Consider the following 64,130-nt stretch of genomic DNA (forward strand, 5'->3'; position numbering starts at 1 on the left):
TAAATCTGAGAGTCACATTTTTTGATTTGTAACATTTTTGGGGGGCAAAATCTAATATTAGGTTTCTAATTTCTCCTATTCGTCGTATTCGTAGGTGTTTCCCCAGCAGATCTTGAGGTCAGACTGACTAATCATGTGCATTTTTCTCTCTCTCTTTTTTCTGGACAGCCAGACAGCTCTGGACAGCTTTCCAAAGTCGTGACCTTGTCCTGACCTGGCTGAAGGAAGTGGTCATGCAGCTCAGGACAAAGCAGTGCAGGAGAGAGTCTGAGGGGCCGGACAGTCAGCCTGAAACAATGGAGGCCGCACACTGAGCCCAAGGGCCACACAAAAGATCCTGAAGCCTCTTTTTCCCAGTCACACCTCGCCACAGAGTTGGCATTTCACACTGGTCTGTGAACAGCCATTGAATGAAACTACTGTTTAACCCCAAGCCCTGGCCCACACATGAAATCAAGGTGCATTTGTTGAGTTGAGTTTTTAAAAAAAAACTGTAGCCCCATCTGTGTTACACTGATTGCAGACCACTTTATTCTTTATACAATGCGTTAGAATTCTGTTGTGCAGATATTTAAGGTGATCCATAGAACTGATGCATTAATATGAAACAAAAAGGAGAATGGTGCACAACACAAATGGGGTTTTGCTTATTATTTTTTAAAGCAATTCAGATTCAAATTTCTTTGTATTTTTGTATTTTTAGTAAAAGCTCTATGAAAATCTCACTTAAAAGTGGCAATAGTACAATCATTGCATTAAACCCCACAGAGAGTGTTAACTGCAACAAATATAGGGGCTAGTTGTTAGTGTACTACATCATTTGAACTGTCCTTTATATCGTGTAAAAATGTCACAACGAATGAACCAATAGAAATGCTCCAAAATAACTTGGAAACAATCTTTTATTATTCACTTACATTGAAAGTTGAGTACAGTAAAGTTATGATTTTGGGAGATACTTGTTTTTTTAATTAGCCAGCAATGATATATAAGTAATATTTTCTGTATGCAAAATGTCTAAAAAAAAGAATTGGATGCCAGCAGGATGTTTCAATGACGTTTGGACAGGTCCAACCAAAGTCTTGTTAAGTTGTGTAATACTGTTTAAAAATCTGGCAACATGTGAGTCACATGACATCTCTGTGTGGGCAAAAATGTAAACAATTCAAGAATCACTTTTCTCAACATAAAATAGCAAAGAACCTGGGGATCATCTACAGTACATAATATCATTACAAGTTTCAGAGAATCTGAAGAAATCTCTTTAAGCAATGCACAAGGTCCAAAACCAGTATTGGCTGGTTGTGATCTTTGGGGATTTATGAATTAAATGAATTAAAAACAGGTACACTTCTGTAATGAAAATCACTGCATGGGGCTCAGAAACACTTCTGAAATCTATTGTATGTGAACACAGTTCATCGCTGCACCCACAAATGAAAGTTAAAACTCTATCAATACAAAGAAGGAACCATATATAAACAGGATTTAGAAACACTTCTCTGAGCCTGAGTTCATTTGAGATGGCCTGGGGTGAAGTGGAAATGTGTCCTGTTGTCTGATAGATCAAAATTTGCAATTCTTTTTTGAAATCATGGATGCCACGTCCTCCAGGCTTAAGAGGAGAGGGACCATCTGGCTTGTTATAAGAGCACAGTTAAAAAACTAGCATCCATGATGGTATGGGGGCGTGTAAGTGCACATAGCATGTCTGCTGTTCACATCTGTAAAGGCACCGTTAATGCTGTATGATATATGTCAGTTTTGGAACAACATGCTTCTTCCATCCAGACCTTATTTTTTTCAGGGAAGGCCTTGTTTATTTTAGAAAGACAATGCCAATCCACATTCAGCATGGATTAACACAGCATTGTCTCATAGTAAAAGAGAGGTGCTTTACTAGATCAAACCCACTGGAAACTTTTGACACATTATAAAATTTTAAATATTATAACAGAGACGTGGGTGTGGCACGGTGGCGCAGCAGGTAGTGTTTCAATTCCCGCTCCCGGTGACTGTCTGTGAGGAGTGTGGTGTGTTCTCCCTGTGCCTGCGTGGGTTTCCTCCGGGTGACTGTCTGTGAGGAGTGTGGTGTGTTCTCTCTGTGTCCACGTGGGTTTCCCCCTGGTGCTCCGGTTTCCTCCCACAGTCCATAAACACATGTTGGTAGGTGGATTGGCGACCCCAAAGTGTCCATAGGTATGAGTGTGTGAGTGAATGTGTGTGTGTGTGTGTGTTGCCTTGTGAAGGACTGGTGCCCCCTACAGGGTGTATTCCCGCCTTGCGCCCAGTGATTCCAGGTAGGCTCTGGACCCACCGCGACCCTGAACTGGATAAGGGTTACAGATAATGAATGAATGAACAAACAGAGACGTTATAACAGCACTTCAAATCCTATACCAAGCAAAGATGAAAATAAAAAAAATCTTTCAGAACAATAGCAACTGCTCTCATTTATCAAATGTTTACAGAGTGTTGTTAAAAGAAGTTGTAAATCAGGAGTAGTAAACATGGCCCTACATTTTTTGGAGTCTCTGGCTGGTATCCAATTAAAAATAGGCATATATTAAAAAACAAACAAACAAACAAAACAATAAACATTTGAAATGTTGTCTTTGATTTTTTTTTTTTTTGTGTGTGTGTTAAATTTCAGGTTTAAATGATTTATACACCGTTGCAATCCTGTTTTTATTTACATTCTGCACAGTGACCCAACTTTCCTGGAAATGGTTTGTATATTAAACATGCTTTGTTTAGTATTATCAAACTAAACAAATCTATATAGTTATCTTTGACACCATACATATTTTACTGACTGCAACAGAGAATCAAACCACATATATAGTTTCCATATACACGCTAAAAGCGCATAATATGTGGTGGCCCACAGTGGAGAGGAGAAAAGTTTCATTGGACATAATAGCAAAAACAATACAAAGCGTATTCATTCATTCATTCATCGTCTGTAACCGTGGGTCAGGAGCCCACCCAGAATCACTGGGCGCAAGGCAGGGACATACCCCTGAGGGGTCAGCAATCCCTCGCAGGGCGACACACACTCACATATTCACTCACACACTCACATCTATGGACACTTTTGAGTCGTCAATCCACCTACCAACATACGTTTTTAGACCATAGAAGGAAACTTGAGCACCTGGAGGAAACCCAAGCAGACACAGGGAGAACACATCACACTCCTCACAGACAGTCACCTGGAGGAAACCCACGCAGACACAGGGAGAACACACCACACTCCTCACTGACAGTCACCCGGAGGAAACCCACGCAGACACAGGAAGAACACACCACACTCCTCACAGACAGTCACCCGGAGGAAACCCACGCAGACACAGGGAGAACACACCACACTCCTCACTGACAGTCACCAGGAGGAAACCCACACAGACACAGGGAGAACACACCACACTCCTCACAGACAGTCACCCGGAGGAAACCCACGCAGACACAGGGAGAACACACCACACTCCTCACAGACAGTCACCCGGAGGAAACCCACGCAGACACAGAGAGAACACACCACACCCCTCACAGACAGTCACCCGGAGCTATGTGACAGTGACACTACCTGCTGTGCCACCATGCCGCCAAAACAAAGCCGTTTGTTTTTATTAAATACACTTTCTCTGCATGTACTGACAGCAAGATGTTATCTGTTTCATAATAATAATCATGAATGAGGAAATTTGAGCACCGTTGTGTTAGGTTCTACCCAGTATAATACACCGGCTTGGTACACTAACCCAGAAACCAAGCATCACCAGAGTCCCAGCAAGTTCTACAGCCACAGACAGAGGAAGGCGTGAGTGGCTGATGGCTCAGTAGGGAGTTGAGGCACAGCGAGACTCTTTGTCTCAGCGCCCTACGGCAAGAGCCAAGAGGGAAAACTCAAGACCCCCTCCTCTTCTCTCTCTCTCTCTCAGTGGAGTGCTCCACCCTTTTACCTGTCCCAGCTCTGGATCAAGGTGTGGGGGCTGCATATCAAACACTCGCTGGTCTTTGATGTGGGGAGAAACACAAACACTGATTTGACCTGAGTCGTAACAGCTTATTTGTTCCCTTTAGTCATTCATGGCCGGCATGTTGAATGTGTAAGCCTTCAAAGGGCTTGCTGTCAGTGGGCCTGGCTTACAGTAGCCACTCTGGCTCTGATAGGGCCCTGACCTGGCTCTGGAGGAAGGCCATCTGGCTTCCTGCACTTAAGATTTGATTGATTTATTGGCTGTACATGTGAAGATAGGAGGACACCAGCTGCCAGTGGCTCGCAGCTTTCTCTGCTTTAAGACAATGGGCCCTGCTTCACGTCAAAAGCCTTTGGCCTGTTTAGTTTATTTGGATAAAGACCAAATGAAGTTATGTGGGGATTAAATACATAGCTATTAGTTAAGGACATATGAAATAGGAAAAGAAAAATGTAAAAAGCGTCGAGCATTATGGAACGGAATACTTCAGATGTTAGTACAATATAAGATTCTCCAGTAAGTGTCATGAAACAGCTCTTATATATGGCTCAGTTGCCAGAGAATTCTTGGCTTAAATATAAGACGCTAAGGGAAAAATATTTCTAGAATACATTGGAATTATGTGGAGATTCACTGTACATTTCACAAATCTCAACTCTTTTAAAATGTATTTAAAAATATTCATAAGACTCTGTAAGAATCGTGCTTTTTTATGATCTTGCTCTAACAAACCATTACTGAAAACTTTGTTTTTTATTGGTGTAATGTATATATCATTTACTAAAATAACGAGGAACAACTAGGCATGTGGGAAACATACTTTCATTATGAAACAAAACTGACACATTCACACTTCCCGGCACATTCACAAATGCGTAAAGACTCAGTAACAGAGCTTCTGTGTGCTGTACCTCGTCCCTGGTTGTGAAGTGAGCCGAACGGCTAAGCTGTGATCTCTCCAGGCAGAGGGTGTGAGTGTAGCTCTTCTCTCAGTTTACCATACACTCCCCATCCCCCCTATTCCTTCCTTCCTCTCTGCTCTCTCCCTTTCGTCCCCTCCCGCCTCAGGACTGTGATGTTACTGTGTTTCTGATAATGAGGTGGGAATTTTATGGCCTCTTGGCCTCCTGGTCCTTGGCCCCGGCACCAGGTTGAGAGAGTAAGGCTGACACCAGGCTAAAAAGCTTTGAGAGACAGAGAGCTTCCTTTGCTTACACAGAGAGTTTGCTTACACAAGACACACTCTTAAAGAAAAACTGACTCTATACTGACAAAGGCACTCTTTCAATATTTTCTATTGTTCATCCCTGAATGAACCAGATTATACTCCAGAGATTGGTTCCCACAAACAGGGGTAGCAATATATGTACACAGAATTTCTGGAGTCGGATTCATCCAGGTCACTATGTGTCAGAATAATAAATGTCTCATAACATGAAGAAGACTCAAAGGAGAAAATAGCTGCTCCTTTAAAGGGAATGTCTACAATTGTGGGGAACTACAGTTATCTCTGGTTTGTTTATGTACAGAAGCTTAGTGTTTTTTAAGGTGGAACAGTATGTTTGAGGGAAATATTATTGTTTGTACCTGGCTGAGGTCTAAATTGCCTAATTTAGAAACTAATTTGTACCTTGGGTTTTTTAGTTTTGTATTATTATTTTCGTTCAGTTAGCGTGCTCCCGAATTTAGAGTGGGTTTCTGCAAAAATAGTCTGAAACAGCAAAAATAATTCAGTAAATCCCACATATAGAGCAGGAATGATTCAATACCCTCATATTTTTTCATGATTTTCAACATTTTGGATTTCTTTGCCATATCTGTGCCATTTGCAGAGAGGGTGAACCTAGCATTTCTGACTGAGCCACTTTGTTTTTCTATTTGTTTACTGACCTTGGGGCTTTGTAACCACATTAGGCTCATATCCATCACCCAATAGATTGGAGAGCTAGCAAAATGTGAAAAAACATCTTCTGAATTGTATAAAAAGTGTTTATATTTTATTGCAATCATAGGTGTTCCCTTTAACTCCAGGAATTTAGCCTATGATGCAGAAAGCAGGTAATGTATTCATGATACTTCACTTCTTGGTGTGCTTGAAATTTTGTGTTGTATTTTAACAAGTGAATCTAAATTAAAGTTGTTCTCTTTGTACATTTAGTACAAAGTTCTCTGTACCTTTTTTTCCAACACTGTAGGGCTGAACTGGGATGATTCAGAGTGATTTCACCTGAATTCAGATTCCATTTCTCACGTCATGGACATCATTAGGGACTCGTGGGAAACTGTGGGCCAAGCCGAGTCATTCTCTCTTCCTCGAAGTTACTACATTTCAAAGCCAGGGATCAAGGGCAGACTTGCGCATGAGCTGGGGGTGAATGACAATGGGACGCTCCCTCCACCTGCAGCTCCTGGGACACAGAGAGGAACCCCAGGACAAAGGGACTCTGGAGGTTACCGGGTTAATGAATCCCAAGATACACAGCCCGCAAGATGGTCAGCAAACAAGGGAGAACGCTCTGTAATTCGGGAGGAAGTCGGGACCCTGTCCTCAATGTGAGTACCAGCAGAACAGAGCAAGTAAAAGAGAGGAGGAGAGTGCCGAAAAAAGATCAAGAGAGGAGTGAGGGATAGGGGAGGAGATCCGTCCAGCCACAGTGGAGACCTTGTGGCAACACACAACAAGCCCTGACCCTGTTAAATGACTCTGCCCCTAATTGATAAGAGGCAGCACACGCACACACTTCACACCACTTATCTGGCACCAGCATCGCCACATTATCTTGTATTAGGAGCCACATGCATATGACAGTGAGATCAAAGGGAGTTTTTTCTGCCACGTTCAAAGGAAGCACTGCAACTTTTATGGCTCCTGAGACTGGAGAATCTTCTTATTCCCACTTTGACATTCTTTAACAGGCCACAGTGACACTGCAGAGAAACATCCCTCACACGTTCAGGCCCTTCTCACAACTTCTCTTCAATGTAATCCACCTGGAGTTCATATCGGCATCTGTTATAAAGACATATGAAATACCATCATGTGTTTTATGTATATTCCTTTAATATCAAGACATGCATTTTATGGAATCCCATTCATGCCCAAAATCTAAATATTATAATCCCTTATAAACCCTGCTAAAAGCTATTCACGTGTTTTTCAGAGATAAACGTTCCTTTGTCCATAGAAATATGTCACATGGGGTAGACACAGTCTGTTATTTGGTGCTTGGTGCTCACCTTATTTCACTGTGTTGCAGTACTACTCTTTCCACTTATCTAACAGTATGTGGATTTTACAGTGGCTAAGCTAAAATGTTTGTATAAGTACTCATATAAACTCTAGATCTGCGCCTCAAGTATGTTCCTGACACCTCTCTGTGCCCCTGCTCTCCCCTCCCCCCCAGCACAGGGCTGCATAGAGGTACTCTTTTGAAGAGGCCGTCATTTCCTTCTCGGGGCTCTGTTATTCCAGTAGTCTTTTGTGAAGAAGCCAAGTGGTCCGGTCAGACAGGAGGTGGGCTCTTCACAGGGAGCTGAGGTTGTTGGCCCAGCAGGGGAGGGAGGTGCACCTCGCTGGGGACACAGGCCAAAAACAAACACCCATCCCAACAGGAAAGGAGCTACAAGACCCTGCTGAGACACATGGAGGGATCATATGCGTAACTTTCATCCTCATGGCGAATGAGAGCAGATAGTCTATATTATAGTGCACATGCAATTACAAAACATCATACGTCTTACGTCTACATAGAGGACACACAGACAACACATTTCTGAACACTCTGAAGCACTATACTCTTTATTTGCTTAATAAAATTTTGAAATAATAATAATATTAATAATAATTCAATATCACATGAGGGCGGCACGGTGGCGCAGCAGGTAGTGTCACAATCACACAGCTCCAGGGGCCTGGAGGTTGTGGGTTTAATTCCCGCTCCGGGTGCTTGTCTGTGAGGAGTTGGTGTGTTCTCCCTGTGTTTGTGTGGTTTTCCTCCGGGTGACTGTCTGTGAGGAGTGTGTTCTCCCTGTGTCTGCGTGGGTTTCCTCTGGGTGCTTCGGTTTCCTCCCACAGTCCAAAAACACACGTTGGTAGGTGGATTGGTGACTCAAAAGTGTCCGTAGGTGTGAGTGAATGTGGGAGTGTGTGTGTTGCCCTGTGAAGGACTGGCGCCCCCTCCAGGGTGTATTCCCGCCTTGCGTCCAGTGATTCCACGTAGGCTCTGGACCCACCGCGACCCTGGACTGGATAAGTGCTTACAGATAATGAATGAATGAATGAAGTCCATACCTTATGATACATTTTATTTAATTTTCATTTCATTTTATTCCCAGAATGAACAATTGAATTATGGAAATCATCAGCAACAAAATCACAAGTAGAAAATGATCTAAATTCTTAATTGACTTAATTTGAAGCATGAAGTTCACTTATGAAAAAAAAACCACTTTCTCAAATAATGATTGACACATCAACTTGCCTTTGCCAACAATGCTTGTCATAAACCAATCATTCATTTTCAGTAACCACCTCATCCTGTTCAGGGTCACAGTGTATCAGGAGTGTACCCAGAATCACTGGGAGTAAAGCAGAAACACACCCCACACACTGTTCCAGTCCATCACAGGGGAGCACACACTCACACCTATGGACACTGCTGAATAGTCAATCCACCTCCCAGTGTGTGTCTTTGGACATAGTGGTCGTGGCGGTAGTGGTTGTTGTGTGTGTTTGTGTGTGTGTGTGTGTGTGTGTGTATGTGTGGTGTTTATCCCATCATATACATGCCATTATTGTTCCTCTATTTCCCCCTGATGGAATGTATTTAGACTTGTGCCAATATTTGTTTTAGAAAATAAAGTAGCAATGATTCCATCATTTTTTTCTCACAACTGAGCGATTCCATAATTATTTCTACTGGGAAAAATGCTATTCATTGAAATAATTTACATTCATTTTCTGAAATTTGTTTCATGAAGCCAGAAGCTTTGGCTATTAACAAAATGTATTTTGTGTCAGAACTTTTATTTTTTATTTGCTACGAAGTAAGAACTTTCTCAAAGTCTGATGATTCCATTATTTTTACCAGTAGTAGAACATACTGTAAAATATTTTTAATTGATCACTTTTAAAAGTGGAAGGCATTCAGTAAAATATCAAAACGAGGCGCCATAATTAAATGAATCAGAGAACACACCCTTATACTTAATGGGCAAAGGTTTGTGAATGTTAACATGGAATCCCCCCCCCCCCCTTTTTCTGCAATACCAGTCTCTGACATTCAATAAAGGCTTTACACTTAATGTTGGATCATTTCTGTGGGGATTTGATAGCATTAATTCATATAAATATTATTGAGGTTGGATACAGATGTTGTATGATTAGTACTGAATTCACACCCATTCATCTCAAAGGCATTGTATGTAGCTTCATCACTCCAAAGAACACGGTTTCACTGCTGCATCTTTAATACCTAGGTGCTTCATACGCCTCAAGCTGAAAACTTGGCTTGAGTTTGGGGCTGCAATGTTTATGTAGGTCTGCTCCAGAGTGTCTCGTTTTATTTAATACTTTTCGGCTATTTATGCAATGTGATGTACGCGAAAGAAGCTGAATTCACAAATTAGATGAGACTTGACATATAGTGTACATCAGATTGCTCAGGTGTGTGTGAGTAATGCAGCAGTATGATGTCTCCCCCTAGTGTTCACTTTATGTTCTATTTTGAAATCGACCACAACAAACACAAAATAAATACGAAAATAATAATATCAGTAATATTTCAGGCCAGAACCGTATATGAAACCGCAAAATAATGTATCAGGCATCACGTATATAGTAAAAATATATATTTTTAATTTAACTATATATCATATAATGTATTAATATTAATAATATTCATAATAATTTTTATTAAGTATTATTATAATTAACAATAGTTTCTCTAGAATGGAGTATTACTCGTGCACATCTGAACCCTCAGTGTAAATACAAAAGCCTTTGCAACACCGTTGCTGCTCCGTCTCTTCTGTTGCTCGTGGAGTGAGTCTCGTGAATGAAGCAATGTTAGGTTTCCCCCTAGTGTTCACTCTGCATAGTTCAAATGATTGAGTTGTATATAATAAGCCAACAGCTATTTTATTTTATTTGTACACTTTTGCATTGCTTAGATTAATAAATGTAATTACATTTTTAAAAATAGAATAGTATGTCACTTCCTGTGCAACTCCCTGAATATTTATATTATTATAGAAAGGTAAAGAATGAACAGATGTTTCATGCCATGTTTCATCTAATCTTCAAACTATAATAAAGACATCTTAAAAATTAAATAAATATATTAATAATATTTTCATGTAATAAACTGGGATGTCTGTGTCTGAATATGAGTATTTGTTTTTACAACTAATCATTTCCCATTAAATAAGCAGAAATTTTGAATATAAAACCAGTGTTTAGATCTTCTGGTCATTATTCTGACTGCTTCAAATGATCTGGCTGTTGATCAAGTATTTCATGGCTTAATAGACACAAGAATTTGAAACCCAAGGATATTACACCCTAATGGTTATTATTCCATACCTAATAAAAATACAGTGAAAACTAAGTTGTTCTAAACTTATATAGAAGCATGTACAAGATTAAACAAGTTGGGCAGGTCCTATATATTTCAATGTTTAAAAACATGTGCATACATTCTCTGTATATGACATAGAGTAACCTAATACACATTAAACCCGATTACAATACTTAAAATGAATTAATTCGCTCATTTTCTGTACCTGTTTCATACTGGTCAGGGCCATAGTGGGTCAAGAGCCAACCTGCAAATGCTAGGGGCAAGGCAGGAAAGACCTTGGAAAGGGCTCCCAGTAACTCACACTCAAATCAAATCCATCTTCAATATTTACCCTACATATCACCACATACTCTCGGAAATATCCCAGCACCTAGTGCATGATGGATTAAAAAAGGAATAGTTAAAAACGCAATAACAGAATTACTCTCCAAATCATTATTACCTTAAAACATAAAATGCGTGAAAATATTATGTGTGCACTTGATCAGTGATATGAGCTTGCACTGTATATTTGGGCCTACACAGAACATAAATGACTTAAATTCTTACATAAGCTGTAGATGTATTAAGCATCAACATGCATTTTCTGGCTGTAGAAGTCTATTAGGTCTTATTGGAAGACTTTGGACGGGCAACATTTTACCACTAATGTACGATGGAGTTTTAGGGCCACAGCGTATATTAATTTTTTTTTTAAATGCTTCTATACATATGCCATGACAACTAACCCAGTCAGTTCAGCCACAGACTGCGATACGGCTTTAGTTTATTGTATGAGACCATAAGCCATAACGCAATGGAGCCTCGTGGACACGCCAGATATCCACTCCCTCTGGATCCATCTTTTGCGTGATCATAAATTGTATCTTGTGAAACTACATGCCCTCTTCTGAATAAATGCATTCTTGCACTTATTCAGCATTCAATTGCTAATAACAATCTGGTCCTGATGTGCCAGAGGACTGAGTATTTATTCCTGAAATCTATACCATAGTATGACTTCAGCAATACACTGATTTCCTCAGTTATACTGCAGTTGTGTCTGCCCAATTATACGTGCAGCGACTTTATTCTCTGACTTTATTTCAGAATTGTTCTGACTTTAATTTCAGAATTAATCCGACTTTATACTCAGAATTCTAGCTTTATTATTCGAATCTTTTTTTTTTTCAATGATGTGGCCCTAAAACTCCGACGCACTAATGTAGTGCACTGTGCAGATGGCAGGGAATTATTTAGGTTCAATCCCTATTTTATTCACATCTCACTATTATTGGTGGATTCCAGAGAGTCAAGCTACTGTTGGCTGATTTTCTACAATGGCCCCGCCTCTCGGATTAGATTTATCCAATGAACGCAGCCTGAGACACTAACGTTAAAATCTGCTTGAGTGACTGTATTACTCCTAGCGTCTGCCACAAGCCTTGGTGATGTCTCTTACAGCGCCCATTGGTGGATTCCGGGGACTCAATCTACTATTGGCTAATTCTCTCTATTTTTCCCGACCCTACACAGAGCCCGCACCAATGAGAGCTGTAAGAGACACTGCAACGTCAATAAGGCTTTTGGCTGATGCTAGGAGAGTACACTCACTCAAATGTCATGAAATGTATTCGTTTTTGTTTCGATTTTTTGCCACCAGACACTGGACGCTATTATAAAGAAGTCGAACCAAGGTCCGTATGGTATTAAACCTATTTTATAACAATCGAGAAAATATGGCAACTGTGAAGAAGGATAACAGACTGACGAGTTCACAGAGTTTTCTTTGCGTCGGTTTTGCCGGTGTTTTCAGTAAAACCGTCACATCGCCGTTGGAAGTGGTGAAGATTTTAAACCAAGTTGGGACATTTCACTGTAAACGCGGCTTTACGAACAGTTTTACTTTACTTTATCAGAATGAAGGCTTACGAGCATTTTGGAAGGGAAATGCGGTGTCTTGCCTTCGATTGTTTCCATACAGCGCTGTACATTTGACCATATACAAAAAGTAAGTTAATAAACTAATGTTTTTGTATGCGTTTGTATTAGTTGTTGGTGTCTGTCATTTGAGTTTGTGCCGGGAATCAGCTGGCTAGCAAAGCAACCAACTGTTTACTAGCGAGTTTCTTTTAAAAACTACCGTTTAAACACCTTAAGCGGATGTTTTGTATGACCTTTACGTCTGCGACGGCTAACGAGCACGTTCTGCCTGTTTTATGTCCGTGTTGGCGCCGAATTTCTTGCTTTAAAATGCCTTAAAACCGATTAACTAGCGTTAGCCACACAAAGTTTACTTCAGTTCATAGCAAAGACGGCACGCAAAAATCACGCCTTTTCTGCTCAGCCAATCACAGCGCTCCGAAGCCCTCTGCACATGATGATGTCATCAATAGAGTAGAGCTGTAGAGGGCCTTTTTGAATAGAAGACCTGCTTTTACAGTGACTTATAAAGGCTAGCTAATTAACTGCCTGTGTGATAGAACTGGAGCTGATAATGAAATCAATGCTTACACACTCCACAAGAACCAGGCGACTGCGTGCAATAAAAGTCACGTGTCGCATATTGACATTCCCCCTCCTCCAGATATGGATCGCCTATATACAGAGTTCTAGGAAACAAGAAAATGAGAACTATTGTGCAATAGCAGTGTGTTGATAAATTATAGCCTAGAGACTGCAGCACAGCGTTTTTACTATTTCAGTGTGTGATAAGTGTTTCTCTCTAGTGCCATTTAATGTAATTATTACATAAAAAATTAAATTCATTTTTTAAATGTTGTATTAGTGCTAGACAAATGATGTCTTTATTTTTTTCTTTGTAATGAGTAGCTATACAATTCCACCAGAGCTTGGTGACCTTGGTTTTGAAACTGTATACTCAGTTCTCATGTCTTACAGGATTGTCCACTTCCATATGGATGAGCTTGGTCATATCACACAATGGAGAGCCATAGCGGCCGGAGGTCTGGCAGGCATATCTGCTGCTCTGGTTACATATCCTTTAGAGGTGACTGAAACCAGGCTTATTGCACAGAACTGCAGAGAATCTACATACAGGGGTTTGCTGCATACTCTTTCCTGTGTCTACAGAAATGAGGGGTTCCTGGCTCTGTACAGGGGTTTTTCCCTTACTATTTTAGGTAGGCTTTTGTTTACATTTTTTGTGCCCCATGTATAATTATATAATAATTATAAAATTATAATAAAGCTGAAGAAAGACAAGAGGCAGAGTTGTATCTTATAATACATAACAGATCAATTAATTCATGTGAAGGTTAAATTATATTTCATATTGTTAGAATTGACTCTTGGGATTTGGAATTTGACCTCCCTTAAAGCAGTAATGTGTAGCATGCTTCACTGTCCTTGTCAGTTTTATGGTCCTTACCCTGGGTCACATGTGTATTGGATTGGTGAGTTGCTGCTGTTAGGTTTTACATACCCTTAATTCACTGAAATGTAACTTTCACTCCATGAAGTGGAAGCTAATTAACAGTAATCCAGCTAAAACATTGTTTGTTAGATGTTTGCTCCGCACCTCTCAAACTATCAAGCTTTATTTTATATTCTGCTTCATATCTTATATATTCCAAGTATAATTTAAAAAAAACAGACAATTTTATATGATCCCAGATCCTTGAAAAATCCTAGAACTGTCCTAGAATTTATATTAAAATTTAAAAATATATATTAAAAATTGCCCTGAAAAGCTTGAGATATTAATTAAAATATCATAACTCTGGGGTTGGATTTGGCAGTAGTAGCTTACACTACTCAGGCTTTATTGAATATGTAAAACACACAAATTAATTTGCAGTTAATTTGCAACACTCAAGCTTCAAGAGAATGAGCAAATCACAGATTCTTGATTGTATTGCATTTTACAAAATGCCTGAACTTTTCTGGAAGACTTATTTATATCATAATTACAATTCAGTTCAATGAGCATTAAAGCATAAAATAAAATGGCACATTTTCAAATGCTTGAGAGAAGTACAGACCTAATCTTATACAAAATGGTTGCTTATCATTCTACAGCTTCTGCTTTTTTTATATTAGCACGCATCAAACTTTTCTGAACACTCTTTTCTTTGTGGAACAGGTGCAGTTCCTTTCTCTGTGGGTTGCTATGTTGTCTACGTTAATTTGGATAGACTGTGGCAAGAGCACCACTTCCGTTTCAGCTCTCTGCAGAACTTCATCAATGGCTGTCTGGCTGCAGGAGTGGCTCAAACATTCTCTTTCCCTTTTGAGACAATTAAAAGGAAAATGCAGGTGAGAAAAGGCATTAATATCTCATTATCTTACACGCATACTCATTAATTGTGTTCTTTTCCCATTTTAATATCTCCTGGATTAAGTTTCAGAGGATTCAATGTGATCAAAGTGTTGGAAATGTGCATCATTTTATTAATTGAGTGGGAAGGTGGGATTGTACGTTGAATCATTGTCACACGACTCTAGGGTTCTGGGGTTGTGGTTTCAGCTTCCACTTTCAAGTACCTGTCTGTGGGAAAGTTTGTGTGTTCTCCATGTCTGTGTAGAGTACCTCTGGGTGCTCTGATTTCCTCCAACAGTCCAAAAACAGATGTTTGTAGGTGGATTGGCTGTGCAAAATTGTCCTTGTTCTGTCAGGGGCAGGCCTTGTGTTCAGTAATTCTGGGTGGGTTCCACCACGACTCTGAACAGGATAAAGCAGTTACAAAAATTAATGTATATATTAATATTAAGCAACTGTGTTTGGCAGATGTCTGTCCGGACCATTCAGTGTTCAGGTACAGAACAAGATTTTCACACAGCTGATCTATACGTCTTTAACACCCCACTGCTTACCTTTTCTGTAGTCCACCTGCTAAAACATCTCCTAAAACTCCCCTACTAATATCTGCAGCCCAACAAAATCTGGTACTTTCTGTTATATTCTTTAAGTATTGGGGTGGCACAGCAGGTAGTGTTGCAGTCACACAGCTCCAGGGACCTGGGGTTGTGGATTCAAGTCCCGCTCTGGGTGACTGTCTGTGAGGAGTTTGGTGTGTTCTTTCTGTGTCTGCATGGGTTTCCTCCCGATGGCTGTCTGTGAGGAGTGTGGTGTGTTCTTCCTGTGTCTGCGTGGGTTTCCTCCGGATGACTGTCAGTGAGGAGTGTGGTGTGTTCTCCCTGTGTCTGCGTGGGTTTCCTCCGGATGACTGTCTGTGAGGAGTGTGGTGTGTTCTCCCTGTGTCTGCGTGGGTTTACTCCGGGTGACTGTCTGTGAGGAGTGTGGTGTGTTCTCCTTGTGTCTGCGTGGGTTTCCTCCGGGTGACTGTCTGTGAGGAGTGTGGTGTGTTCTCCCTGTGTCTGCGTGGGTTTCCTCCGGATGACTGTCTGTGAGGAGTGTGGTGTGTTCTCCTTGTGTCTGCGTGGGTTTCCTCCGGGTGACTGTCTGTGAGGAGAGTGGTGTGTTCTCCCTGTGTCTGTATGGGTTTCCTCCGGGTGACTGTCTGTGAGGAGTGTGGTGTGTTCTCCCTGTGTCTGTGTGGGTTTACTCCGGGTGACTGTCTGTGAGGAGTGTGGTGTGTTCTCCCTGTGTCTGCGTGGGTTTACTCAGGGTGACTGTCTGTGAGGAGTGTGGTGTGTTCTCCCTGTGTCTGCGTGGGTTTCCTCCGGGTGACTGTCTTTGAGGAGTGTGGTGTGTTCTCCCTGTGTCTGTGTGGGTTTCCTTTGGATGACTGTCTGTGAGGAGTGTGGTGTGTTCTCCCTGTGTCTGCGTGGGTTTCCTCCGGGTGACAACGTGACACACGTTGGTAGATGGATTGGCGACTCAAAAGTGTCCGTAGGTGTGAGTGAATGTGTGAGTGTATGTGTTGCTGTTCTTGTACTGGTACAACTTGACTGACCTCATCAAACTCTTTTTGGTACAATATAGAACCCCTTTCTGAAAGGTGCTATATAGGACCATCTATAGCACATTCTCCGTTAATCTGAAGAACCCCTTCGTGATGCAAAAACCATGTAATCATGTTCAGGGTTCTATATAGAACCATTTCCTTTACTAAAGAACCCTTAAAGGACCATCATTGTTTTTAAGTGTGTACTGGCTACCAGACAACTGTGAAGGAAAACCTGCAGTTTGGTGCCAGACAAAGTATCTATATATACACCGATAGTGTTTAAGAAAGCTGTAGTCTTGTCTGAAGCTAACGTTTTAGAGTAGGATCATATTACGCAATTCATTAAAAATCCCAGGATTTTTTAATTTATTTATATACATTGCGTACTGTTATGCTGTGAATCCTGAATTCACAGTACAATGTGCCATTGGTAAATACTTTATAATGATGTTGTCCAGCTATGCAGTTTGATGCCGCTCTAACCTCCTTGACCCTGTGATTAATTGACTGAGCTGAATACGTAGAACCCGCCTCCTTCCAAAGTACATACAAAGAACACTCACTGAACTACTGTTTGTTGTGCCCTTTTATCCTTTTTTTACCCTACATTTCATGGCTTCTGTTAACTGAGAGATTTTAATGTTGTGCTTATGATGTTACCACTTACTTGTAACAATGTAATGGTCTCATTATTATTAAATTTAATTTTATTCATTTAAAGGCTCAGAGTCCTTTACTGCCACACTGCGGAGGAGTCGATATCCATTTTACAGGAATGATAAACTGTTTCAAAGAGGTCATAAGAACCAAGGGCATGTTGTCCCTTTGGAGTGGCTTTACAGCCAACACAGTCAAGGTGAGATATATTAAACTGCTACTGGTGTTGGTAGTTCTACTGCATTTTTAACCCAAGTAGCCACTTGTTGGGAATGTGGATATTGATTTTGAGCTAGAGATACATTTTAAATTAATTAAAAGTAAAACTGTAATAGATTTCTGTTGTTCACATTAAAAAAAATGAAGAGCTCACAGCTCTTAAATCCTTAAAAATATAAACAGCCTGTAGACCATTCCTTTGTCCTTAAAATATTCACAGTTGAATAAAAACACAAACGTGAAAAGAAAAAATAGCTAACTTTATATATTGTCTTGGGTTGATATTTGAGTCATTTTATGAAAATCAAAAATTATTTAGAGCAAACCATGATGATGAACGTATGATTCCTGCAACAATCAAATTTCAGGTGTAGTGATTATCTAGTCTTAACTGGTCGAGACGTTTTGTCTTACGCAAATGAATGACTGTGTGTGTCATGTGTACATGCAATCAGAAGATAACAAAATCAGTGAGGCAAGTAACAAATTCCTGATCCACACACACACACTGAAAAAGTGTGTATTTTAATTGAGTGTGTAGATTGACATCATTAAGAGACATCATTTGTGATTCCTGCTTTTATTGATTTATATATAGTATTAATTGTTTTATAACCAACATATTACAAAAGCAGTACAAAAAAATATTTATAGTCTTTATAGATAAGGTAAGAGAACTATTCATGTTTACTTTAATGTGTCAGATATATATATATTAATGTCATAAACATTTCTTGTGTGTATTTTACAGATTGTCCCTTACTATGGCCTGCTCTTCAGCTGCTTTGAGATGTGTAAACAAGTTTGTCTTTACCAAAATGGTTATATAGTTTCCCCACTGAGCTATAAACTCACACCAGGAGTCGACCAAAGTTTGGGTCCTCAGGAACTGCAGGAATTCAAACGATACCTGAGGAATCGGAACTTACAGGCACAATGTTCACCAATGGGAAATCGCTGGTGAACGTGTTTTTCTCCCTGACCTTATGAAGAATAAATGGACAGGTGGGGGACAAACAAAGACTTTCATTTGATATTTTGGCATCACAGAGCTGTGATTTATGACAAAGTGCCACACACTTTATTACACAACTGTGTGTAATTTTTCTGGCAGTGTGTGTTGTTTTTTTCAGCAAAATAATGCACTAAAATGTCTCATGCATCTGACTTTTTCTGTATTTCGCTCAGTTCATTTGCACTGGGTGTACTTCCATTAAGTGAATAATGACTATGTTGAGTGTTCTTCAAGTTCCACTGTAGAACTTTTACCAAGTGCATTTTTGTACTAAACACTGCAGAAAGTGCACTGAATATATTGCAGTATGACTAAGATTGAATTGATCGTGTCTGTCAGCTTACATTATGGACTGTTTTTGAATTCAAGGTTATGGTTAAAATAGAAGCCACTTTTATTGTTTTTACTGTACACTGCAAAAAATGGCACAAAAATGCACACTGAGAAGCTTTCAGTATGGTTGCAGTTGGGTAGATACTGTCAGTATTCAATGGACAGTAGGACATTCTCCTGTGGGCAGTACCAGAGCTGATTTAAAGATTTTACAACATGCTGTTGGTAATCACTGCATCAATGTGGAGTACTACTTGCTGCTAAATGGTCAGGTTTCCGAAGGGCACCACAGCACCTGTTATTGTTGTTGTTATTATTATTAATATAGTTTGTATCAATTTAAAAACATTGGCCCAGCATTTTTAAAGCTCAAGCCTTGTTTCTGAAATACCTCAAATATTTTTTCAGACTGGTCTATTAACCCCTATCACACTTCTTACAGACAGTATTAAACATTTACATAATCATTATTATCATTATGTTGTAAATGAGGGGTACTTTCCGTTCATAAGTATGTTAGGGACATTATAGGGCTTTTCTTAATGGGCTACTTAAGTGTTTTGGACATCATGATTGTAAGATGGTTTTAATATCTTACTCTTATTTATGAAATGCTTTATTTTCTTTTGTCTTCAGTGCAGTATTTATAAACAACACAATTTCACTGTTATTGTTTAAACGGGCTGAAAGCAATCATGATTGAGGTGGGTATAAGCAATTTAAACATTAAAGCAATACTGAAATCCTCCTGTTTCTCAGTTGTCTAGCTTGGTTGCATTTGCCTTTTTTGTTTGACAGTTGCGTTGTCTAATTATAGTTCTCCATACGGAACTCAAGATATATATTTTGGTTAATCTCACCAAACATTTAGTGGGATGCAAATCATAAAACACATCTAGAGGTTTGAGCACAAAGTAAAATAGATTTTGCTTTTGATTAAATGCGAATGATCTCTGAAATGAGTGTGCAACACCTTAGCAAAAATTAAACGAATGACTTACCAAGTAGCTGACTTTTATTCAACTCCTGTTTGCACGTTCACGTTCACATTAGTCTGTCTACGTTTAGCTGCGTCAGGTTTTCTGTGGAGATAAGTTATGTGTACACACCTGAACATCTGTGTCTGTAGTTGGTATATATTTATTCAGCTCAATGTATTAATAATAAAGGGTATATAGAATCTTTTGCATAGTGTAAGTCATGGCAAGGTCATCTTTCTTTGAGCAGAATGACTTGTGTATGAATTTACACCCCACCACTTAAACTGATAATGCCACACACGTTAATACTTCATTGTTAAAGGATTTAAACGCACTTTTCTCCTTATCCCGACTTTGTCCCCTTACCCTTCTCCTTCACTGGAGTGGAAAAATTGTGTAGCGGTGATGACGCCACATTCTGTGATGACGCGCTCTTCTTGGGCCTTGTGATTTAAAGCCACGCCTTTCTCGGTACAGAACATTTAACTCCGCCCTCGGTTTTCCAAGAAGCCAATCAGATGGCACTATGCGGTTCTCGCTTGTTCTCGCGAGGAACAGCGTTTAAAATCTGTTCGCCTCTTGTAAATCGGCCATTTCAATCCGGCCGGCATTCCGCACGTTTGTCCTGCGGCTGAGCGGGAACATCTTCTTTCAATCGACTCAATTTTAAACACCAGTCCACAATGAGCGAGACCGCCATCTCTTTCGCCAAGGACTTCTTGGCCGGAGGCATCGCCGCTGCCATCTCCAAGACAGCTGTAGCTCCCATCGAGAGAGTAAAGCTGCTACTTCAGGTGAGATTTAACGAGAAGAGGGCAAGGTTAACTTTACAGGGACCTCTACATGGAGTCAACGGGCTTTTTTTTTTTTCAATTATGACATTCATGGTATAATGCAAGGCTACCTGACTGGATTTACTGACATTTGAGCAGAGTGTACGTTAGGGTTAACGTCTAATTTGACTTAAACGTTAACATTTCAATAACGCGTAACAATTTCTATTCTGCAGTGCGACATCTTAATTACTCGAGTCTCTAGGTCTGACTAACGTTAGTTACTTTTGTTTGTGCTGTATCGAGTTATCATAGTGCGCTCCCTGTGGTGCATCCCCTTGTCCCCTTTATAGAGAAGGGCCGCTGATGTTAGCCGCGTTAGTTTGACCTTAGCTACGAGCAGAGAGCATTAGCCGCCTAGCGAGACAGCGCCTCAATGTGAACTGGAAGTTAGCATAGAGCTAACAAAGCCGGTACTTTACAGAGGACGCGGTTCGAGATAGCAGTCTGGGACTTAATGTTCCCAGCCTATTTCTTGTGTAATATTCCTGGCTGGACACCAGAACGTCGTCTTCTTGATCCGACCTCCTCCGCGGAACAGTTCGCGCTGAAATTGGAGGATCCCAACACTTGGTGCTTTAGTTTTTACATTCATTTTTTTTTAAAAACAGTAAACCGGTTCTTGAAGTAAGAGTGGTGTATCAAAGATGTTATTTGAAAACTTATAGCTGCATCGTTGCCTCGAATATATCACGACTTACTGATTACTTGTCCAAGGTCGTGGGAAAGGCCGGGGCCTGGGGAAGCCTCTTCGCTTCCTCCCCTCATTCATTAATTTATAGATTTCCGCTCAAACGCCAGTTAATAGTTTGTTTCTTAAAGCGTATTTGTTTCGTTTTTATATATATATTGTGGATAATCTTTCTGTTGTACGCTTTAGAGGTGTTAAGACGAGAATACTTGGCTGAGCATAGCCAATTACACTGTACTTTATTAGACATCCCGGACCTGGTAACGCTAGCTAAGGTTTTCCTCCGTGTTTTTCCGTTTCTAACATGCCTCAGTTTGATTCAGTATAAGAGCTTGCTTGGGACATGTAATAGTTCCTTGGTTGCATTGTTTCCCTTTTAAACGAGAGCCTTTGACAGTTTCATTTAATGAAATTGGAATCCCTCTACACTTCAGCTAAGCTTGTACTACCTGGGTTATACATTATATAATGTAGCATACAAAAGAGCTTCATTTTGACGTTTATTGCTGCTCTGCACTCGAAATTGAGGTGTCTGTTTATAATATTCTGATAGTACTCCAGCTAACGTTCTTTATTTTCTTTTCTTTTTGTAGGTGCAGCATGCCAGCAAGCAGATCACAGCTGACAAACACTACAAGGGCATCGTGGACTGTGTTGTCCGTATCCCCAAAGAGCAGGGATTCCTGTCGTTTTGGAGAGGAAATCTGGCCAATGTCATCAGATATTTCCCCACTCAGGCCCTCAACTTCGCCTTCAAGGATAAATACAAGAAGATCTTCCTTGATGGTGTAGACAAGCGCACCCAGTTCTGGAGGTACTTTGCTGGTAACCTGGCTTCTGGAGGTGCTGCGGGTGCCACTTCTCTCTGCTTCGTCTACCCTCTCGACTTCGCCAGAACCCGTCTGGCAGCGGATGTTGGCAAAGCTGGGCATGAGAGAGAGTTCTCTGGGCTGGGTAACTGCTTGGCGAAGATTTTCAGGTCTGATGGCCTTAAGGGTCTGTACCAGGGCTTCAATGTGTCTGTCCAGGGTATCATCATCTACAGAGCAGCTTACTTTGGCATCTATGACACCGCTAAGGGTAGGTTTTATTGGACAGTGGAGATGATGTATGGGTTTGGGGTGAGGTTACAGCGAGTTAAACTTTTTGTTGTCTTCTGTAGGTATGCTGCCAGATCCTAAGAACACTCACATTGTGGTCAGTTGGATGATTGCACAGTCTGTGACTGCTGTTGCTGGTCTTGCATCTTACCCCTTCGACACAGTGCGTCGTCGTATGATGATGCAGTCTGGACGTAAAGGAGGTAAGTCTATACATTTATTTATTTATTCATTAACTTATTTACCTACTTACCTATCTCATACATGTGTTAAAATTTCTTGTTTTTCTTTGCAGCTGATATTATGTACAGTGGCACAATTGACTGCTGGAAGAAGATTGCTCGTGATGAGGGTAGCAAAGCCTTCTTCAAGGGAGCTTGGTCCAATGTTCTCAGAGGCATGGGTGGTGCCTTTGTGCTTGTCATATATGATGAGCTGAAGAAAGTTATCTAAAATGTTTGTTGGTCATTTAATGTTGTGGTGTTCAGCTGTAACATAACTTGTACATTTGGAAGGACTCAAATTCCGCCTTATTTATAGGGACCAGCTAGTACATCAGTACTAGTTGTGCAGGGGGAATAAATTTGTGCTTTTATTTTGCCCTTTTCTGTTTATTTTTGTTCCCCTCACCATGTCATTCCCAGAGAGAAAGAAGCCACGGCAGGTAATAAAACCTACCTGTCATTCAGCCGGTCTGTTTTTAGGTATTAACCTTAAATAAAACTCACTGAACTTACTCTTAAATTTGTGCTGTTGTTTTTATAAAGGCTTTATATGCCCACTTTTTCTTAAGCCGCTTCAGTGCCACTCATTCAGGGTCCATCTCAGCCTGTGGAGAAGGGATGATGTGTTAAGTACTTCATGATGTGGATGGATGGTGTCCAAGAACAGCTGAGAGGTGCCTGTTTGACCTCCGTCTTCTTGAGTGTCATGTGTGTGACCTTTTGAGGGGTGTGTGAAGACACTTGATACAAGCTCGAGTGAAGAAGGTGCTATGTCCCTTGACTCGTTTAAAAAAACACTCCTGTGAGTTAGATTATATGGCTAGTGGGGCGTGACAGATTCCTAAAGCCACAGGTAGATTATGAAGGAGTCTAAAGTACATCACATGGGATCAATAACCCAGTCTCTTCATGGCCAAAGGTTTTTTACTTTTTTTTTCTTTTTATCTTTAAAAATGTTGCCACTGGATTATAGGTTGAGAATGTGCTGACTCTAATTCCAGTAATCTTCAAGGTGACACTACACACTCAATGTAAAGCACTACACTTCATGGTGTGGTGGTGAAGTCAGCTTTAACAATAATTCAAGGTGTGCTAATGTTTGTCCAGTGGTTTAATCCGATATTTGGGTGAATTTGTACAGTTTTGTTTTTTTAATTATGTTGAAGATATTGATTTGGGTTTTGAGTGTGTACATCTGCAGATACAAATACATTTTGGAGCCCAACTGTTAAAACAAGATTTCAAAGTATTTGATGGCTACTGAGAGTATTTACAGCATTTCTATAACTTACACTGTGCTTACATTAGAAATAGGCTCACATTATATATTATTTATTTGCTCATAGGGCTCCACCTAGTGTAATTCGTTTTACAGCACTACTGTGGGAAGGGGTGAGGTGGTAGTTACCTCCCCAGCTCTAAAAGTTACATTGTGCAGTGTTCAGTGCAGAAGGGTCTTCACTCTATTACAGGTGAGTGGAGCATCACCATTTTTTTACCTGTAAATTTAAGGTAAAATATTACTCTGAGCCCTGCTCCAGGTGACTGTCTGTGCATGGGTATTTTCCCACGGTCAAAAACAAGTGTTAGTAAATGTGTGAGTGTGTGTCACCCTGTGAAGGACTGCCCAGTAAATATTTAGCCGTTGATTAAACATTGAAATAACGTAATGATTGCCGTTCTCTTAAGGTTGAAAATGAAAGTTGAAAAGACGTCCAAACACAGACATTGAAAAGATGACTATTAGACGTATTTTGGACGTCCATTGACGTTATTAATTGGTCCTGAAATAAATTACTTGTATAAAACGCATTTTGGACGTCCACTGACGTTATCGATTGGTCACCACTTAACTAACTTATTAAGATGGATTTTGGACGTCCATTGATGTTTAAAATATGTCCTTGACGGACAGACTACTTTTAGCCCTATTTTGAACGTCCAGGGACATTCCTTGTTTACTGGGTGGCGCCCCCTCCAGGGTGTGTTCCAGCCTAACACCCAGTGATTCTGGGTAGGCTCCGGACTTGCCGCGACCCTGAACTGGATAAGAGCTTACAGACAATGAATGAATGAATATAACTTGTTCTTTTAAGTAAGTTTCCGAGCAGCCGCCTTGTGTTTCTACTTGCTATTTTATTGCTTTATTTTTCTGGAAGGAGTTTGTGTTTTTCACTGTAGCAACATTTACTTGGACATAGAATGTGGTCGCTCTACATTTTTCTGCTTTAATCTCCCTATAATAACGCTTGTCTAAAAACAGACACCTGGACATCATATAGATCAGCCACAGGAAGGCCATGACCCTCCTGGATTCATTCATAAATCTTGCTTTGAAGTATATAGGTTAAGTGCCACCTTGTGGCAAAACTAAGGACATCAGGCAGCTACAGGATGTCTTCCTGAAACAAGATGTTACCGTTGTTCTGATGTGAAATGTCCACACGTCTGGAATTTATATCTTAACCCGATTGTAAATGGATGATCTGTAGTGGTTACATGTGAAAGCGAGTGTTCAACTAAACTCACGATACACTAGATCAAATGAAGACGACCTCTGAGCCAATCACATTACACCCACAATGTCTTACCTTCCGGTTATAACTCGTAAGGTCCCTCAGCGGCAAAGTCTTTTTGAAATAGGATACTGAACCTGCCTCGGATGGCCACAGAAAGTTAAAGAAAACGTCGACACTTCCACGGAGGAAAATGCGCTTTTGGCATTGCCTGTTGGCTACCTTTCTGAGCCTGGTGTGGTATTTCTCGGAGTCGGGACAGTTCCCGTTGCAGGTTGCCGTTTGTGTAGTGTGTTTTCTTCTCATTGTTCCAGCTGTTTGTGAGAGGAGGGAGAAAAGCACTCAGACAGAGAGCACCGAGGAAACATTTTCTGAGGTACTGACTTTAATGAACTGTATTAATCCGCTTCTCTGGTGCCGTCTTCATTTAAAATACAGACTGCTGTGTAACCCTTTGAGCTACAGTCTTCATTTAAATTGTACTTTTAACCCTCCTCTTTAAACTACACGATGTTAAACTTATTCTGAGGTACAGCTTCTCTGTCAAATTCATATTTTCTGTTTCTGATACATGTTTGATATCAGTAGTCAGGTTTGGTTTGATTTAATCATACATTAAATTAAGTTATAAGCAAAAATATTTACAAGTTTTACACGCCTTGACTACATTTATCCTTCAGTGGAGACCCCCTGTTCAAAACATAATGTACTCAAGGACTAGACTCAACCTCTGTTCGGGAAACGGGTCTAAAATCTCATTATTTGGATTTGGATTTGGTCATGTTTTTGTTTACAAACAGTGGCAAAAATCAACTCAATTTTCTGGAGGTTGAGTCAGAGACGTTTGGATGGTTTGTTCCTCTAGAAAGTTTATAAATAATTGCACATAGGTGGACTGTCAAAGCAAGAATGATATTGGGATCTATTTCAATGTGATGAATCATTCATAGCCTTTAATCATTCATCTTGTTTACAACAGACTTGTGACAGTGATCATGTGGTTGGCAGAGATGAGACGGACACGGGAGCAACGGTCCCAAGGTCACAGTACCCAAATGTACAGAGGGCACTTAATCAATGTATGTACTAACTTTCATTTTCTATTCAGGCGTGCAAGTAAACTAAGAGAGCCATGTGGTTTCCCAGAATGAAATACATGACAGATGTTTGATAGCATCCATGGTCTATCCAACTATTTAGCGTTTTAGGAACTACTGAGTTTCAGTTTGTGTGTTGCTCATCCATTTATAACTCATCTTACATACTCATAAGGAACACGGGAAATCCTGCAGTTCTTCAGTAGTATGATATTCTTGTAAGTGCTTTAAAGCTGGGACACATTCTCATAATATTAATGATTAAAAAACGGACTTACTTAATAATAAGAATGAACTATAACCTCTGTATCAAAGCATTTTTTCCCCCAGTATGGGCCTTCTTGCATTCTAGTTAAAAATAGTTGGGCCTTGATATGTATCAGACTGAGAACTTCTGTTTGATAGTGTTTAGGTGTGCCTATAATCATCTGGTCCAGCCCTGGTACACTGTCCCAGAGCTTGTAGAGAGTCAGCCCTTATATACAGCTCTGCTCTCGGAATTCCAACACATTGTGGACCAAATCATTGAAAAGGCCAAGGACTTTGACCTGTCAGTCACCAGTGTGGGGTGCATTCATATCTTCACCCAGCACCTGCACTGCGCAAAGAAGTCACACAAGTAAGTATGTTATGTACATGTTCCTGCTCACATTGGAAATCATACACCTGTTTGTTGTGTGTGAGGTATTCATAAGGAAACTTAACCAGCACTTGCCCCTGTGTTTGTTATGTAAACGTAGCTTGGACAGCCATGCACACCGCCTTTTTCAGTTGATTCTGTCATAGGCTTCTTCTAGGCTATGGATTGATTGAGTAGTACAGAATTTAACTGCACAGGCAGAACCTTTCAAAGATGATCACTGTAAGCCTGTAAGCATTCGTCTTTTTTATCAGTGTTTATAACAGTGATATAATTTGTCCCAGGTCACCGTTGTTCAGCTGTAAGGCAGAGGAAATGGCTATCCTCAGGAATTTTTGTGATGCTCTGATACAAAGCCTTTTCCCTCAGCACCTATGGGCGTCTGAAATCTACCACTGTGCTTTACAAGAAATTCTGGCTATGAAAGGTTTGGCCTATTTTCTGTTTCTGTTCACATTGTTCAAAAGTTACCTCAGTTAGGAAAATTGTTTTTAGCATATTCAGAATTCCAGAGTGAATCATTTGCATTTTTCACAAAGATAGTATCAAAGGGATGAACCACTATCAGCATGCTCTGAACTGTAGGAATAGAGCACCTACATTAGCGCACTTGCTCACCCACATTTGTGCTTTTAGATGTATCCTTTACGTATGGGAACATAATGTGCTTCTTATACAAATTGTTGTGCAGTTGTCAGATGATATTTTTTTTCTTGACCATTTATGTTAGTTAGTTTATGCAAACTGGTAGAGCTGATTGTGCAGCTGATTTTAGGTGTGTCATTTGCATTGGACATTTTTGCTCGTCTCTCAGCCTCATGACCAAATATGTGTCAACACTAGTGAAATTAATCAGACATTAAAGAAAAGTGTTGGTACAGTCGCCCTGGATCTAGTTGATAAACCTAGGCATATGTACTGTCTAAATTGAGTTTCTTTGGTTGGGAGTTCTGAGAAATATATAATCCTGTAAATACTCACCCACACTGTTCCTCATCTTGCCCACATCCATTTGGGACCTTTGGGAATGGGTGTACAAAATACTTTAGTGATAGTATCTGGCTGTTGTATAGTTTGTGTGTATGTTAAAATGTAGAATGTACTTTTTGATCTGTATTCTTAGTTTCCAACTTCCACTTTCACCTGAGTAAAAGGTCGACCCAGGACTCGTACTGTAGCTTCAGTTCACTTTTCCTTTTGTACACCCCTTGTAGTGTACGCCTAGATAATTCTTACATCATTAAAAAGCTGTTTAGAAAAACTGTTCAGGAAGCTTCAAGGCTACCACGAAGAAAAAAAACTTCAGCACCATCTGACCACACAGGTTTACCACAAGATGCATATTACAGTTAATACTTGAGAACAGGAAGGCAAAATAATAGTTTGGTAAAAAGTGTATTGAAATTTTATACAGAGTCTAACAGAAAGAAGATGATTTTCACGTTAGTGATTTTCATGCATTGGGGCTCATAACACTCTAGTTACACAGAAACTAAAGAAAAGACAAGATACTCCAATTGTTTTTTAAGCTAAGGCAAACTTAAGCTGTTTGAAGGGTTAACAGGAAGCTACTAGATGTCTGCAGTAAGTTCTGTAATCTGATTGTTTCAACTTGTTTGTGTTGTTTCCCAGTGCTGGTGCTTGTGACATTGCTGTCTGACCCAGACCATTTGAATCGCCTAGTGGTTTGTCAGCTCGAGCGGATGCCCACTGTGAGCCTAGTGAAAGAAGCTTCTGACTCAGAAAAAGAAGACTTTCCTTCCTCTTTGTGTTTGGAGAACAGAGAAATGTAAGTGTGACTTCAGCATATCTGTTTATACAGAGCAGCATCTAGTACTTCTCAAATATGTTATTGATAATTTTTGTTGCAATCCTATTATGCAGGATGGAAGAAGAGGTGGCAGAGAGTCCATCTGAAGAAATAAGGACGAAAAAGAAAGGTGAGTTGTAATGTTTTATTATAGGAAATGAGACAGATAATAAGGTATTGGGTAAAAGATTCTTAGAGTGTAACAAACATTGTAAAATGCCAGTTTTGTATGTCTTGGTGCAGGCAGCAAAATGATTGAAAAGGTCTCCAAGTTGTTTAAAAAGAAAGGCAAAATGAAGAAGATAAAGAAGAAAGAAAAGGAGCTAATGCAGAAGGCTTTGTCATCACGCAGACCTGCTGTAATTGAATCGGATGGTGCCAACAGTTGTGAGAGTTCCATCAATGAAAGTGTATGCAATAATATTCTATTCTATTGTTATTTAAATATAACATAATTCAAGAGCGGGCAGCATTGGTGGTGCAGCAGGTAGTGTCGCAGTCACACAGCTCCAGGGACCTGGAGGTTGTGGGTTCGAGTCCCGCACCGGGTGACTGTCTGTGAGAAGTGTGGTGTGTTCTCCCTGTGTTCTCTCTGTGTCTGCGTGGGTTTCCTCCAGGCGACTGTCTGTGAGGAGTGTGGTGTGTTTTTCCTGTGTCTGTGTGGGTTTCCTCCGGGTGACTGTCTGTGAGGAGTGTGGTGTGTTCTCCCTGTGTCTGCGTGGGTTTCCTCCGGGTGACTGTCTGTGAGGAGTGTGGTGTGTTCTCCCTGTGTCTGCGTGGGTTTCCTCCAGTTGACTGTCTGTGAGGAGTGTGGTGTGTTCTCCCTGTGTCTGCGTGGGTTTCCTCCGGGTGACTGTCTGTGAGGCGTGTGGTGTGTTCTCTCTGTGTCTGTGTGGGTTTCCTCCGGGTGTTCCGGTTTCCTCCCACAGTCCAAAAACACACGTTGGTAGGTGGATTGGCGACTCAAAAGTGTCTGTAGGTGTGAGTTTGTGAGTGAATGTGTGAGTGTGTGTTTTGCCCTGTAAAGGACTGGCGCCCCCTCCAGGGTGTAAACCTGCCTTGCGCCCAATGATTCCAGGTAGGCTCTGGACCCACTGCGACCCTGAACTGGATAAGGGTTACAGATAATGAATGAATGAATTAATGTTTTTCTCACTGTTTGTTGTTAGGAGGACAGTGATATGGAATATTACTTTAGCATGCCTCAGGAGGAGAGGATGGAGTTTAAACTGTCCTTTGAGATGTGGCGGGTTGGAAAATGGGACGTAACTGTCACTAATGTGAGTCTTTCTTTTACATACTTTAATTTCCTGAGCATGCCAGCAACAACAACACTTAAATGAAGCCTGAAATATGGCCTTCATTGTTTGGTTTGTAACTTGTATGTTTTTAAACCCTGCTTCATACATGTAGCAGCTAATTATAGTGCATCAGTTTGTTGAATTGCCCTCATACTGGCTATCACATTATTTATTTTTCAGGTCAATTGCTAATTTATTAACTAAATCATCAAATTTATATCATAGGTTGAGTCAAAAGAAGAAATTCTGTGGTTCACAATTCATTTGGAAGAGATCAACAACCCTGAGAATCTCCACTGGGACGTGAAAAAGACACAGTTGGAGATAGTTGACTTTTATAATCACTGCAAGGTGAGAAGTCATTTTGTCTTATATTATCATATAATTAATAACACTTTAAGAACTTGATCAATATTTAATTTATCCACAGGGCATATCTCATCTGCCATCTATAGCATCAATAGTGGAGAACACCAAAACCAATCTTAATGAGGACTGCCAAGAAGAAGCAAGATCAACATTTGAATGCTTCTTAAAAGTAAGTAACATAATCAATGTCTTGATCCGTTCATCATGAGATTTCCACACAATGTGAAGCACAGCTGCTATCTTCAAATAACGTATTGAGATAAAATTAAGATACATGTTTTTCATTGAACAGTGACAAAAATAATCATAATCAAATAACTGTTTAACACATAGTTAACATATGATCATTTCACTAGGTGCTGCTAGCAGACACAGAGCTAGGCCACACTCAACTTGTATTTAAGTTTCTGTACCCACTCCATAAGTTACTGGGAGAAGAGGAACAGGATGAGGGTGTGTGGTTCCTTTTGGGTGGTCTAGCATCTTTTCTAACTCCTGGCCAAGAAGATGATGAGGCAAGTACATGGACCAAGAATATACAAATGCACCAAATCACAACCCACAGAATGAATTTAACACACAAAGGCAACATTCTTTGAACCCCTTCATAGCCATATTAGACAAAGGAAGGTGTTTATTTAGCCATAGCCGAATGCGGCTCTTTGATCCCTCTGATGCGGCTCAACTTTTGAAAATAATTAATGAGTATTTAATTAAAATGTATTTTATTTTAGTTCGTTTTCAAAATGTAATTCTATGAAGATTATGGCAATCTTGTAACATCTAAAATAATTTAGTATTTAATATTTAAAATATTTTTGTCGCTCTTAATATACGTCACAACTTCCAATGTGCGACACCCGCCAGTGTGCGGTTTCTTGAACTGTTTGACCGCTGACTGCACGGCGCCAGTAAAATAATGACGGCACACAGAGAGAGGACAGCATTGTTGTTTGCTGCCAGTGGATAATTTAAGTTCGCCGTTTTTTTTCCATTACTACAAGGACTCAAATAGACATTGAGTATTTTACTTAACCGTCAACACAACGTCTTTTTTTTCAGAGTTAAAAATGTTTTGTTGCATGGAGAAATATTATTTCATTTTCTCTGCAGTCGTTCATTGATTTCATAAATGTAACACAGTATAGTTTGTTTATACACAGCACAAAGGCAAAAAACCCTGTTATGCGCAGTGTTATTTCATTAAAAATTTCAAAAGGGTTTTGTGGCTCCCAGTGTTTTCTTTACTGTGTGAAATAGGTCCAAATGGCCCTTTGAGTGGTAAAGGTTGCCGACCCCTGAACTAAACCTATCCATTTCTTAACTTAGCAAAATGTTTTTAACCGAACCAACGCTTTTGCAAAACACTTGCTTATCTGCATGTATTTCATGTTGGTTATTTCCATTTAAAAACACCTGATCATTTTTTATTTGGTCTTTTTCTCCAACTTTAAGCTCATAATGGGAGGCATTTTAAGCTAATTTTGAAAAAAAAATGATGCAACAGCTGAAATGTTATATATGAAGTAGCTACTGAGAAATAGCTTCACATGAATCTCCTTTCCATTTACACTGACACCATCCTTTATTTTCAGCCTCATAATCTCAAAGGGGAGGAGAAGCCAGATGATGCTGAAGATGGATGCAGTTTATCAGAGGCCACACCTCAGAATGATTGCATGGCCCCTGTCCAACCAGAATGTACAGATAAATTGCAAAGACAATGTTCAAAAATAGAAGGAGAGCTGTCTGTCACACATTCCGGATATCCATCTTCCTCTGAGCACAACTGTAAAAGTGAAAAACAATACACCCAATGTCCTTATTATATTTTTAATGAGGATGAACCTGAGACTTTGAGTGGAAGTGAAAGTGTTGGTGACAATTTGGCACAGTTTGCCGCAAGAACTAAAGTTCTTCCCAAAAAACAGCCAGCTTCCTTAAGCGCACTTGACACGGATGATGAGAGTTATTATGAAACGGACGGCTTTTCAGATTGCCATGTGAGTGAAAATGTAAACAAGAAGGAATTTTTTGCTCGCAAAAAGTCAACAGGATCAGACCAACTCAAAGGGAAAGAGAAGGATGGTCGCACGAAAGAAGAGACACAGAGTCCACCTCAAATACAGGCCAAGAAAACAGGCAACCCTCCCAAATGGAGAAAACCTGAGGTCAATAAAGTGATATTTGATTTACTCAAGGAAATTTCTGGTGGGTTTTCAATATATTTAATTCACCCTTCATCTGTATTCCCACTGTTTGTGAGAGTTTGTGCCTGTTTGCTTCAGGAACAGCTTCTTCTCTTCTGTGAAGTCTAGATGTTGGCAAATCATCCACAATAGGGGCAACTAAAAGAAGCTGAATTTACTGATTTATAAGGGTCATCTACAAACTTTTGGACTTACTGTACATCTATGTTAAGCCTACCCTCACTGGTTATATCAGGGTGTATCCTGTGTTTTTTAACCTACTGTCCTGAAGAGTTACGTTTCAACCTGCTTCTAAAATGCAGGGCTCCCTTATCTAACTCTAACACATATGATCCAGCCAATCAAAGGCTTGTAAAGGGCTACATGGTGTACAGCACTTTTGTGGTTAAAAATTGGATCCTTCAGGAATGCAGATCTCCTTCATCCGGTTTGGTGACCAATAAGTTACACCTACCATAAAGTCACACTACTCTATATGTCAATTGAAAGGAACCACAAGTTTAGGCCTGTCGAAATAATGACATTATTAACTTATTGTACAATATATGGACATTTCCTTAATCATTTTTGCTGATCTTAATATCGCCCATTTGTGTGTGCTTGTGTGTTTGATTACACAACAATGAACCTCACCCGTATTTTAACAAATCACAAGCTCTGGTTTTCTCTGCTCTATCCGTTCTGGGGCTGTTATGTCAGTTTGTTTGAAACCTGATTATGTTTTATATTTTACTTATTAAGCTATTTAAACATATTTTATATTAGAATTTCGGTGTCTGAATATTCTTAAAAGCTTTTTTTAAAAGGAGTGTTATTGCATTATTATACTATTATATTATCATTATATGTGACATAAAATGGCTTTAAAATGACAATAATATAATGTTTAGCAACTATTTTTGGCACAAATATCAACCACAAAAATGGCTATTGTGATGGGCCTACACCAGGTCAAACATTACTGCTATTTGGCCAAATTATTTGGGTGGCGGGTTACTCTCAGCAAAGAATTACATTCAGTGTTAAAGCTAGTGGCATTGGTATGAGCTTACTGTGCATTAGTGTGTCTGGCTTATTATGTTTGACTAAACAGTGACGAAGATGTGTTTTTGTGTCTTTCTACAGGGAATTCTTGCTTCCTTAAAATCATTAAGACTGCTTTAATACCATTTATGCCTTTGATAAAAAAGTGAGTTCTAAATTTTTCTTTTCTCTGCTGAGCACAATACAAGTATCTGAACTGGTTGCATGTTTACCTGAATACTATCTATGGCCTCCCTAGTACTATAGTCATATTCATATAAAGCACTGGATATGACTTGCTTACAACACAAGTAATTAATTGGATTTTGATTGACAACCTCTTTCAGATTAAGTGGTTCTCCTTTAGCACCAGTGCTTTTTTTGACGTTATTAGCCAGTAATGTTTATTTCTCTTCACAGGAAAGTGAATGAATTTTTGAAGAAGCTGAACCCTTCAGAAGCTCAGATCGCTGGCTACACCGATCAGCTCCGTGAGCTTCTGTGGCCAGAGGGACCCGTGTCCCAGGAACCAGCTCGTACCACTGAAGACAAGAATGAGACTAAGGAGAAGGCACTACACCTTCTTTCTTCCAGGCGTATGTCTATACTCTTGTTTTGTGCTCTACACTTGATATGCCATAATATAAAGCTGGGGTGCACAACTTTTTAGAGATTCCCATGTTCAAACACCAGGCAAATAAAAATGAGCAAATACATAAATGAATGTTTCCTGAACACCAGAACCCCCAATCCTGTAGGTTTCACAGATTATAGACAGTAAATACTATGTAAATAATGATTGATATTACTTGTTGTGATAGTTTCAGGTTACCCAATCTTCAGCAAAGCAGATGTGGAGAACTTGTTTAAGATCTTGCAGGATGCAGAGGAAAATAAGAAGCTGGTTTATGTAAGTTTTTCTTTGCACGTTTGTACATGCTATCAAATGCATTGTTTACCACTTTAACATCTTTCCCTCTGATTTGTTTTTATAGAACCTGCTCTCCTATGTTCTAAAAATGTTTCTACATGGAGAAGTTTCTTTTAATGTTTTGACTAAACTTAACAAGGACACTTTTTAATATCAGTGGATAGTTTCAAATATAAGACTGTACAATGTGGAAGATTGACAGGGATTGCTAAATTAAGCTCTGTCAATTGCTCAAAGACATTCATTCATTCATTCTCTTTAACCACTTGTCCAGTTCAGGGTCGCGGTGGGTCTGGAGCCTACCTGGAATTATTCGGGCGCAAGGCTCCTACCTACACACCTTGGAGGGGCGCCAGTCCTTCACAGAGCGACACACATTCACTCACACACTCACACCTACAGGCACTTTTTGAGTTGCCAATCCACCTACCAATTTGTGTTTTTTGACTGTGGGGGGAAACCGGAGCACCCAGAGGAAACCCACGCAGACACGGGGAGAACACTCCAAACTCCTCACAGACAGTCATCCGGAGGAAACCCACGCAGACACAGGGAGAACACACCCCACTCCTCACAGACAGTCACCCGGAGGAAACCCATGCAGACACAGGGAGAACACACCACACTCCTCACAGACAGTCACCCGGAGGAAACCCACGCAGACCCAGGGAGAACACACCACACTCCTCACAGACAGTCACCCGGAGGAAACCCACGCAGACCCAGGGAGAACACACCACACTCCTCACAGACAGTCACCCGGAGGAAACCCACGCAGACCCAGGGAGAACACACCACACTCCTCACAGACAGTCACCCGGAGGAAACCCACGCAGACACAGGGAGAACACACCACACTCCTCACAGACAGTCACCCGAAGCGGGACTTGAACCCACAACCTCCCTGGAGCTGCGTGACTGTGACCACCGCCTGCGCCACCGTGCCACCCCTCAAAGATATAAAAAAAAAAAAGTTCATACAGCAGTATGTGTTCAATAACATACATTTTTTTTTGACCAGCTTCGTTATAAATGTGTTATGCACTGTATATATGTTGAACAGTTATCAAGCCTGTCTACCTATGGAGGCAAGTTTCTATCTAAATTTAACAAACCTAATTCAGCTAATGAGACTTTCTGAAGAGATGACTAATTGGATCTAGACCTGTTTATTTAAGAACACCAATCTAAGATCAGATCTCTCAAGGTCTATTAGCATTCTTACTTCGAGCACTTTGATAAATGATCTAGTAGGTACTTGTATCATTGCATATTGCAATAGCACTCAGCCAAGAAATTCAGGGTATGTCATGACAGTCAGTAAGTAAGGTCAGGAATGATACAGTTACTCCAAGTGTCCTTAAGACAGTTATGACAGTATAGTAATAACCAGTCTATTTTATAATAACTGAGATTAAGTGAAATCTGATTCTAATATAATTTTATTTTCTACTCTTGTGTTCTGTTAATGAAATCCTATTGATTGTAAACATATATAATATAAAAGTCTCACATCAGTATAAAAACAATGAGGCACCTTTTTTCCGTTCATTAGATATGAACTATTCAATTTTAATAAATCTGTGGATATTTTAATAAAATTAGATTTTGCTTTTAACTTTTGATTCAACAGAATATTTTATAAAAATATATATTTTTTTATATTTATTACAAATAATATATTCATAAATAATAACAAATAAATACATTTCTTTAACTCACAGAAACTACTACTACATCCTGAGCAAACTGCTCCAGTTGTCTCAGATTTGAAGGGTACCACGTTTCAGTTCTTTCCACAGATGCTTTACAGGAATTAAATCAATGGCGCATTGAAGATCACTTCAGAATAATCTAGTATTATGTTCTTAGTCATTCTCATTGGCTCTTTATGGGGCACCTAAGGGGACACAATAATATCACTCAATCAAAAATGATACGGACCGCATTAAATTACAGTATTGCTATCTACTTTTGCCTACTCTTGTTCTAGAACATTCTCACTGATTTTTAGATGTAGTTGTTGCATTAAACACTGCCAGCAATAAATAAATTATTCAATTTGTAATAAATATAAATTTTAACCATTTAAGTTTTTATTTTTTACTGTTTAATTTTTAATTAAAAATAATATAATATTTAATATACAAACAAATATAAAATGCATGAATGTTACTCTAATGTTATAAGTCCAGGTAACTTAAAATTTTGTTAACCATCTTTCATAATTTTTCCTGTTTAAAAACTGCATAATTTTCCTTTATATCTTTGCTGTCCAATGAAAACCTGTATCTCAATTTTTGCTTATTTATAGTTTACTACATCATGTGAAATTTTCATGATGAATGAACCAACAGACAAATGACTTATTACATTGACTTATACTGAAAAGTAAGAATGTCTTTTCTTCTGTAAGATTACTGTTTTTGAAGATACATTTATTTTTCATTGGACAGTGACGATGTGTTTTAATAATAAATATATATAATGTATATTGTCCTGTTTATTCCTGCTTTATTTTCAAAATACATGACTTGCATTATACTATCTTTACATATATATGATTGATGCCCTCAGTATGACTGCAGGACCCTTCTAATCAAATCATGTGCATTTTCTGTCTGTTTAGGTATTTTATGCTGCAATGCTGGCAGATTTTGGCATTCAGTAATAATTTTATTGTCCTAAATAAATATTGTCTGGAGAGTAGATATGTCATGGTTTACTGCTTTTTCGCTTTTTCATATTAAGAGTAACAGGAAGTTGGTGCAAAAAGCTCCAGCTTGGCCTCATCTGTTAAAATGACAAACACTATGGCTTGTTAGTATGCATTCGGGCAAAGGCCTTTTTGCCTCTTTTATTTTATTTTTATTTTTACATTTTTTAAAACATTTCCGTTCACTGTTGCTCAGAAAGCAAAAGCTGGTGTTATTTGTCTGATATGTGTTCAGGTGGGGTTCAGCTTGTTTCTTTTTAGAAGTTTTCCTTGACTGTTGTCTTCCCTTGGCACTATCCCTCTGTTTAATCTGGGGTTAATTTTCCTCTTGTGGCCATGTCTAAGGAGGTAGTTGGCTATGGTCCCAAGGCCTTAAAAATTCTGAAAACTATTTGCCACTGTAGTCAGTAATATTAAGCTGCTTAGACATTGACTTACTGACATCACATTTAACATGCATGTTCATAATTTTATTTCTGATTTCCTCAGACAGATTTCTGCTTTGGTTTATGTGGTCCATAATCAGTGTGCCCAGTGAAACCAAAGAGCAGATTGCCTTTGCTCCTTTTAAATAGGTTGAATAAATAATTAAATCTGAAGACTGATTTATGGGTGTGCATACAGACTGAGGTTAAATGGCACAAAGTCTAACTTTTAGAATGAGCATAGTGCCTTTTAATCACTATTTAAATCATGGGTGGGTATTGCATCTATGCTGTGTTTGGACACCAAATCCACAAACGCACCGACAGTATATCAGCCAGAAAATGGCTCGTGGGCAATACAAATGAGGCAGGGAAGACTTTTATGACCAGGTTGAATTTATTTTACAGCATTTAACTATATTAAACATTGGACTTGCACTACACACTGCTATGTTTCATGCTGAGATTATAATTTTATGTAATTGTTATATAGCTGGGCGGCACGGTGGCGCAGCAGGTTAGTGTCGCAGTCACACAGCTCCAGGGGCCTGGAGGTTGTGGGTTCGATTCCCGCTCCGGGTTACAGATAATGAATGAATGTTATATAGCTGCAAAGAGCCGACATCAGATTAAATCCTATGGATTAAGAATGGGATGTCAGCCTAATTCATATGCATGCAGAGGCAGGCGAGCGAATAATTTTGGCAGTTTTGTATACCCAGGCCCCCAAGCTCCCGACAAGACGGAGAAGCCCACTTATACCCCGTCCGGCTTGAGCTCAGCATTGGGCAATGGGATTGTATGTTTTAGAGTAGCCCATTTAACTTAATCTTTTTCTATGAACATTACACCTACTGTCACCTTATAGTAGCTGAAATCACTTACAAGAAATGTCCACAAACGGTTTACCACAATGTCCAAACTGAGTGGTTTGGGTGAAATGTAGAGTAATGACAGACTTATAACAACATGATTCCAGGAAAATTAAAGAAATGACTACAAAACAAAATAATGACTAAGGAGTGACGTAAGTATTGCTAAAATGGCCAAGATGTTATCAGGGTACAATTTAAGGTGCTCACAAAAAGAGTTTAAATACGTCCCGTTATTTTAATTGACCGTAGTCCAAATTATGTTCGTGTATACGTTGTTTTTCTGTCATATCTATAGGTTTTTAAGCAATTGACCTGACCTACTAGTACCCTCGCTAATCCTTTGTAATCTTTGAGCGGCTACCCCCCTTCTGCATGGTGAAATGGTACGGTCCGGCCCGAGAAGCTGCTAAATTTCAGATAACAGGAGAAACGATACTACAGTTAGCGATTAAGCTAACGAGAGGATTCAACGCAAAACGACTAGAAAATCCGGATTTTAAACTCATTCCAATCAGACAATATCAATACCTTATGTTTAAGCTTTTGTTTTCGAATTAAACAAGATGTCAACACCAGCACGACGGCGTTTAATGAGAGATTTTAAACGGTAAGCGTTTCGTTACAAGCAGAAGGCCCTTCGGCTGTCTCAGGAAGCCGGCTAATGGCGAATTCGTGTGAAAATAACCTTTACTGGTAGAGCTGTTTGCTTCATAGTGTTGTTGATATTATTGCAGTCTTTCCTCGTCCAATGCTTGGTAAATGTGTTCGTGTACAAATACGCGCCAATGGACGTTTTATTTCTTCCCATTTTAAAGACTACAAGAGGATCCTCCAGCAGGAGTAAGCGGAGCTCCATCAGAAAACAACATAATGGTCTGGAATGCTGTTATATTTGGGTAAATATCATACGCTGCTTTTAAGGTCAATAATTTCACTGTACATTCTCATTTTGTACGGAAACGTCGTTATGAGCCAACAGTTGATTTTGATTTAGTATGGAATCCGAAAAAAAATAATATTTACATATACTCGTCTTAAAAGACCAGTCATAAATAGTCACTTTATTTCTAGAGTAAAATGTCTAAGGGAGGTTGGAGAGGGTCCTGTAAAATTTTTACTATGAATTATTTTAGTATATCAAGTCACACATTTATAAAAGAACCTCAGAATAAATTTAATGCCTTAGTAATTTGATGATGGAATACATTTTTGACCACTGTGTTTACATACTCACTTTATTTCAGTTTTTGTCTGCATAGACTTCCCGTTTAGCCAGACTAACGATTCATTCATTATTGTTCATTATTCATTATTATTTTAAACAAAAACTGACACATTTGTCAATTTCCTCTACCTTTCAGTCCGGAAGGAACACCTTTTGAAGATGGTAAGTTGAACCGAACAGTACATCTCTAAACTGTTGAAATTGACTTGGATTTGAAAGTGAGGTAAAGGTTATTTTCCTTTCAGTGCAGCAGTTTGATCACATTTATTTCTGATAAAGTGGGATATTATCAATTTAAAATGTGATAACTGTTACATAATGTGTTATTTTTTGGGGGTTCAGTGTAGAATGCTGTCTGCTGGTGAGTCTTAGGCATGCCTTTTAATGGGGTATTTAGGTCCGAAAGATTTTTTTTAAATCTGCATGTTGTAATGCCATAAGTGTTGGTGAATAGTCTCTTCATGTAATCCTATATCTTACTCCTTTAACAACATTATTCCTGCGTCATATATGTGGGGCTTTAACTTATTTTTCTTTTTTTTTTCTCCTTATTCTTCCTGTTGTGTAGAAACACAGGCCAGTTTACAGATGATAGCTGATGCCCTGGTTCTTATGAGGAAATATAAGCTGTTCATGTTTTATTTTCCAGTTTTTGAGTGTTACATCTGTATTGAATTATAGTTCAGAGCTTAGATTGCTGCTTGATCATTGTACAGATGTTGTCAAAGCCTAGGAATGGATCAGCTTTCTGTGCTGGACACAGATGAAGTTATTTTCACACATACCTTGGTCCACAGTTTTGGACCTTTCAGTTTGGTCAGAATAAAAATAGCATGTATGAAAGGTGCCTTCTAGAGGATTTATCATTTAGGGTGTATTCACACAAAGTCTGAACCAAGGTCTGAACAAGGGTTCATGTTTTGTTACATTAAATACACTTGATCCAGTGTGTAGGGATGTGTGATATCAGATCGCGAACGACAAGAATTTGTGTACGATACACCATCACAGGGAGATTGGTGGATCGTGCTAATGTACATTCAGTCCGCTGCAGTTCTTTATAAGTTGTTTACATACTGTGTATATCTTTTGAATGGGCAGACTCTCGAGACACAGATAATGTATGTCAATACTTTAAAATGTATGACTACTGAATTGAAACCAAAGTAATTCATTATTCCATACATGAGGTCTCGTCCTCGCAAAACAAAATAAATAAATAAATACCTGTGGCAACACGAAGCCTGAAGAGCCCACAAGCGATTCTGTCACACACACACACACACACACACACACACACACAGCATACCAGCACCTACGTAGGTTGTCACCTTCAAAACAAGACCAAATGTGAGTATTTCCATCAATCCACTCATTAGTAATCCACATGTTTGTGTAAAGAGTACTTGGAAAAAGAAAAAAATAATGGCTGTGTAGCTTGGGCTCTCAGCTTTAGCAATGCTCAACCGAGGAGGCAGGGAAGCAACCATGCTTCAGCGCCTAAGAGTTGTTAGTCTACCTGGGTCTGTGGCTCTACTTCTACACAAAATCCCACAAAGCATTTGTACAGGTGTATCTCAGTAAATTAGAATATCATCAAAAAGTTAATTTATTTCAGTAATTCAGAAATTAAAACTCATATTGATTCATTACAAACAATGTCAAACCAGGTATTGGTGCTTCTCGCAGTGTGGACAGGTGCCAAGTCCTGCTGAAAAATGCCTCCGCATCTCCATAAAGCTTGTCATCAGAGGGAAGCATGAATTGCTGTAAAATATTTCCTGGTAGATGGCTGCACTGACTTTGGACTTGATATAACACAGTGGACCAACACCAGCAGAAGACACGGCTCCACAAACCATCACTGATTGTGGGAACTTCACACTAGACTCGAGCAGCTTGGACTGTCCCTCTCCACTCTTCCTCCAGAATCTGGAACCTTGATTTCCAAATGAAATGTTAAATTTACTGTCATCTGAAAACAAGACTTCGGACACTGAGCAACAGTCCAGTTCTTTTCCTCTTTGGCCCAGGTGAGACACTTCTGGTGTTATCTCTGGGACATGAGTGGCTTGACACAAGGAATGCGACAGTTGTGGCCCATGTCCTGGATGCGTCTGTGTGTGGTGGCTTTTGAAGCACTGACTCCAGCAGTAGTTCACTCCTTGTGGATCTCTCACACATTCATTGTCTGTAACTGCTTCAAGGTTGTGGTGGGAGCCTACCTGGAATCATTGGCAAAAGGCAGGGACACATCCTGGAGGGGGGGCCATTCCCTCACAGGGTGACACCTTCCACTGTGGGCGGAAACCGGAGCACCCGGAGAAAACCCAAGTGAACACGGAAAGAACACACCAAGCTCATTCTAGACCAGGGGTGGGCAATCTTATCCGCAAAGGGCCGGTGTGGCTGCTGTATTTAAGTCCATTCAGGCTCAAGCACACCTGATTTCACTCCTTTAATTAGTTGGCTTGAGTAAAACAAATGATCATGTGACCTCCTGGTTGGTTGGAACAAAAACCAGCAGCCACACCGGCCCTTTGCGGATAAGATTGCCCACCCCTGTTCTAGACCGTCACCCAGAGCAGGGCTTGAACCCACAAACCCAGAACCCTGGAACTGTGTGAGAGTGACACTACCTGCTGTGCCACACTAAGCCATAATCATCAATATTAAAAGAAATAAACGCTTGAGATGTATCACTCTGTTTGTAATGAACTTATATAATGAGTTTCAAATCACCTTTTGAACTGAATTACTGAAATAAATTAACTTTTTGATGATATTCTAATATATGGCGATGTACCTGTACATGCTCAGGCATGTTTTGTTGCCTGGAAACCCTCCCTAATGGAATATTCACACTGGGAATGTAAGTTCTATTGATGTTTGTCTGAATTAATATGTCATAGGCTGGCATCTTTATTTATTTATTTATTTTTTTCATGTTTTAATCTTTCCAGGAACCTTTAAACTCACAATAGAATTTACAGAGGAGTATCCGAACAAACCTCCCACAGTACGGTTTGTATCCAAAATGTTTCACCCTAATGGTAAGTTTGACAGCATAAGAAGTGATTTACAATTCAATTTTCTTTTTAACACACACTGTGTGGCCAAATGTTTGTGGAAATCTGCTCATCCAGCCTGCCTTTCTTAAATTAAGTGTATTAAGTGTTTGCAAATGCTTTGAGGCACTAACAGCTTTTACCCTTCTGGGAAGACTTTTTAGAATAGATGATGGAGTATTTCCAGTGGCTTCAGATGCAGGTGCTGGTGCCCCAATGTGCCATATCCTACTGGCAGTGATATGTAGATAATCCAAACAGACTGTGCACAAATTAACCTCTGTGTCAACAATATATACTCTCAGAAGTAGTTAAATTCACTGAGTGTCTACAAACATTTGTACATATGGTGTCGGCTCTGACATGCACCTTTTGGCTGTAACCTTATGACCACCTCCTTGTTCCAAACACTCACTGTCCATTCTCTTAGCTTTACTGACCATACAGGATCACCTTGTAGTTCTTGTTACAGAATGTTGCTTTGCATACTATTTCTTTTCACCCTGTTCTTCTGTGGTGCTTGGGGGGCCCCAAAAGCCCAGGCCCCATGCATCCTGAAATGTAACCCTTGTTAATAATTTTTATAACAGCAACATAGCATGAACTTGTCTATTTATTTGATAAGGAGTTGAATCCTAAATATGGTGCCCAAGAGAAGGTATGATTTCTGAGGTTAATCATTCTCAGGGCTGCGGTGGCCCTGACATGTCACCGCCTCGGTAGTGTTTGTCTGTTGCCTTGTTATGAGTAGATCAGACAGAGCAGTCCTGCTTTCTACTCTGAGACACACTTACCTCTTGGTCCACCTTTATAGATATAACGTCAGAGACGAGTAGCTCATTAACACAACCCGTTGGCCTGAGTAGGATTTAGTTTAGCATGTGATTAAAACAGTGCATAATACTTTTCTCTGTTCTGCTCAGTTTATGCAGATGGTAGTATATGCTTGGACATTCTTCAGAACCGCTGGAGTCCAACATATGATGTTTCTTCAATTTTAACCTCTATACAGGTATGTAAAACTGAGTCGGATGGACTTACAATTAATGTGTTTAATTTATGAAGGTATATTGCTTTCATAACCAGGATGCATTTTTCTTAATTACTGCAGTCTTTATTGGATGAGCCGAATCCAAACAGCCCTGCCAACAGCCAGGCAGCTCAGCTGTACCAGGAGAACAAACGAGAGTATGAGAAACGTGTGTCTGCCATTGTGGAACAGAGCTGGCGTGATTGTTGACCCCAACCCGGCAGTTCAGTTTGAACAGTACTTGGCCTCTGCCATCAAGAGGAAAATCATCGCGCATTGAAAAAGAATAAAATAAATAAATACACCATGTTTTGAATCCTCCTCTTACTCTGTAGAGTTGTCTGTTCTGTAGCTGTTGCAAAGTTAGAGTGCTGTCGTGTTGTGGTCTCCCTCTTCATGCTGAATCTTATTCTTGCAAAAGGACGTTTCTTAATGCAACAGAATGTACCTTGCCTCCTCAAGGTTACTTGCTACAACTATTACTTTAACTGACCTTTGAAAGTTTCATGTCTCCATACAGGAGTTGGTCATGAACATATGCTGTTTGTTTGGTTTTGCTCCTATAGTGTGGGCTGATTGCATTTAGAATACAAGTGGTTGCTCAGGTTGTGGTTTCCAGTGTGAATCTAGCTTTATCCCTATTTGAATTTGTTGGATTCTTTAATCTTTGTTGCGAAAGTGCTTATTTCCTGTTCAATTTACATGCCAAGGATTTACAAGGTGGTTTTCTCGAAAACAAGCTAATATCAGTTCCTGTGTCTGAGTAAGTTTATTTTAAACTTTGCAGATGTTGCTGCACTGAAACGCTAAGGTCTGTAATGAGTCGAGACTAAAATTTTTACTAAATTTTGACCTCTTTTTAAAATCTGAGAAATTCTTACACAAATTGATATGGCATGCTACTGTTCTGAGAGGAGTGTCACAAGACTACCATGTTAAATTCACAAAGCCTTTGCCTTGAGCCTAGGACTTGGAATGTAAAGAAAAAAAATATGGTACTGTTGTACTTGCACACTGTGTGCATTTTCAGTTTTGTGTTGTTCCCCACTCCTTTGCATGACAATTGGGCCATGTTCTTCAGTTTGAGTGCGGTTTTTATTTTCCTTTCACATGTGGGTTGCTTAACCCACTGCCTGAGCATGATACTGTTTTTATTGTTTGTTCTAATGCAATGTCCATCTTAATTTGAGTCATTCTTTTTCAAATACACATCCTGAGTTCAAGCGTCAGATTTGCACTAGCAATTCATGTAATAAACTGTACATTTTCTCACTTCTTGTAAATAAACAGTAAAATGTTTGGTGGTGGTGGTTTTTTTTCTTGAGCAGAAAAGGGAAAAGTGTTTGAAGAGTGCTTGACTTTCACCCAATCGAAGACGAGTGAAACATTGACAGATTAATTTTGTTTAATATGTATGCCAAAACAAGCAGACACTTAACATTATTCACAAAACCTAGAGATTTATGAAGAATAAATCACAAGAACTGCTGCTCAGGCATTTCTCAGGGGAAGACAGTTCAGTCAACTAGCTTCCAAAGATGCCTTGGATCTTTTATATCACTCAATTGTTATCAGACTGTAATGCAACACCCTTGTCCTTATTTACATATTTTATAATTTAAATGTTTAAATTACTGCACAGGAAGTTGGGATGAATATTGTCCATTGTGAAAATTTAATGAAAATGGAATGTTTAAATTTGAAAGGAGCACATGCTGCCTAAGATCCACTACTAATGTCCATGTCCATAAAAATCACAGGATACAAGGTATAACAAACCTCAGTTAGGAAGGTAGCTTGTGTATATCATAGTGCCTTGAGTTAACCTAGCACAAACTCTACAGTGAACAAAATCTATGGTATTACATGAGGGAAAAGAGGAGTGTGCTGTCTATTGAAAATGATCATTTTCTCAGGCCTTAAGAAGCAACTTATGGAGTTACCTGACACTTTGTTTGAAAAATACATTTTACACTCCATTGAAGCAAATAAGTAACAACTGCTTTAATCATAGTAACGGTCATCTGTAGCAGCATTTCCTAGTCCTGGTTCCAGAGTGTCCCTGCGCTTCAGTTTTTAAGTTGTATTCTAAAACCCATTTCAAACACCTAAATGTCTTTTCCACTGCATGGTACCTACACTACTGTACTCTGCATTTTTGTCTTTTGGAACGGGTACCTGCTTGCTTGTGGTGCCAAGTGTGGAGCAGGGGCCGGCCTGAGAGAATTTAGCTATGTGAAAAACCTCTAAGCTACAGTGGAGATCACAATTGTTTTTACAATAGCAGCATGGTCTTTTGAAGAGGTACAAACGTTACTTGGATTGTTGGCCAATGAAAAAAACTAAGTGAGAACTGGATAGTGCGACAAGGAACATCTGTACTGATGTGCGAAGAAAGCAACACACAAATACACGATAAGTAAACAACATTTAACCTTACTGCACCTTTGAAAATGTTTCCAAAACTGTTCCAATTAGTGAAATGTACCAGGTACCAATAAAGAGAGTAGTTCATAATAGGGACCTTGCAGTGCGAAAATGCTGTAATGAGCTAATAACAGAGCAGCTGACACAGGAGTGACCGTAGCAGGGAAACCACTAAAATGTGTAGTGTACAGGCACAAAAGTAACAGGACTGAGGAAACGCTGACCTACGAGTTTCTGAGTGTTTACATTTTTTCCCCCCCCAGGTCAGTGAGAGGCCTGAGGTTTCACAAGCTCATATCGTCCCACTTGCCCCTCCTGCAACAACTGACCAATAAGCTGCTCCTTCTGCACTCTCCGGCTAACCACAAGGAAGCGCTGTCTTCCCTGTCCATACGATTTGCTCCGCAGCCCATATTTTTGCGAGACCTGATGGATTTGCTTGCGCTCATCATTGTTGAGCTCAGTGGAGAAGCGCAGGTCGTCCTGTCGATCTGAGCAAGCATAATTGCGTATGATTTCCTCAATGTCACGCTTAGTCAGCTGGTTCCCATGCCTATTCATATCCATGCCAAGTCCTTCCCTGGTAAACTGTTCCTTTACCATGATCGGTTCTGCAATGCCCTCTCCTTCTCGACCCAACCCGCCACCTGTCCAGCCCATCTTGCGAAGTAACTGGTTACCAATATTATCCTCTTTGATTTCTTGTCGCATCGACTCTTCACCAGATCGAGCTATTATTTGATTTCTAGAAATGGCATCCACATGACCCTCCTTCCTCAAATTGGACTTTACCACTGCCTGTGTTCGTTTCAACGTGGCAATGGCCTCCTCTGCTGCAATATGTTTTACTGTTTTCTTAGGTCCAATACCTGCAGCCACATACTGACCCTCAATATAAACTTCACACCTCCAACGATGGTCTGGTAACACAGTAAATTTGTAGTCAGCTGCCACTTTGTTGAACTGTGCAGTATCATTGATGATGCAAATGGCATTATCTGAGTTTTCTAAAATGACCAATTCACTGAGCTGCTTCTTTCGCCCACTCTGCTGGCTAAAACGGCCAGTGGGCTGCTCAAAGTTGTAGCTCCCTTGAGAAAAAAGCTGCTGCTGCTGCTGCTGCTGCTGTTGGTTCTGTAGTTGTTGTTGCTGGTGTTGCTCCTGATGGTCCTGCTGTTGCCGAGCCGCCTGATTCATTCTCAGCTTCTTCACAGCCTCCTCAGCTGCAGCATGCTTAGAGCTCTTCTTAGTCCCCCTGGCTTGAGCCACAAGCTCATCTTGCACATATACACTACACAGCCAAAGATTGCTGTTAGGTATGGGGTTAAACGTATAGTCAATTTTCATGCGGTTGTAGGCAGCAGAATTGTTGAGCATGCAGATGGCATCATGGGCATTCTCCATTAGGACAAACTCTGTCCAGTGTTTACTTCTATCAGGCACATACTGACCCTTGGTATTGGGTGGTGGGTTATCCTCTGGGTTACGGAGAGCTGGAACTAAGGCTGGTACCGGGGTGTTTAATTGACACACCACCATGTCGTTTACAATATTACGTTTATACTGACGTTGTACAACACAAACTTCCACTGGCTTCATAAACAGTTTGACAGCCTGCTCTGATGCTCGGTCCCTGGCACCATTTTTGCTTCCAGAATATCCCGTGGCGAGGTACACACAGGAACACCTAAGCTCACAGGCATAGCCCTCAGATGGCACTTTTCTGTTCTTAGGAAGATCGGATGGAGGGATGTCCTTTAAGTTTACATAAATGTACTCTGGGTTGGTTTTACAAGCCTGAATGCTGCGGCTGAGAATAAAGTTGTAATTTGGACCATCGGGTCCACTGATAAATGCAGGATCTCGCAGATTAACAGCTACAGCAGCCATAACCCTGGTAATTAAACTCTGCTTCTCATCCACTGTTGCTTGGGGAATTGAGATTGGCATGGATGGTGTTGGTAGCAACCCAGGGCTACTCCTGCTTGGACTGTCGTAGACTCTGGTGAAAGCCCTGCTGGATGAGGGTCTGTCTTGATGCCCATAGCCCAAACCTTGCCGCCCAGAATCCCAGCCCCCAGACCTCCCCCCAGCATATCCATCAAATCTGCTGGCCTGAGTAGGTGAGTTTGATTGTCTTGCAGTGTGTGCCTCATATCTTGCGGTGTATTCCTGCTGCAGCTTTCCCATAAAGTTTGAGGTGGACCCTCTGTTGCCATAGCCAAGCCCACTCTTGCTGCCAAATGACATGTCCTTTGTTCTACGTTCAGCCCAAGAATCAAAACCATATGATGATCCTCTGTCAAATGAAGAGGCAGATGAAGAGCCATAGCTACGTCCACTATTGTATGGCGGCTCTGGGTCCCTCTGTCTTCCACTGTTCATCTCTCCACTTCTGCGTTCCTTCTCATTCTCTTTTTCGTCAGTACTCCCTAGGCAGCTGCTACTGGTGCTGCTGCCACTGACAAACTGTACTGGCTCAAATCGTGGTCTAGAGCCAAACTTTGATACTGGCATCTTCCTCATTGGTTCTTCTCCTGAAATGTACACCACAAACACTTAGTTCATATCAGGGTGCAGTCATGCCTGTTTTGTCATAACAAGTCAGATTATAATTATAACAGTTATAATTAAGAACAAGACGACACTGTTTTCTTTAAACTGTACTAATTAAGTTCCTCAATTGTTTCAAAAGAATACAAATTCAGAGATATAACTTCATCAGAATGCTGTTTTTAGAGTATGCTCAAACAGGGCGGGTTTGTATCAATTAAAATTCAACCTAATATCATTGCTCTAAAGTGCTGAATAATTGTGAATGCAAACCCTGATGCACATCAAAAATATAAACCTGCCCAGAAACCTGCAAACAAACTTGTGCAGTTTGTTTGAAATAACAGATCAGAAAAATCTATTCAGACCAAACACAGAAAGAATGGTTGTCAGTTATCGCTGAGTTAGGTACCTCAGGCAAATCTGCTTCAAAACAATTCTGGATGCATCAAACATAACAGTTTCTCCAAAAAATTAAATAAAATAAATTAATAAAATAAAATAAATAAAGCAGTTGTAGGTAGCAGAATTGGACATGCAGATGGCATCATATACCCTATAAGAAATATTTTTTGTAACCTTACTATAGATATAAACAAACCCTTACACTATGTTCACTTTTGAATGCAACATATTGCTCAATCCCATCCGTTTCTTTTTGGCGTATTTGGGGCTGCTTATGACATCACTAGTGTGTGTACTCTGACAGTTCAAACTATTTGTTTTGATACATATCCCCCACATAGGTCTCAGTAGATTACAGACATCACATACAACAATCACTAACAGCAATGGACTAATATATAAAAAAAATAAAAATAAAATGTCACTGTCACTAAATCGCTGTATTGCTTACCACTTGCCACTAAATAACTGCTATAAACTGCTTGCTGTAATTAGAAATTAGATGCCTGTTATTTGGACGCCTCCTAATGTGAACAGGGGGTAAGACTTACTTCCATCAGCTGAATTCGGCCTCTTTTTTGCTTCAGCACTTGGGACTAGCTCATAGGAGGGCATTTCGCCAACATGAATCCCCTCTGCCATCTCAAGCACTCGCTGCATCAGTTGTGGGCCATACCTGCAAAACAGACAACAGAGACAGAAATGTACAGTTTCAATATTTCAGCTAAAATCCACTTAAAGGATTCAAGTACTGTGGTTTTGAACCTGGATTAGCTGCAAAAAAAAAGATGATGATGATGTGGTTTTAAACCTGCAGGGCTGTGAAATGTTTATATTGTGTGAAGATTGTTATAACCGTCTACTAAAAGCCATTATTTATAAATTATGTTTACAAACATTAAAATGAAAGCCTAATATTGTTTTTACTGTAATGAGCACTGGCTTAAATGTTACCATTATAGAGACCTACATGCCCAGACATAACAGGACCCATTACATTATGATACCAACTTATCGGGAAAACACAAAATTCCAGTAAGGGTTATGAGACGCCCTCAGGAAGGAGGGGAAACTTTTAATAGGCTTCTATTGTTGTCTTCAACTGTACTTATTTACGTTTGCATTTAGCAGAAAAGGCTAGTTTGGGTTTCAGTTTCTCTAACAGAAGCTAAAGTTTAAAACCACGTTTTAACAACTTATACGTGTACTCACGCAGCTAAAATGTGGATTGAACCTAAAATTAGGATGAACTAATACAGTGAAGACGCCTTGCGCCCAATGATTCCAGGTAGGCTCTGGACCCACCGCGACCCGGAACTGGATAAGGGTTACAGATAATGAATGTATAATACAGTGAAGACGCTTAAAACCCCGACTGACCTGCATCCCATTGAATACATGCTTGATCCCCACCATCGACAGGGAAAGCAGCTAATCTATGTCACGTTCTGTGTAGTTCTCAACGTGTTTGCTAAAAAAGAAGGTCCTACCTAACTACTGTTTGTCGCTCTCGGAGTTTTGTCGGAATCCATTAACACAAAAGGACGTATTGATGCCGTTAAATATTTGACATTCTGAACGGAGCCACCAACGGCGCCATTGCCACGACGTGGCCCTGAGATTGAATAAAGGAGAAGTTCGGGTTCCGTCCCAAATCGACACCAACTGCCTACATGGTGGGCAAAAACAATCACATCTAATGTTAGAGAGGTCTGTTAAAGTTAATGTTTGAATATAAACGATCTTCTCTTAAAAACCTGGACGTACAATTTTTAGACAAGTAACCCTTACTTCACTACCTACATAGTGCACTACTTAGGGAGCCGGGAGCCATTAGAAACGCGAGCTCAAATATGGTGCCTGCGCAAGATTTAGCTAACGCCGAAACTGAAATACTTTCCTTATTTTTTCTTAAACCAGACTACATTTTGACGTATGATCGGCTAGAAGACAGGCTATAATATTTACTGCGATGTTCTACAAGTCACAAGCACTTTATTTCAATAATAAAATAACACACGTTTGTCATACAATACAAATAATGTTGCCGGTGATGGTGCAGAGTCGATTCTCCGATTTAAAGTGTCGATTCCACATAGAGTCACCAAAGTTCACTGGCACACAGTACAGTGAGGGAGATCCTGGCATCACTGATGTTTGTTAAGTATATCTTCTCAGAGTTCAGACATCGATAAATTTGCTGTATACTCTTTAGACAAAGTGGAATATTTAGTACACATTTTAACAAACCTTTTGGCAAAGATGAATCTCCCTCGCCTGAAATGCACTTTCCAATGTAAATTTATAATGAGTATAATTATTTTAATTTGCTTTAATTATGTAATTATTAATGTCTTGTATCTGAATCGACTCACTTCAAATCTGAATCCGACTCGATTCAACTTCTTGAATCTTGTGGTAGCTATCATGTCCGCCCGATTTGAAGTCAAGCTAAACCGGAGCGGTGAAGCTAGTATCAAATAGGCTATGCTAACACCGCGTTTACTAAATTATATTTACTTTAAACACAAGTAGGCTGACTCATTTGGTTTCCTGTGTAAAATGAAAGGCTGCACTTTATGCGCTCACCTTATTATTGCAATAAAATAGACCATTGACTTTAATAGTTTAGTTATTTTAAGTTAGCTAGCTCTTTGAGGTTAGAAATGCATTGGCTGATAAGTGACCGATTCATGAGGATACGGAATAATTTGTGTTTAAATTCTAACGTATAATGTTAGGTTTAGCAACGTTGATGTTAAAAACAACTCATTTGATGGTCTAACAACCCGGCTAATACAAAGGGCTCATTCGTTTAACAACAGTGTACACATTACATAACAATAGACCAAACTATGTAAAGTATATTAAGGTCTTGCTCGTTACTCTTCAGCACATTTTGAAGATTATCTGAGCGTTGTCTATTTTAGCAGAAGCCAGTCAAACATGCTAACCAGTGTAAAGACCGAAAGCCAGCTAACCTTAAGCTACAGAGCTATTTTGATTCACTGGGCTGACGCAGTCATAGCAGCTCTTACTGGATAAACATTTCATTATTGCTTATTTTACTCCGCCGTTCATGCTCGGAGGTTAACTACTTCTTGAATAATAAGAAGGATGATGTTATTAAAGTAATACTCCATATACAGCGTGAATCTCACCTCGCTAGTGGTGAAGCTCCGTATGTTTATGTGCTGCTGGATGAAGCTCCACTGCGGTCTCAGCTCTGTTCCTCATTTACTCACACTCTGCGTCTCAGATGAAGATAGTAATCCTTAAAGGTAGAACCCTCAGATACACCCCCATACTGAAAGCACATTATTCCAGACAGCAATAAAACTTTAATTACAATTAGACATATATATATATATATATATATATATATATATATATATAAACATAAACATACAGGTGCTGGTAATAAAATTACAATATGATAAAGTTGATTTATTTCAGTAATTCCATTCAAAAAGTGAACCTAGTATATTATACTCATTCATTACACACATAAGGAAATATTTCAAGTGGGTTTTTTTTTATTTGATGTTTATAACTGACAATTAATGAAAACCCCAAATTCAGTGTCTCGGAAAATTTGAATATTGTGAAAAGGTTCAGTATTGACTGGTGACTTGACAGTTGTCCAAAAGACACAAGCAGGCCAATTCCTAAAGAGTCTGGCTGTTCACAGAGCATTAATAGAGAGGCAAAGGGAAGGAAAAGCTGTGGTAGAAAAAAGTTTACAAGCAAAAGGGATAACAGCACCCTGGAGAGGACTGTGAAGCAAAACCCATTCAAAAATGTGGAGGAGATTCACAAAGACTGGACTGCAGCTGGAGTCAGTGCTTCAGGAACCACCACCGCACAGACGTATGTAAGACATGGGTTTCAGCGTCGCATTCTTTGTGTGAGGTCACTCTTGAACAAGAGGCAGCATCATAAGCATCTCGCCCCTGGGCTAAAGACAAAAAGGACGGGACTGCTGCGGAGTCCATAGTTATGTTCTCAGATGAAAGTCATTTTTGCATTTCCTTTGGAAATCAAGGTCCTAGGGTCTGGAGGAAGTGAGGAGAGGCACAGGATCCTCGTTGCTTGAGGTCCAGTTTAAAGTTTTCACAGTCAGTGATGGTTTGGGGTGCCATGTCATCTGCTTCTGATGTCCAAGGTCAGAAGAGTCGTTTTAGGTGTTTTCTGCTTCCTGCTGCTGACCAACTTTATGGAGATTCAGATTTCATTGTCCAACAGGATTTGGCACCTGCACACAGTGCCAAAGCTACCAGTACCTGGTTTAAAGACCATGGTCTCCCTGTTCTTAATTGGCCAGCAAACTCGCCTGACCTTAACCCCATAGAAAATCAATAGGGTATGGTGAAGAGGAAAATGCAATACGCCGGACCCAACAATGCAGAAGAGCTGAAGGCCACTATCAGAGCAACCTGGGCTCTCATATAACACCTGAGCAGTGCCACAGACTGATTGACTCCATGCCACGCCGCATTGCTGCAGTAATTCAGGCAAAAGGAGCCCCAACTAAGTACTGAGTGCTGTACATGCTCATACTTTTCATGTTCATACTTTTCAGTTGGCCAGCGTTTCTAAAACTCCTTTTTTTGTATTGATCTTAAGTAATATTCTAATTTTTTGAGATATACATACATACCCACACACAGTCATTTTCAGTATGTAGTATGACATTAACAGTGCATGCATGCAAATATTATATGAACAAATATAGTGTAGGGTTTTACATTAAGATTCCGCTCTTCTCTATTCTTCTCTGGGACCTAGGGAACCAGCTCTATAGAAAACAGTCCAAGACTCCTGTTCCTCCTCCCCCATATAGTTCAGTCGACAATACATTCAGGTAAGAATCATACTTCTGGCATACACAAAAAAAAATCTATTTTATGAAATTATGTTATGTAGTACGCCGGACAAAAAGAATCCCCACTGGATCCATCCATCCATCCATTATCTGTAACCGCTTATCCAATTCAGGGTCACGGTGGGTCCAGAGCCTACCTGGAATCATTGGGCGCAAGGTGAGAGGGGTCCCCAGTCCTTCACAGGGCAACACACTCACACCTATGGTCACATTTGAGTCACCAATCCACCTACCAACGTGTGTTTTTGGACTGTGGCAGGAAACCGGAGCACCCGGAGGAAACCCACGCAGACACAGGGAGAACACACCAAATCCCCACAGACAGTCACCCGGAGCGGGAATCGAACCCACAACCTCCAGGTCCCTGGAGCTGTGTGACTGCGACACTAACCTGCTGCGCCACCATGCCGCCCTCCCCACTGGATGTTCACCAAGTTTTTTTTTTTTTTTTTTTACTTCATAGCAAAAAGCACACATGCTGGTAGGTGGAGTATACAAAAGTGATCATAAGTGTGAGTGTGTGGTGCCCTATGATGGACCGGTGCCCGGTGCAGGGTGTGTTCTTGCCTCGTGCTAATTGATTCTGGGTAGGCTCCGGACCCAACAAAACCCTAAACAGGATAAATAACTTACAGAAAATGAATGAATGAATTGAATTGAATTGAATTTGAATTGAATTGCATTTATTGTCACATACAAAGTTATACAAGTACAACTTGCAGCGAAATTACATTTCCGTCTGTCCACTCACCCAAACAGGGGTTAGGCATGCGCAACAGATGCGATGGCAGCGGGTGCCCCGTGCCATCTTACAGTTAGAAGAAACAGCTGGATTACAACAGGGAAGTGGTGGTAAAAAAAAGAAGGTCATAGACTATGCCTTCAGTGACGTAGACAAAAGCAGTAGGAGGCGTGTTCAAGGGGGAAAGGGGTTTCAGTTCGTGAAAATGTCCAAGAATGTAGTAGCAGTCACATGTCCTTGATCCTGCAGCTCAGACAGGGGAGGTGCAGCAAATCTCCATGACGACGTTCCTTCTAGAGGAGTTCATTATCAGCAGCCAAAACAGATAAAGTTCAGCTTGTTAGAAACAGAGACCTGAGCTGAGTTTTGAGCTAGGAGTCCCTCTGATTCAAAATTCCAGTTTTGTTCTGGTCTTCCAAACGTTCAGTCTTGGAGTTCAAAGCCTTTAGTGGCTCCTTGATGGAATCGAATGAATGAATGGATCAATAATGAACCTTGCCACAGAGCAAAGAGTTTCTTCAGGCAAGGTGTGTCAACTCCTATGCTCAAGGCCAATCAATAAAGCACTACTTTATATATTTACCTATTTTTGGTGATGACTTCATTATTTCTTCCTTACTTTGAAGTATGATACATGAAGCCAGAATGTTTAGCTAGATAACAAAACAAAAAAAAAAAACCCAAAACACTTAGCATCCTCTAAGTGTGGTGATTCCACCATTGTTGCCAATGTGGAATGCCATTAATGGTTTTGCAGCCTCACTATTCTAGGTTGGCAATAAATGTTGTTAATTTACACTGGTCTTTGATGTGAAATGTGAGTCTTACAATTCCCAGATCTTTGGCTTTGGTTGGTTGGAGATTGGGCAGAACAGTGGCCCAACATGTAGTGTCTGTCATATAGCTAATGAATGACACAACCAATGAATACCACTAAAACAAAAATACATATTCTTGCTCATTCCAATCATGTTTTGGACAGTTTCTAAGCCTTGAGGGGTTCAAATTAAATATAGATTTTAAATAATGTAAATTATTATGCTTTGTAGTTTGAATATTTAAGGCTCAGTCAAAAACAGAGTCACATGGTAAATATGTATGGTCAATTGGTGTAACCAATGCAAATAGACATAATTAGCAAAGTACAGGATGTCTCAAAAGTACAGAAATAGAAAAGTAAGGAAACATTTATATAAAAGATAGTGATTCGATTTTAGACACAAGTTGCAGGAGAAAGTGGGAAACCAGTTAGGCCAGGGTTTCTCCTTTCCCCCAGAGCTCGTGTCAAAAATAGGATTAGCGTCTTTTTTATGGGAGTTTTCATACTTTAACAGCACCCTGTAAATAAATAATAATACACTTGTAACAAAATTTCAATGTATAGCTTTATATACCTGATGGATATTGTGAAAGAAATATCTCTTTCAAAGCAAGCTGCTAGCCATATTTACAAAATGCAGAATACATTTATTGAGTATTTATTTATTTATTATACCGTTAAAACTCATCATAACAGTGCATCTTTATATATGTTCGTCTTGTACTTCTCTCATTGTGACAGTTTAACACATTTCTACAATGCTTTTCAGTTTGGTAATTTAATAGATGAGTCTTTTATTTTAATACAATTTTGACTGCTCAAACTTTCTTAACTCTGTGTGGCCTTTTGTCCAACAACATGCATTTGCTTTAAGTTGGAAGAATTACGTACAGTATATTTTCACACAGTAATTAAAAAATGTGCTAAAAAGGAAAAAAGTCAAGTAATGTGCTTTGAAACTATGACATTACCATACCTACTGCATCTGTATTCCAAATTTTCTGTTTCTTTTTCTTCAGCAGTGTTTCCCATACATTCTCATACAATTATTCATCCAGGATTGGAGGTTCAATAGTGTACCATTGGGTTTACTCATTTTGGGCATGTAGGATAGCCACACCTTTCCCTATCACACATCCTCATTGCTTGCCAGCATGAGTTTTTTTTTTTCTTTTTTATTTATTATGACAAATATGGACATTTGATGTTCTCCTTAAATGCCATTGTAATAGAGACTGTTTTAAATAGGGTAATAGGGTGCGAATTATACAATGACAATTGGGGGTGGTCAACTGTTTCTTCAAGTCATAATAGGAAACCAGTACAGAGCAGGAGCGTGCTTCAGTGTACTGAAGTCTTACAATACTTACAGAGTCTTGCTTGTTTACTGTTATGTCTGTAGTACGTTAATAATAAATCCATTACACCAGCTAATGTGTCACATACTACACAACAACTTTTGTAGTCAGGGGCCACTAACAATATATTATAGAACAAAATCACACAGTGCTATTGGTTACTACCATACAAAATTTAGGACTGTACTTGACTAAAATTAAAGACATAGACCACCCAATAATCAAAATCTGTCAGCTGTTTTCTTGCCCTGAAAATTAAATTAAAATTATATAGAATCTCTTCCACGGGAACCATGTGTTAATTAATTCTGTATAAATGGGTATAATGTCACCGTAGCATAAGCTTTGTGTTATCTTACCCATTCATACTGGGACCAATACAGCATTTTCAATGGGAAATGTTAAGGGGAGAACGGTGGAATGCCTTTATATAGAAGCTTGGATATTGTTAGTCTCCAATGAGACTTATTTTTTTAAAAAGCATTTTAACCAGTGTGTCTTAACCATGTACTCTATACATGGTACTTTATACATCAATATATTGATTCACAGCAGTAATATTTGTGTTTACTGTAGATCTACTAAGAGTTTGATGTGTTCTCCCTGTGTCCGTGTGGGTTTTCTCTGGGTGCACCGGTTTCCTCCCACAGTCCAAAAACACACGTTGGTAGGTGGATTGGTGACTCAGTTGTCCATAGGTGTGAGTGAATGTGTGAGTGTGTGTCACCCTGCGAAGGACTGGCACCACTTCCAGGGTGTGTTCCTGCCTTGCGTCCAGTGATTCTGTCCAATGAATGAATGAATGTAGAACTACTCACCGCAGCAATGAATTACGGAGTTTTTAGGTTTTTGTTCAAATTTTCCCTTCCACCTTAAAATGGTGCGTACATTACAATGAGCTTGTAGTAGATGTTAAGTTCTTGATGAGTTTTATACATTTCTGCTTATGCTGTGCAGAAAATACAAACAGTCCACATAAAAATAAACCTGGCTTCTAAGTTGAATGTTCTGTTCCACTTTAAAAGCAGACAAGTTACGTTCAAAGCACCTAAAAACACATCTTCAGCCTGAAACGTGTGTCGCCACTGCAGCATTTAAGGTGGAACAGTGAATTTGGGAGTGATATACTGAAGGCAATAAAGTGATATCTACATACACATAATGCCTGGCTTGTGCAGGTGCTACTTTAATGAGGACTCAATCCACGAGACCAATAATATGTCAAAAATAAGTGTGTACTTGCCAGTGCTTAATGATTAGGGAGAAATTTTGGATTAAAAAATAAAACAAACAAATAAAGATTTTCAGCTGAGTTCACATGATGGTAGAAATAAAGAAAAAAATCTGTCTTTAGTCTGTTAAAATATTTTTGAGGAATTTACGGTTTGAAGACTGCATCTGATACAACCCAAATTGAAGTTTAGCTGTCAAAGCTTAGCATGGCCCCTTCTGTTTGTATGGCTGTGTGTTCCTTTCCTCTTCCACTTTGGTTTCCCACTGTTGTCTGCCAGGTCATCTATTCGAGGGCGATGTCTGTGCTAGGTTTCATGAAATATAAACAACACAAACATATGAGCGTAGTTCATTATATTTTGTGATCATATTTGAATAGTTTTTTAAAAAGCATAACAAGGTGTTCATACAACTGTGATCTACCTTGGTGTTTTCTGATTTTCCTTCTAGAAAATGTAGCAGATTAACCATGCAATGTTTCATCATGCATCTATTTATTCAGTGAAATATGTTCAACCACTTTTGCAACATTTTGTAAAATACAGTTCAAAACAAAATTGTGTGGTTTATTTGTTCTCCTAAATCAAGATTTAAAGGAACACTATGTAGTTTTGTTTTTTTACATTAACATACAGTTTCATTGTGATGCTTCACTGACATGTAATAGGGAGAATAGAGCATCTGTCATTGCTATTCTGGGCTCAGCACTGCAGAAACTGCACTATGTAACATTCAGAGAATGGCAGGACACCACCCTCCATTTGATTTCAGGAACGTGCTGAAAAAGTGCAACTGTAGGGGGAACCCAAGAGTAAAAATACCTTACCTAGTGTTCCTTTAACTGCCAAATATAAAGAAAAAAGTTGTAGAATGTTTTCACTAACATTGAAAAATGTAATTTTGAAAGTTAAGTAAATATTCAAGAAAACAATTGTATATAATTAAAAATTCTTATTTTTACTGCAATTTACAAAATGCCCCCAAATTTTGAGCAATCATGTCGTCTATACTCTCTATAGAAAAGCATCAATTGAAATGGCACACTCTGGAGCAGCAGCATATGATCCTTATGTCACAAAGCCCATTGTGAAGGCCACCCAGCTCTGGCTTTTGAAAAAATAAAACTATTTCCTCTGATGTGAGAGATCATTTTTCAATGGGTTGGACTTGCTCAAACTGGAAAATGCTCAAACCAGTATTCATTTCCATCTGGGTAGCAGATTAAAGCATACAAAATTAAACGAAATATCTTAAAGCTGAACTGCGTAAGATTTGTTGAGTTAAAATTGAAATACGTTGCATTACAGAATCAAGAAGGAAAAATACATGCTAAAATAATGTGACCTGCTGCTGCTTTGAGAGCTGTCGGGTTCAATTTTGTATTTTTTAGGTATGTTAAATATCATTATGGATTAATGTGACATGCGCAGGCTTAAAATTGGCCTGGCAGTATGGGAACGTTACTGAAGAAAAAGTTAGTTGGGACACGACATATAATGGTGTTCTGTACAGAGCTAAGAGTTAGTGAATGGGTGGACAGCAATACCACTGAATAAGGAGCAATATCAAGCTGTCTTGTTGGGGCATGGGGGGCTGGCTGGCTGGGCACAGAGTGAGTGAAAGACACAAATACAGGTGGGAAAAATTAACAGGATATTTTAAACATGCAGAACCTGGCAATAGTTCAAATGTGTGGTTTAAAGCTTTTCCAGATAAGTACACACTGCTATTGAATGAAAGAAGAATAAAAAATGTTGGATGAGCAGGAGTCCACAAAGATATAAGCAAGACCAACATCCTGTACTGACTTTTAAATAATCCAGTATAGACTTACACGTCTATTCCATTTGCAGGAAAAGAAGAAAACAAAAGCAGTGCTTGTTAGTTTATACACAATTTAATGTCATTGCCTATAACTCCAACATTTAAATGACAAACCACTCACCAGCCGGCTTTGGTGACATCAAAACCAGAGGTAACTCTGCGGTAATGTCACTGTGAACAGAAATAGTAAAACAGGTATCATTTCTTTGTAATAGTGCCTTACAGATTTATTTTACTTGCATAGGATATCCCTTCTATATGCAGTAGATTTCATATTAAAATATTAAAGTAATTAACCTGGATGTAAGACTTCCCAAGAGACCACCACTGGCCACAGTGAGGCTGACTTTAATTTTGTAGGAGACCAGAATGCCCTGTACTTCTTTATCCATGCCAGCCCTCAGACTACAGGAGGAAACAAGAGACGGTCAGCGCAAAACTGACTTGAATGTAGGTGACTGATTACATTTGATTCTTCCAATTAACATAGGGCAGAAGCTGATGTTTTAGGTGCGTTGTTGAATACATGTATGTAAGGCACAAGGGTGGCCAAATAGATGAGCTTAGCAACATATCAAGACCAGATGCTTCCAGACAGGGCTATGCATCCATTAAGCAAATTAACTGAGAACCATATTTGGTAGCATATATTGTGATATGGTTTTTACTCACATTATATGTCAGTTGAATGTATTATTTTAATTCATATAAGGCATTTTAGTGGGAGAGTGCAAAGGTTTGTAACACTAATGAATTCTTCCTTATCTGAATTTTGACTCACATTGTGGAAGAGGCTAAATTAGTGTCTTCGTCCTTTAGCTGGCCGTCCAGTGCCAGCCCACGTTTCTCCTTGTTGTTGGCCAGTAGAGGAGTTACTTTGTATTCTTTCTCAAAGGTTGAGTTGCCATTCACTTGGTCCCTGAATGTATAAATACATTACTATATATATATATATATATATATATATATATATATATATATATATATATATATATATATATATATATATAAACAAATAATTTTCAAGCATGTAATGACTTTTGGACTCACCCATATTCTTCACAGAAAACAGCTTTGGTGTATTTGTCAGCTGAATACAGCACAACATCTGTTGTCTGGTCAACTGCAAGAGATATGGTACAAATACAATTGTACAGCTAAATAGTTAAATAATTGTTTACAGTTCATCTTTTAATCTGAAAATATTCAGTAGGATCATTTATTTTTTTAAATTTTTACTTACTGGAAATTTTAATTTTTTTAACTATTTTATTAGTCTCGTTGTGTATTTTCACTTTGACAGGGATAGGATCGCCGTGGTAGTAGACCTTTTGCAACATTTGAGAGAGAATATGGAGCATTAGGATGGAACAAAATGGTATGACATTATTAAATTTTATGATACATACAAATGAAAACTAAGATTTAAAAAAAAATTACCTCCTTCTCTATGGAGGTCTCCAGGTGAATTGGTTTGTCTGACATAATGAATTGCTTGACGATGTTGGCTTTGGGTCCAGGCTCCAGTTTGTCTGGTGCAAACTGAATTTTACGAATTACCAATCTGCAAGTATCCCTAAAATGTCAAGGAGATGGAGCTATGAAATCTTTGAAATAATGACATTCATATAATAATCTTGTGTGTGTGTGTGTGTGTGTGTGTATGTATACACACAGACCCATTCCCAAAAATAAGAATATCATTGAAAAGTTGATTAATTTCCATAGTTCCAATCAAAAAGTTAAACTTTCACATAACTTGGGCTCCCAGCTCAAAAAACCCATGAAATCCATGGAGAAATTACTGTGGAGAAATCAGCTCAAACTACTTCTCAGTTTTTGCAGAAAAAAAAAAATTAGGATCACATCAAATCAATCAAAATATGGTACTTTCAAAACGATATGTCTATCTTCAATACTTGGTTGGGAATCCCTTTTAATCACTGCCTCAATACGTTGTGGCATTGAGGCAATCAGCCTGTGGCATTGCCTGGGTGTTATGGAAGGCCAGATTTCTTTGCTGTCACCCCTTCTTTGTTGTTGGGTCTGGTGGGCCTTTTTTTCCTCTTGAGAATACCCCATAGATTCTCAATGGGGTTTAGGTCCGGCGACTTGGCTGGCCAGGTCCTGCTTGAAGATGAAATCTGCATCTCCATACAGATCCTCAGCAGAAGAAATCATGAAGTCCTCTAAAACATTCTGGTAGATTGTTGCGATGACCTTGGACCCGTCTTCCTCCAAACCCTTGGACCTTGATTCCTGAATGAAAGGCACACTTTACTTTCATCGGAAAAGAGGACCTTGGACCACTGGCCAACGCTCCAGCCCTTCTTCTCCTTGGCCCAGTTGAGACGCTTTGTACATTTTACATTTACATTTATGCATTTGGCAGACGCTTTTATCCAAAACGACTTACAAAAGAGGATCTAACATTCAAACTACAGGACAATTTATACAAAATACCTTACATTAAGTGCACTATGCCAGGAAGTAATAAGTGCATTAAAGAAAGACTTTTAGTGCAAGAGATACTCTCGGAAGAGCTGGGTTTTCAAGGATTTCTTGAATGCGGAGAGGGTTTCTGTTGCTCTGATGGTGCTTGGAAGCTCGTTCCACCAGCGTGGTACCAGAGACGAGAATAGCCTCGACTGACCTGTACGGGGGGTTGGCCGTGTTAGTTGGCGCTCCTTTGAGGAACGGAGAGGGCGGGCGCTAACATATGGTTTTAAGAGTCTTTTGAGGTAGATGGGAGCAGAGGCAGTGAATACTCTGAAGGCCATCAGTGTAGGTTGGCTCAGGTTCAGAAGTGGCTTGACTTGAGGAACCCCACAGTTGTAGCCCATCTCCCGGATGCGTCTGAATGTGGTGGTTTTTGAAGCTGTGGTTTTTGTGACTTACCCATCCTATGGAGGGTATCAATGATGGTCTTCTGGTCAGTTGTTATGTCTGCAGTCTTCCCATATTGAAACGAACTGAGACAATTGAATCAAACTGAAGCAATTTAATGACACCTGGTGAAACCTTTGCAGGCGCTTTGAGTTTAGTAAATGATTAGTGTGTCACACTCAGTTTGAAACATTCATGCTCTGCAAAAATTGGGCTGATTTCTCCACAGTATTCAAATTTTTTGAAATCCTGTTTTCGTGGGTTTTATGAGCTGGAAATTATGTGAAAAAACAACAAATAAATACTTGAAATCTTTTAAATTGTGGGCCCTGAATCTATAATCTATGAAAGTTTAACTTTTTGAATGGAATTATGGAAATTAATCAACTTTTCCATGATATTCAAATTTTTTAGAATGGGTCTGTGTATATATATATATATTGGATTTATGTTGCGTTAAAAAAAAAAACGAACTGGACAAACTTTTTACAAATTTTCTCCTCTGGGTTGTCTGCCTCATTTGCGATATAAGCTTTAACTTCAAAGTCAACGCCACAAGGCTGCATGAAGAATATTAAAATTTATTCATTAATAATATTAAAATGAGTCACAAACAGAGAAAGCAATACAGAATGAATGTGTGGAAGTGAGAGAAAAAATAATTGAGAATACCTTTCCTGTGTCACCTGGTGCTGGCTGAAGAGTTACAGAGCAAGGCAAATTTGTAGGAATCTGAAACAGCAAGAGGCTGTTTTCAGGTTGTTTTCTTTAATTGTACATGGAAACTGTAGTGCATAGGTTCACCTACATTAAACGTGAAGGGGTGACCGTCTTCCCCAGCTTTCTTCATGAGGGCATCCTGCATAGGGGTGTTAGTCGGCTTTTCTCCAAGTGGTGAAGGATAAATCTGAATGTGCTGTATCCAGATGTCTTTTCTAAAGGACAGTCCAATCACATCCAAATCGTCCCGTCCATAGCGGAAGGCACAGACCAATTGAACCCAGACTGTACCACACGGAATAAATTTTTTATATTTGCATCTCTCCCTCAAAATTGTTAAATTATGAGAGCGAGGACATTTACTGAAACAGAGGGGCCACCTCAATTCAGTATAATGCAAGTGCCATATATATATATATATGAGGTGGTTACATTACATTACCTTTCCTTCCATCAAGTTCTGAAGTGTCCACCTTGAGTACTCCATCTGCCAATGAAATGTCAAGCTTTATTCATCGAGAAATATAAATTTGCTCATTAATGTATTCTCATGTAATGTATGTGAACATACCC

The 64,130-nt window shown here is 39.5% G+C and overlaps 6 protein-coding genes and 1 long non-coding RNA gene across 13 annotated transcripts in view; 4 read left to right on the plus strand and 3 right to left on the minus strand.

The window, feature by feature from the left end:
- Positions 1–11,964: 11,964 nt before the first annotated feature.
- On the plus strand, positions 11,965–19,451 carry slc25a43 (solute carrier family 25 member 43). 2 transcript variants are annotated; one of them, XM_066648541.1, is made up of 5 exons: positions 11,965–12,240; positions 13,445–13,686; positions 14,649–14,821; positions 17,138–17,272; positions 18,044–19,451. In XM_066648541.1, exons 1-5 carry the CDS (start codon positions 12,137–12,139, stop codon positions 18,254–18,256), a joined length of 867 nt encoding a protein of 288 aa, XP_066504638.1. In that variant the 5' UTR covers positions 11,965–12,136; the 3' UTR covers positions 18,257–19,451. The 2 variants fall into 2 exon arrangements, with proteins under 2 accessions (XP_066504638.1, XP_066504637.1); XM_066648540.1 differs by having other exon boundaries at positions 11,965–12,554; positions 18,044–19,449.
- LOC136673211 (uncharacterized) lies at positions 14,313–21,210 on the minus strand. The gene is made up of 4 exons (XR_010795903.1): positions 21,155–21,210; positions 19,642–19,722; positions 15,096–15,227; positions 14,313–14,792 (listed from the first exon to the last, which is right to left on the minus strand). It is a non-coding gene; the product is annotated as an uncharacterized lncRNA (long non-coding RNA).
- slc25a5 (solute carrier family 25 member 5) lies at positions 20,257–22,986 on the plus strand. The gene is made up of 4 exons (XM_066648542.1): positions 20,257–20,414; positions 21,738–22,224; positions 22,307–22,447; positions 22,540–22,986. Exons 1-4 carry the CDS (start codon positions 20,304–20,306, stop codon positions 22,695–22,697), a joined length of 897 nt encoding a protein of 298 aa, XP_066504639.1. The 5' UTR covers positions 20,257–20,303; the 3' UTR covers positions 22,698–22,986.
- Positions 22,987–25,059: 2,073 nt separating this feature from the next.
- On the plus strand, positions 25,060–37,060 carry si:rp71-46j2.7 (uncharacterized). 3 transcript variants are annotated; one of them, XM_066648537.1, is made up of 16 exons: positions 25,060–25,360; positions 25,964–26,063; positions 26,487–26,700; positions 27,006–27,148; positions 28,354–28,510; positions 28,606–28,661; positions 28,775–28,941; positions 29,701–29,811; positions 30,058–30,183; positions 30,263–30,370; positions 30,558–30,716; positions 31,797–32,412; positions 33,537–33,600; positions 33,855–34,030; positions 34,256–34,344; positions 34,640–37,060. In XM_066648537.1, the coding sequence occupies exons 1-16, from the start codon at positions 25,178–25,180 to the stop codon at positions 35,363–35,365; spliced, it is 3,195 nt and encodes a 1,064-aa protein (XP_066504634.1). In that variant the 5' UTR covers positions 25,060–25,177; the 3' UTR covers positions 35,366–37,060. The 3 variants fall into 3 exon arrangements, with proteins under 3 accessions (XP_066504634.1, XP_066504635.1, XP_066504636.1); XM_066648538.1 differs by having other exon boundaries at positions 25,062–25,360; positions 34,645–34,950; XM_066648539.1 differs by having other exon boundaries at positions 25,063–25,360; positions 34,430–34,781.
- Positions 37,061–38,708: 1,648 nt separating this feature from the next.
- ube2a (ubiquitin-conjugating enzyme E2A (RAD6 homolog)) lies at positions 38,709–44,989 on the plus strand. Its single transcript, XM_066649080.1, has 6 exons — positions 38,709–38,988; positions 39,197–39,277; positions 39,743–39,768; positions 42,570–42,659; positions 43,598–43,686; positions 43,786–44,989. The coding sequence occupies exons 1-6, from the start codon at positions 38,945–38,947 to the stop codon at positions 43,912–43,914; spliced, it is 459 nt and encodes a 152-aa protein (XP_066505177.1). The 5' UTR covers positions 38,709–38,944; the 3' UTR covers positions 43,915–44,989.
- A 110-nt stretch (positions 44,990–45,099) lies between these two features.
- Positions 45,100–52,332, minus strand: nkrf (NFKB repressing factor). Of its 4 annotated transcripts, none has more exons than XM_066649762.1 (3): positions 52,251–52,332; positions 49,641–49,765; positions 45,100–48,668 (listed from the first exon to the last, which is right to left on the minus strand). In XM_066649762.1, the coding sequence occupies exons 2-3, from the start codon at positions 49,747–49,749 to the stop codon at positions 46,396–46,398; spliced, it is 2,382 nt and encodes a 793-aa protein (XP_066505859.1). In that variant the 5' UTR covers positions 49,750–49,765; positions 52,251–52,332; the 3' UTR covers positions 45,100–46,395. The 4 variants fall into 4 exon arrangements, with proteins under 4 accessions (XP_066505859.1, XP_066505860.1, XP_066505857.1 ...); XM_066649763.1 differs by lacking the exon at positions 52,251–52,332 and adding an exon at positions 50,580–50,715; XM_066649760.1 differs by lacking the exon at positions 52,251–52,332 and adding an exon at positions 50,470–50,605.
- Positions 52,333–59,648: 7,316 nt separating this feature from the next.
- arr3b (arrestin 3b, retinal (X-arrestin)) overlaps positions 59,649–64,130 on the minus strand; it is a 7,069-nt gene continuing 2,587 nt past the window's right edge. Inside the window, exons 4-15 of the mRNA XM_066649937.1 lie at positions 64,129–64,130; positions 64,000–64,044; positions 63,646–63,842; positions 63,510–63,569; positions 63,321–63,397; positions 61,392–61,527; positions 61,195–61,279; positions 61,008–61,074; positions 60,733–60,876; positions 60,249–60,356; positions 60,073–60,122; positions 59,649–59,728 (exon numbers count right to left, since the gene is read on the minus strand). The exon at positions 64,129–64,130 is cut by the window's right edge and continues 59 nt beyond it. Of these exons, the coding sequence (XP_066506034.1) occupies positions 59,649–59,728; positions 60,073–60,122; positions 60,249–60,356; positions 60,733–60,876; positions 61,008–61,074; positions 61,195–61,279; positions 61,392–61,527; positions 63,321–63,397; positions 63,510–63,569; positions 63,646–63,842; positions 64,000–64,044; positions 64,129–64,130 (1,051 nt within the window). The remainder of the gene's footprint in view (positions 59,729–60,072; positions 60,123–60,248; positions 60,357–60,732; positions 60,877–61,007; positions 61,075–61,194; positions 61,280–61,391; positions 61,528–63,320; positions 63,398–63,509; positions 63,570–63,645; positions 63,843–63,999; positions 64,045–64,128) is intronic.

Source organism: Hoplias malabaricus, chromosome 17, assembly GCF_029633855.1.
Source record: "Hoplias malabaricus isolate fHopMal1 chromosome 17, fHopMal1.hap1, whole genome shotgun sequence".
NCBI classification, from domain to species: Eukaryota; Metazoa; Chordata; class Actinopteri; order Characiformes; family Erythrinidae; genus Hoplias; species Hoplias malabaricus.

Excerpts from the sequence above, each read along its gene's own strand:
- ube2a (XM_066649080.1), top strand. The coding sequence starts at position 38,945 with ATGTCAACACCAGCACGACGGCGTTTAATGAGAGATTTTAAACG. Across the intron at positions 42,660-43,597 it reads CAAAATGTTTCACCCTAATG|TTTATGCAGATGGTAGTATA; the intron begins GTAAGTTTGACA and ends TGTTCTGCTCAG. Across the intron at positions 43,687-43,785 it reads CAATTTTAACCTCTATACAG|TCTTTATTGGATGAGCCGAA; the intron begins GTATGTAAAACT and ends TAATTACTGCAG.
- si:rp71-46j2.7 (XM_066648537.1), top strand. The coding sequence starts at position 25,178 with ATGCGCTTTTGGCATTGCCTGTTGGCTACCTTTCTGAGCCTGGTGTGG. Across the intron at positions 26,701-27,005 it reads TGCGCAAAGAAGTCACACAA|GTCACCGTTGTTCAGCTGTA; the intron begins GTAAGTATGTTA and ends AATTTGTCCCAG. Across the intron at positions 34,345-34,639 it reads AAAATAAGAAGCTGGTTTAT|TTCAGGGTCGCGGTGGGTCT; the intron begins GTAAGTTTTTCT and ends CCACTTGTCCAG.
- slc25a5 (XM_066648542.1), top strand. The coding sequence starts at position 20,304 with ATGAGCGAGACCGCCATCTCTTTCGCCAAGGACTTCTTGGCCGGAGGC. Across the intron at positions 20,415-21,737 it reads GAGTAAAGCTGCTACTTCAG|GTGCAGCATGCCAGCAAGCA; the intron begins GTGAGATTTAAC and ends TTCTTTTTGTAG. Across the intron at positions 22,448-22,539 it reads GCAGTCTGGACGTAAAGGAG|CTGATATTATGTACAGTGGC; the intron begins GTAAGTCTATAC and ends TTTTCTTTGCAG.
- nkrf (XM_066649764.1), bottom strand. The coding sequence starts at position 50,505 with ATGGTGGGGATCAAGCATGTATTCAATGG. Across the intron at positions 49,772-50,476 it reads ATCAAGCATGTATTCAATGG|TTGCAGGTATGGCCCACAAC; the intron begins GATGCAGGTCAG and ends CTGTTGTCTGTT. Across the intron at positions 48,669-49,640 it reads GCCGAATTCAGCTGATGGAA|GAGAAGAACCAATGAGGAAG; the intron begins GTAAGTCTTACC and ends TGTACATTTCAG.
- slc25a43 (XM_066648540.1), top strand. The coding sequence starts at position 12,247 with ATGGTATTAAACCTATTTTATAACAATCGAGAAAATATGGCAACTGTG. Across the intron at positions 14,822-17,137 it reads CAATTAAAAGGAAAATGCAG|GCTCAGAGTCCTTTACTGCC; the intron begins GTGAGAAAAGGC and ends ATTCATTTAAAG. Across the intron at positions 17,273-18,043 it reads TTACAGCCAACACAGTCAAG|ATTGTCCCTTACTATGGCCT; the intron begins GTGAGATATATT and ends TGTATTTTACAG.